General features: G+C 40.9%; 1 protein-coding gene across 2 annotated transcripts; it reads left to right on the top strand.

The window, feature by feature from the left end:
* Positions 1 to 20,247: 20,247 nt before the first annotated feature.
* LOC119648196 (85/88 kDa calcium-independent phospholipase A2) lies at positions 20,248 to 68,442 on the top strand. Of its 2 annotated transcripts, none has more exons than XM_038049790.1 (17): positions 20,248 to 20,436; positions 20,881 to 21,082; positions 21,144 to 21,234; positions 52,433 to 52,603; positions 52,665 to 52,793; positions 52,847 to 53,024; positions 53,077 to 53,252; positions 53,311 to 53,485; positions 53,559 to 53,649; positions 53,712 to 53,912; positions 54,160 to 54,269; positions 54,332 to 54,865; positions 54,957 to 55,044; positions 55,107 to 55,230; positions 55,310 to 55,433; positions 67,487 to 67,580; positions 67,646 to 67,784. In XM_038049790.1, the coding sequence occupies exons 1-17, from the start codon at positions 20,427 to 20,429 to the stop codon at positions 67,782 to 67,784; spliced, it is 2,637 nt and encodes an 878-aa protein (XP_037905718.1). In that variant the 5' UTR covers positions 20,248 to 20,426. The 2 variants fall into 2 exon arrangements, with proteins under 2 accessions (XP_037905718.1, XP_037905717.1); XM_038049789.1 differs by lacking the exon at positions 20,248 to 20,436 and adding an exon at positions 20,732 to 20,771 and having other exon boundaries at positions 67,646 to 68,442.
* Positions 68,443 to 72,089: the final 3,647 nt, after the last annotated feature.

Below are 72,089 nucleotides of genomic sequence, written 5' to 3'. Positions count from 1 at the left end.
TTGATTCAAATCAGCACTGGCAATGCCAGCAAATGGGTAAAAAATAAAATGCAGAGGGTTTACCGGAACTAGGTCATCGCCCTAGTAGAAACTTTCTGTCGTATACTGTCTGAGGGTACCAATACCTCAAAGCCCATCCATATACAGAGACGCAACTTCCAAAAGGATTCGTTGAGTCCCCTTTGGTTTTGCATGGCACGGAACCCCTTTTCATGGCTACTGAATGATGCTAGAGGGCTAGAGGTCGAATTCAAGCCATTCGCAAAGGTCATCACTAACTTGAGGCAAACTTCTGAAAATACCTAGGAATTCCCGTGATCTGTGGATTCTGCGAATTCGTGCGTCATGAAGTTGGTACTGAAATCGCATCTCTCGGGGGAAAATAAAATAAGTGCATTGAATGTATTCACTATCCTTTCATTGGCACATCCTTTCATTACCCCCCCCCCCCCCCCCCCCCCCCCGAGAAAAACTCGCGGGTAAATCCCCACTTTTCGAGCCACTCTCGGGCTTAGTCTCAGTCCTTCCCGCGACCTACATACATACGAGAACTCGCTAGTTAAGATTGACCTGGACATAGAAGACAGGAGGGAAACGCCCCAAAAGGTCGACTGAAAACAAATGTTGATTTCCTTTGATGGGGAAAACAAAAAAAAGAAAATCTAAACGAACCAAAGAGAACAGAAGCTTAAGAGAAAGAGCTAGAGTATTAACTTTGATTACATATGTTAATAATGAATGTAAATTTACAAAGGATCTGTAATGTAATGTTATATAATATTATTATATAATTAACCGTGAATCGGCTGTGAAATGCGGTATTGTGTTTCAAATTTAAAAGGATAATTTCCAGATTTTCCAATAGAGCGAATGCCTTTCATTGGGTTGAATGTTTTCCGCGTAAAATTCTTGGCGACACCATAATTACTCTAGACATGAAGTCACATACTATGACGCACTTTCTGATTCAGATAAATTTAAATAAATTTTCGCAGCGTAGTTCAAGTGAGATATTTTAGTTATTGTTAATTGGCAAAATATTTATATTTCATATATCATTTTGGCAGAAATTTAGTAAGTTCTCAAAAATAAACAGAAACACCGCATACAAAATTCCGAAAAGAATTGTTCACGTGCGTCACACAATATTGATTGATTCCATTTCACAACAATTATTGAGTCAACGAAATCTGTATCAAAATGCAATTAATTTGTCACGAATGAGTCTATACTATGTACAATTTTCTGCAAACAGACTAACCTAGATATTGTGGATTTTTCCCATAAGAATACAATTAAAAACCGAATAGAGTAATAAAAAAATAATTATTATGAACTATAATTACAACTTCGTAAATTTAATAAAAAAAAAAAAAGTTAAAAAAAAAATTTCAAATTGTCGGATATAAAATAAAAATTTCTATGTTGAAATTTATTTGGCTCTGCCATATTTTATGGCACCGAAACCATGAAGATTCATTCATCGATACTATGTTTCTAGTCCCTTCTTGTTGGAATAATATGGGAATGGCACTTCTCCTCCAACTCCAAATTACGCAAATGTCGTAGTGGCCATGTGTTCTGGAAGATGGATAAAGGATCATTCCGAGTTAAGAATTGCGGCAAATTGGTGATGCCAATGTTTTTCAGGTCAACCCAGCTCTAAATGCAGTTCCACCAAAATGCTAGTCGTTATACAGGAATATGGATAGAATCCTGACAGTTTCAAACCTCACGCCATTGTGCATATATCCACATTTACCTCGGGCACATCTAGACTTGTACGGGAGTGGACCTTGATATCTAAAATATAATTGAAACCGAGACAAAAACATTAACGGCTAGACAGCTACAACATAATTCATTGTGGCAAGTACTGTGTCGATAATAGTCTAGTAAATTCACTTAAAGTAGATACAAATAAGTGGAAACCGGAGATTCTACACATCATGTATGAAAGGCTTTGTATATTTCTTATGTAAGAATATTTGCGAATCCGGCTACTCCATTTTTATGTAACTCGAAAAATTTCTGCATTCAGTTTATTAGTCATTCATTTTAATGCGACATTGATATTCAATATTATAAGCTGTAATCTATTTGCACGAACCAAGCAAATTTTACATATAATAAGGTATTGATATCGAGAATATTTTGAGAAGCAGATATCGTATGGAGGCAGTTTCATGATTTTTTTTAGATTTTTTTCGATTTGGTGGTTCTTTAGAATGAGTACTTAAAATATACGGTTGCTATTCACCCCTTGGCAGGGTATAGTGCGGTAACCACACCTATAAGCCATCATTCTTGATTGGCAGAAATGCGCTTTAATTCCCCCCTAGTTTCCTCCAAGACGTCCTCACGCCTCCTCTACTATTCTATGCCAAGTGCTCTTGGAGTGAACCACTCGTCGGCCATCATGGGAGAGCGTAGCTAGCAGTGGCTTTGTCACCTACCCAATTCTTTGTTTGAAACACGTCATAGGCGGTTGATGACGAAGGCTTGGGGTCTCCGAATTACCAAGAAAACAGAAATAACGACTCTTAGATATACAAATTGACCAACGCTTTCGCTGGTCTGTCCATTGATGCAGCTAGGGAGGATACGATGATCCGTCAGGCAGAGAACCTTAATTTTGTTGGTATTCACCTTCAGTCCAACTCTACTTGCCTCTCTTTCCAAATCCAGACCCATTTTGCCAAGGTCTACCCGCTAAGAGAGTACAAGACTTTACCTTAATACAGAACATGGCATTTTGTGTCATCACATGTCGTTCTGTAAGCTAGCAACGAAACGGAAAAATACCCATACCGAGCAATGTTGCATTCTCAAAGAACGCGGACACACACGGAGACTTATCACGAACTCCATCGAGCCGAGAAGCGACTTCACAGACGGAAAAAGGAAGCCTGGGAGAGCCAACAAGTCTGCGAACTCGAAAAGTACAAGGAGCAACCGCACCAGGCACGCAAGTTTTACAAACAAATTAGCAGGATGAAGCCTTACACACCTTGATGTTCATCCTGCCGAGACAAAGAGGGAAAAACTGATTTCCGACAGAATGGGCATATTGGAGCGATGGGTTGAGTACTTTGATGAGCTACTGAACAACCAGAACACCGGCGAGTTGGAGGTCCCGCTAACTGAAGATGACGAACAAATACTGCCACCATCAAGTATAGACGAAACAGTCCGTGCAATTCATCGGCTTAAAAATCATAAGTCGACAGGAGCCAATGGAATTACAGCCGAATTGGTTAAAGATGGAGGCGACCAGTTACACCAAGTAGTTCATCAACTTGTGTTCAAAGTATGGGACAGCGAATCAATGCGTGACGATTGGCAACGAGGCATTATCTGCCTCATACATAAAAAGGGAGATATCACACAGTGCAGCAATTATAGAGGTATCACGTTGCTGAGTACCATCTATAAGATATTCTCCACTATCTTGCTAGGCCGGATAGCCCCATACGCCCAGAACATCATTGGCCCATACCAAAGAGGCTTCACTACAGGCAAATCAGCAACAGATCACATTTTCTCTCTGCGGCAAGCGATGGAAAAACTGTTGGAATATGGACAACAGTTGCACCATCTGTTCATCGACTTTAAAGCCGCCTATGATAGCGTAGCCAGGGTAAAACTGTACACGGCCATGAGAGAATTCGGTATCCCGACGAAATTAATAAGACTGACTAGGCTGACCCTGACCAATGTGCGAGGCCAAATAAAAGCAGCAGGATCACTCTCAAGACCATTCGACATCAACAACGGTCTACGACAAGGGGATGCTTTACATGCGTCCTCTTTAACCCGGCCCTCGAGAAAGTGATCCATGATGCTGAGGTAAATGCAAAGGGTACGATCCTCTTTATATATCGACATCATGGGAAGAAAGACCCGAGACGTACAAACTGCCATCATCCAGATCAAGCAAGCAGCGCGAGATCTCAGTCTGCACATCAATGAAGACAATACAAAGTATATGGTGGCAACGTCAGCACCAAAAACCAACCAACCAACAACATCAAACCGTACCGTTGATAATTTCTCCTATCTAGAGTCGAAAATCACAACCGATAACAGCTACTATGAGGAAATCCGCGCACGGCTGTTAACTGCTAATAGAGCCTATTTCAGCTTACAAAAATTGTTTCGCTCGAAACGTCTCTCCATAGGGTCAAAGCTCCTACTGTACAATACAATGATCTTGCCAGTCCTCATGTATTCCTCGGAAACTTGGGTTCTTAGCAAGAAAAATTGCGAACTCTTGACCGCGTTCGAGAGAAGAATCCTCCGAAGAATTTTTGGCCCCCTACATGAGGATGGACGATTCCGTAGCCTACATAACGATGAAATCTATGAGCGATATAATGACTGGTCGTGGATAAAATCCGGCTCAATAGGTTACGATGGGCGGGTCACTTAATCCGTATGGATGAGGATGATACAGCCCGGAAAGTCTATAAGGGCAATATCTATGGTATAAAAAGAAAACGAAGCAGGCTCTGCTTGAGATGGAGCGATGGCGTAGGTCTGGACGCCAGACAGCTTTTAGGGATATCGAATTGGTGGACCTCGGCGCAAAACCGGGATGTCTGCAGTTCCTTATTAAGGCACGCCTAGACCGGATACCGGTTGTTGCGCCGTTGATGATGATGATATGTCGTTCTGATAATAGCTATTACTTTTTCCGATAATCCCTTCCTGGCATAAAGCATACCAGAGACACTCCTTCTTCAAACTGTTGAAAGCTTTCTCGAAATCGATGAAGAACAAAAGAACTATTCCAAAATGATCCGTAGGATCCGGAACGGAAACCAGCCTGCTTTCTGTCGGCAAGCTTTCCATGTGTTCTTTGATGCATTCCAGGATTATTCTTGCGATGGCAAGGAACCATCTCCAATTTTTACACTCAAAACTCTCTCCAATTTTTACACTCAAAACGGATCCTCTTTTTGGATTTTTAAGGATCATCCACTTTTTCCACTCCCTGGGAAAGGTCTTGGATTTTCTTACGAGCGGGAGCAGCAAATCTGCATAAACTGCAGGGAGACCGTCATTCTCTTCTGTCTCGGGCGAAGAGTCTACATCCGTATGTTGTGGTAACTAGCTATTTTATCCAAAAAAGATGAAACTTTACCAGAGATGACACGGTGAAGGATCGCGATGTAATTTTCCTTCAACTTCTTTAACACTTTATCATCGTGGATAAGAAGTCGACCGTTAACGTCCTTCACAGGACCATCGAAAAGTTTGCTAAACTGATTGTCACTAAATTTGGTGAGAACATGTGATCTGGGTGCTCCTCTATATTTATTGAGTGGCTCCATTTTGTGTTAAGTTTGAAGGGGGCTCCCCATACATGCGAAGGGGGATGTACATTTTTTACACAGCATATGGTCATGTGGGGTATCAAATGAAAGGACCCGTATAGTATTTTCCGGAACTGATCTTATTTCTGATATTGGGTGAAAAATAGATGGGACACAAAATGTGGGCCTCAAAAAGTGAAACAAGTCTCATTCTCAGAACCTATCCAACAGAAAAATCTGAAAAAAATCACAGTGATGCATCCGTATGGAATCTAGGCCTCAAAATACATGCGGTTCTGATATCTGTGCAAAAAAAGTAAATAATAGATTTTTACTATGGTTTAGAAATTTACTGGAAAACTCCCCTCAAGTTCATCCCATTAGTATAAATCAGCATAGGCGATAATGTAGGACATAATCCTGCAAAGTTTGAAGGCAATTCACGTATCATTAACAAAATTATAGAAGGTCGAAGTTTCGCATTTCAAGTAAATTTATTGCACCCTAAGACGTGTATGATGCCCATCATCATGTAAAATGAACTTATATGAACGGCTGGTTCCATGAAGACGTTTTAGTTTCCTATTTTGACTTTTCAGTTATTTGCATATCAGTGTCAATTACTCAAGGGAGACAGGTGTATGGATGTGTATGTGTGATGAAGCTTGCAGGCTGTAACCAATATAATAGACATGTGTGCACCTGGTTAACAGGGATTTTTTATTTTTTTGTGTGTTTTTTGTGAACGGAATAAAGAGAATGCGTGAAGATGCCTTAGATCAATTTATAAATGCGGTAATCGACAATGTTTCTCTATTTAGGATGAACACAGTATTTATGCTGTTCATAAGTATATACATATGTGTATTTTGGAATTTGGCATTTTATATTTTTTAAGGTTTTGTGTGAAAAAAAAACCTTATTAGAATCGAGTCGATGTCTGTCTGTCCGTCTGTCTGTCTGTCACAGCCGACTTATTCGGAAACGGCTGCACCGATTGTCACGAAAATTAGTAAGTGTGTGTGATCTATTGTTCCCTTTACATGCAGCATGTGGCGCAGGTGAATGGAGGCTGCAAAATTTTTTTTCATAAAATCTGGGCATGTGGGGTACCAAATTACAAATTATCAAAAAATCACAGTGGTACATCTCTACGAAATCTAGGCCCCAAAATATATCCGGTTCCGATATCTGCACAAATGAAGTTAATAATAGTATATTTCCACATTTTGTTTGCTTAGATTGAACATATGATAATATCTATGGCTGTTATATGTACGTACGTCTTGTAGTTTGGAAAAAAAATTAAAGGAATATGTTCAATTTGTAGCTATATACGGATAGAAAATTGCGCCTTGAAATTTCTTACATAAGATGAACACAAAACCTATATACCCGAAGCGCAAGCTTCCGGTATTCCGACTTGGTATTCTTAGCTATGTACGAATGGAAAATCGTGCATAGAGAATTTCTCACATAAGATGAACACAAAGCTTTTATACCCGAGGCGCCCATTTTCCGGTATCTCGACTTGTTTTATGTTAAATTTAAAATAAAAATGATTATTCTAAAATTAAATATTTTTGAGGTTCCACATATCGGAATGATTGTATAGAATAACGGATTCAAATAAATCGGTTAAATAGTCTTTTGTGAGTGCTTCCCCGAAACGTTGTCAAATGTAGTTTGGAGTAAAACGCGTTTAAAGTTTCGACAGTAGATTTTTCATAACAATATTGATGAAATGTTCCAAAATGTTTCTCCTATACTATGTCAACGTCTTGTTTACAGTCAACCAATTAGAAAGTTGGACAGCTACTGCAATACAGTTTGGCGTCAAATATCTCGAAAGCGGATTATATTTTTAAATGAGTTATTAAAGTTATGGGTGTTTTCTACCAATCTTATTAATTCTATGTTACCGAGAAATATTACGGAAAATCAAAAAAAGGTGTGCATTTATGACTGCCAAAAAAAATCTCTTAGAAGTTCTGGGCTTTCTGGCATACACGACAACAGTTAATTCGTTGCAACTAGCGTCCGTTAAAGTTCCGTAAACGGAAATGACTTAAGGGGGTCATCCCGTGTGAAGGCCATTTTTTTCGCTTTTTTTTAGAATTTTTTTGTGAAGAACTGGATAAAGATACAAATACCAGTTTTTTACCATATATTTATTAATATCTTAAGCATGCGTAGTAATTTTTCCAGCCCGATCGCATAGTTCATTGTTGAAATACAGAGCAATTTATACACCCATCTCCAAAAAAGGTGTTTTTCAGCTGCCACGCTAGAGGGCGCTGCGATCATTTTAACGAAAAGAAGTAAATGGCATTTTAACGTGCAGACTTAACTAAAGTCCGCTAACTAGGATTATTAAAAAATATTAAAAGCTAAATTTTTGGCGCCGTGTTAAACTTTTTTTTGTGAATATTGGTGTTTTTTTAAGGCTAATAGCTACCGAATGAATCGCAATTATACTAGTTTGCGGACCGTAGAAATATGTTCTGAATAAGTCGTGAAAATTTCAAAGAATTTCGTTGGATAGATTTTGAGCTATAGTGGCAGCAGATTTTCAATATGCGGTTTCGAGAAAAACTCATTTAAGAAGTACGATGTGGTTTTTAGCCATAAAATCTTAACTGACTATTAATTTGCTCCACAAATCTTGGGTTTTGCCAAGAAACACATGTGCAGCCTTGGCTTCAATTCTTGTGCTTTTAGTGAAGTCATACGCGCTTTAGTACGGCAATTGACATAAATCTGGCATGTGACTTATTACGTGTTTAACACTATAATTTCCGAACGACTCCGAATATCAAAAAATCACTTGGCCCATATATTCCACACTATATCTAGATACAAATAATTCTAAAAATATTCGATTCAGGCGATCCGACACACGAGATGACTCCCTTAAATGAGCTGATCATAAAATATTCGAAAAATAAGTCGAAAACTAGAAGCTCGCCGTCGTGACTTTATTTCATCCGTGTTAAAAGACAACTTGCAGCCTTGGGCCCTTCCTAGTGATCTGGGCGGAAATCATCATCATCATCATATCATCTTGATTTGTGAGAAAAGACGCAATATATACTGATGCGAATACCGAGTAGTGAGTATTTTGCCCACTTTAAATTAACTTTATAGCCCAAAAGAGTAATCTTTCTCCCGATACATGAAAAGGGGGGATGTAAAATTTTTTTTCACCAAATATAGTCATGAGGGGTATCAAATGAAAGATCTCGATTAGTGCTTTTAGAAGTCGGCCTTAGTTTTGACATTTGTTAAAAGGGCGGGGACTGGGAGGAGTGGAAAGTGATGATTTCTTTAACAGACCCATTCCCAGAAGAATTTCAAAAAATACATGAAACTGCCTCTATATGGTGCCCAGCCCTCAAAATACTCTCCTTATCGATACCTGTTCAAATTAAGTTAATAATAGTATATCATTATATTTTTGGGGAAATTGAGTAAAACCCCTCTTAAGTTTATCGTTATAAAAGTTGGTAGTAGTATAAAATATAATATGAAGCATATTATCCCCAAGTTTGATCAAAATCATACTATTAGTAACAAAGTTACAGGAGCTCAAACTTGACTTTACCGTGTAAACTTACTGCTACTAAATATCAATATCACACTCAAGTGGGAAGTCAGACATGCTAAATGCATATACATAACGGGTTACGTACAAATGGGTTCTACCCTCAAATATACTCCCAGAAGAAGCAAACAAAACCTTCCATACCTGAAGCTCCCAACTTCCAGTTTCCCGCCTTGTTAGATTCTATATAGACGAAAATTCTTAAAATCGACTAGTTGGCAAATAAAAATAGAAAAACCAAGATAATTACCGAATAAATGAATAATTCACATAATAATTCAATAATTTATTAAGAAAAGAAAGAGCTGCGAATACGATCGATAGATATCAACGTTTACATACATTGGAATTATGTAGTACATATCTAAATATATTTCATTTCAGGCTTCCAAAAACTTAATTCCTTTAATTACTTTGAAATGTCAATAATCATACGTGAAACTGAGGTTTTTTTCCCCTCTAACCCTCCCCAGGGAAGCGTCAACCATATGTTTAAAGTTCTCACCTTATATTTGAAGCAGGGCGAACAATCAGATTGGAGTGGGCCGCCGAAGTTTCGACTTGAAAATTTGAGGGATAGTTCTTAAGACTATATTCTAACGAATTAGCAAATAAATTAAATTAAATTTAATTTTTTAAATTTTTAATTTAGTTAAGAGGACTTTTCACAGTCACCATTTTTTCTTTTGTAAAATTTTTTTATTTACCCATTCGATAAAATATAATCTCAAAAACCATCCCTCAAATTGAAATAATAAAACTTGTTGTTTCTTTTTCGTTGGTGTGGGTATTTATTCTTGCAAATACCGATATTTCGGGAACCACTTGTTCCCTTCATCAGTGCAAACAAGTTGAAACTTGGTGGTGGAACAAGTTGAAACTTGTTTGCACTGATGAAGGGAACAAGTGGTTCCCGAAATATCGGTATTTGCAAGAATAAATACCCACACCAACGAAAAAGAAACAACAAGTTTTATTATTTCAATTAATTAATCGTTGGAAACACCGCATAATTTCACTCTGACATCCCTCAAAGTTTCAAGTCGAAACTAGCAGTCATGTTTTTTGTTTTGAAAATTTTGTTTGTAAAGGCAAGTCAGGAAATTTCATATAAGTCGCTACCAACGAACTCTACGAAACCCTTTACGTGTAGCAAGTGGCACCAGTTTGTGTTAAGTTTAATGGAGCTCCCATACGTGTGAAAGGAAGGTGTTATTTTTTGACAGATTATGATCATGTGGTATATCAAATGAAAGGGTTCAATTAGTACTTTCTGAACCTGATTTTGTTTTTACTACTGGTTAGGTGAATGAGAGCTTAAAATGTATGCCCAGAAAAGGTCCCGTTCTCAGAGCCTATTCAGCCGGAAAATTTGAAAAAATTCATGCTGATGCAAATGTACAAAATCTAGGCCTGAAAATACATCACATTCCGATATAAATTTACCTGAAACCCCCTTTAAGCTCATCTTAGAAATACCGTCATAAGTAATAATGTAATACATAATTTTGGATTGTTTGAAAAAAATCCAATTATCGATCATTAACGAAATTATAAAAGATCAAAGTTGTGTATTTCACGTGAATTTATCAGAATCTAAGACGTATGTGACGTCATGACCATATAAAGTAAACTCATAAGAATGGCGGAGTTAGATATAACAAGGGATACATTGAATTTTTAGCTATGTACGAATGGAAAAACGTGCATAGGAAATTTCTCACACAAGATGAACACAAAACCTTTATACCAGTATACTGACTTGTCTGTTTTATTCTCTAGACTTGTCTTTAAAAAAACTACATTAAAACTTAACAAGTCTGAAGATTATCTCAAAAACATTTACTCTTACACTCTCTTCTTCGAGTTCACGGTTTGGCCAAAAACGCAGAAGAAGTTGGAGCAAGTTTCAAACAAATCGGGTAACCGGAAGCTGGACGTATCGGGTATGAAAGGTTTTATATATTTCTTTTATAAAAACATTGGAATGGACATTTGTTTCGTTAGTATAGTACCTGACGTCTAATGTATATGCATATATTAGTTGAGAATACCCACTTCCCCGTGATACTGACACTCAAAGCCTTGACTTTGCACAGAAACGGCAACTTTATTGTATTACAACTTTGTTAGTAATAGTGCGATTTTCACCAAAACTCGGTGGGATCATATTCTATGTTATAGCCTATACTGTTCAATTTCATGTTTGATGGGGGTTCTGCATTACACAAAACCTTAAAAAAAGCAAATCAGTATCATTTCGGAGAAATTACAATTTTAAAAATACTATACTAATTGCGCTTTGAGTGCGAAAAATGCCCTTATTATTATTATTCTGTTAAGGGAAAGTCGCACCGCGTCCTTGAAGAACTATTGTGCCCCTTTTACTGGTTATAGTGTACCTATTGATCATAGTATCTCAAGCAGGCCTGTAACCGTTAGGAACTTTAGTATGTTCCCCACTTCCAGATGTTTCAGCTTTGCATCTGGTATTAAGTGTTCTCCCAGATGTCTCCACCTACTTTGCACAAGTGCCGGACACTGTCCCAGGACGTGTATAGAGGTTTCGTCCTCCTCCTCACAAAACCTGCAGGCAGTGTCCGTAGATATCCCTAGCTTCCCTAGGTGAAATGCCCTTAAACGTTTAAGTTCCTTATCCCCACAAAGCATTAAGCTGCCTGTATTCTATCTCTTCGGGACTTATACATACATACATGCAAGAGTTACAGGGTGATAACATACATACGTATATTACCATACCATCCGGATATAGATGGCTCAGTATATGATTGTAAATATCCGCATTTTACTTGGATGGATAATTTTTACTTTGAAGTAGAAATTATGTAGGACGACTTGGACAACATAATATCAAAAGCACTCAAGCTCAGTGAATACAGTTATTGGGAAAGTCCTCACCGTTGGGGCGCAATTTCACTTGATCACGTATGCCCGCTTCTCTAGTTAACTTTAAGATGTTTTCTCCAAATAAATCGTCGCAGCCTCCATAAAAACGGTGGCAAATAATTAAATTGCCATCATCACTCCACTTTGCTAAAATGCAGAATCGTGACCGCCTCCTCATTCATATGTAAAAGTGGTTTCTAACTACGTCTTAAACCATTCCGAGTATCTCTCGTTACAATTTAAACTGCAAATTAAACACTACGTTTTTTACGATGCAAATTTGCATTGCCAACAATGTAGTGGGCCGCATTTCTTACAAACGAATGTGCAAATATTGGGAAGCCAGTGTCCATTTCGGCTATTAGTTATTCGTTATCATAACGTAGACCGTAAAAAAGATGTAAATCAAACAATGTCATCGACTTCTATTCCGTTGGGAAAACCTGACTCAGTCATTGAAAGTAGACAAAGATCGATTTCTTCATTTCTTAAATAAACGCTCCACCGCCACATAATTATTCCAGGTGTCGGGGAATTGCATCTAAACGCAGCATACTATGCACGTGACCGGCCTGCTTAATCGGCTACATTTCACCGCCTCATGTAAGGGATGATGTAAAATGCAAATTAGGCGATTGCATCGGAAAACTGTGCCCAACTTGAATTTAAATATGTAACGCTTCCATAATCAAACCCGGTTGATAAATCATCACCCGCACTCGCCTCAAGGTTATTCTTGCTGTCTTTGGGTTAGCGCGTGGTCAGAGAGAAATTTCACTTTCAACAGAACGGCGAAGACTGTTCAACTTGTTAATATGTATGTACATACGTACTGAAAAACTGTATGAAGTAGTATGTTCGTATGTAGACGCGAATTGTGTCTAAATTTTTCACGTAATATCATTGATACGCATGGAATAAAGTAACTGAAGGGATGAGTTTTTAGGCAATACCATAATTTTTGACAAAGTGTTCAATAAATTCCTTAATTTGAAGTGAAGGCCAAGTCGTGTTGTTTAATATAAATGTATATGATTGATTTGCTCCTAAATAGGGCATAGCACATCTACCAAACCTACGCGCCATCGTTGATGATTTACTGAAATGTGTTTCAGCTCCCTCCAGGAACTTCCGAAGAGCTTAGAATAGTGGATACTATTGCATGGCTCAGACAACCTGAGCCTTTCAGTCAACCCTAGCTCTTTCTTAATGAACGACCTACCCACTGCCATTTCCGCCTTCTCTTCAACAAAAATCGGCCTGATAACCCGACGTAGACAAGTGTTGACAAAAGCCTGAGTTTTTCCAGTAACAGTGACGGTTACTTTTTATGTGCTACTCCCGTAGTTGTATATTATCTGCTCCACGTTTAAAGTTTTTTATCGGAGGGGCGGTAATTGCATTGCTGGCTACGCCATGCAATGGACTCTACTCTCTCAAGATGGCCGACGAGTGGGTCGTTCCTCGGGCACCTGAAGCAGAACAGCAGAGAAGGAATGCGGGCATCTCGAGAAGTCCTGGGTGTTGCTGATCGTATTTCGGGTAACCGCGAGCAATGGCGCGTATGTGCGGTTGACGCGCTATACCGCATCAAAGCGTAAATGGCAACCACGGATTAAGTCTCTTTAACCGGAGAAAAGTTACATAAGCGAAGCAAATGATGGCGTTCTCAACGCTCAAAGGACAGTAAAGTCGAACAGCGAGGTAAAGAGAAATGAAACTATTCTTCTGGATCCTTGCATCGGAAAAAGGATATTCCCTGGAGAAAGCATAAAATCAAAAGAAGAAGCCAAATTCGTGGAAGTTGTGACATTGATGGGACAAAAGGACCCCAATAGAGAATCATGAAGGTAATCTTACCCAAAGAAAAAAACGAAACCAAGAATAGTACACCCCGAATTGAATATCACCAAAACGGGTAATGTGACATTCACAGGCATAATCCGGAAAGATAAATCCTATCCTGAGCTCACACGTCTGTCGAATCAAATGTTCCCAGAGGAAGATTTGTTTGATGATTTGAGCTGACAAAGTCTTGCTATGAGACTTTTTCAGCTCAAATCATCATCAGCAGAGGAAAACTTCTTGTGCAAGATAGATAAAGTCCTTAGTAGAACAGTTTCAAATATGTGCCAGAAAGGAAGAAATCCCTACACAACGCAGGAAAATTGACGAAAGGTGAAGAATGAGAACATGCAAGTTTCAGGGCTGCAAGTATGTTCAAAGCTATGACACCACTAAGTTTTGGAGCTGGCTGAGTTGGGATAGACTTCTGATTAAACTCTCACGTTCTTCTACCGCTCTTGCTGCAACGTATTGTGACCTGAATTCCAAGGTGTTCTCTGACACCTTTCTCGGACTTGTAATGCACCTTCCATCGCCTCGTCACCGATGGCACATTTTTCGAGCACAAAGCTTGCAGTCAGGTTTCAACTGTCCGACGCCGTACGAGCATGTGCATTACAAGAGAGGCGTTGATAACCGCCTCGAAAGGGATCACGATTCATTGAAATTTGTTGATCAGGAAAGCAATGATTTAAGAACCGCATACCGCTTCACGAAACAAGAACACACCATATGGTGCTTTCAATAATCCTGTGAACGACATTTACGGTCGACTTCTCATCCACGGCACAATTCTTTGTCGTATCACATCTGCTGAAGTTTCACCGCTTGTGGATTAAATGGTTAGTCACTATAGCATGTGGATACGAATTGCTCCTTCAAGCAGAAGAGAAATCATTTCGCCCACCGATGCACTCAGAAAGAGTATTATTATTATTTTGTGAAGGGAAAGTCGCACCGCGTCCTTGAAGAACTATTGTGGTTATAGTGTACCTATTGATCATAGTGTACCTATTGATCATAGTATCTCAAGCAGGGTTAGGAACTTTAGTATGTTCCCTACTTCCAGATGTTTCAGCTTTGCATCTGGTATTAAGTGTTCTCCCAGATGCCTCGGCCTACTTTGCACAAGTGCCGGACACTGTCCCAGGACATGTATAGAGGTTTTGTCATCCTCATCACAAAACCTGCAAGCAGTGTCCGTAGCTAGTTTCCCTAGGTGATAGTTCAGCCGACAGTGACCAGTGAGAAATCTCACTATGATTCGGAGGTTCTTTTTGGTGAGGTTTAACCAATCCTTTGTGTGCATGGGTTCGTATCCCCCAATAAGCACCCTGAACTGCTCCATCCCTGATAGGCTCGCCCAGTATAGTTCCCTCAACCGTTCCTCTTCATTTCTTACTGTCATAGCCATGAAACCATTTCCGATTCCACAGAAGGGTTCTGGTTCGTGTAAAGGCGTCCCTGCTCCCTTCTTGGCTAGTTCGTCCGCTGCCTCGTTGCCTTCCAACCCAGCATTGTCTGGAACGCAAAGTATTCACACCTTGTTGGACGAGCCGAGTGTATTCAGTCTCTCAAAGCATTCCCATACCAATTTAGAGTTCACCTGGTTGGACCTAAGTGCCTTGATCGATGCTTGGCTATCGGTGAGAATAGCTATGTTTTGCCCCATATAGCTCCTTTGCAGATTAAAGGAGGCACATTTATCTATGGCGTATATTTCCGCCTGGAATATGCTAGTGTACCTGCCCATTGGCTCAAAGTACATTTTCCTTGGACCAATGACACCGGCACCTGCTCCCTCTGCTGTGAGGGATCCGTCAGTGTACCAAGTAATCAGTTGCTGGTTTAAGCCGTATGTCGTAGCCACGCTCTCCCAGTTTGCCTTGTTACTCCAACGTGTTTCAAACTTCTTATCGAAGTGAAACTTCGTTGTCATGTTATTCCTTGGCATCAGTAATTCGGGATACCGCCTAGAAAGAATATCAATTTTCCTTCGATTTAGGCAGCTCCCCGCCTCACTCATACTACCGGCCATCCTGAATATTGCCCTCCTTGCCTGCATCTGTATGTGCAGATGGAGAGGGGTAGAAAGAGTAGGGCCGCTGGGCTTGATAATTTTGCCCAGGGGCAATTCATTGCTGTTAAATCAGTTTTTGAAAGTCTGCTATTTCCACCTGTACAGAAATCCTGCGAATCTGAGATCTTTCCTAGAGAGTGGAAGAAGGAGATGATACTTAAGATTCCAAAGAAAAGTGCTGATTTCCGGTTTTAATTCTCTTGGATTGATCACATTAGCACCACGCGGATTGTTTTGGAATAGTATGCGGAGATTTGACATTCACTTCACCTGCTCATCTGGGGTGCTCTGCGCAGGAGGGGTATTCCAGACGAACTAATAGCTATTATCAGAGCAATATATGATGGCGCAAAATATCAATTACTACATCAAAGTAAAATCTCCGAGGAATTTGAAGTCCAAAGCAAAGTCCATCAGCGATGCATCTTGCCAAAGATATTATTTTTTCTTGTTATTCGAGACGTTCTTCATGCTGCCTCGTGCCTCGGAAAGTGTAGAAGTTCAATGGGCCTCGGAAAGTGTGGAAGTTCAATGGACCATGACATCTTTCTTCAAACACTTCGGCCATGCTAACGACATCGGTTTGCTCCCTTACTGGGCCATGGATCGTGGCCAAATGGCTCTGGACTCGAACATAAGATGAACACCAACAAAACTAAGGTTTTCAGTCTCACGAGTCATCACACTCTTCCTAGCTGCATCAATGGAAAGAGCATCGAAGGCGGTCAAAAAGTAGTATAGGTCTCGGGACGAAAACATGAATTGGCACGTTGGCTCCCATAGCTTACATAAAACACCAATTATAACGGACTGCGCATTATTCAGTTAGCAAAGTTGCACGAAATTGTTGTTGGATGTACCTGGTTTGTCCCGAAAGCGATCCACAAGCAAACGTGGGCCTATCAAAACCAAATTGATCACGTGTTAATTGAACGCCGCCACCTCTTAGTATTGATGAATATATATAATAGAACATATAGGGGGATCAATATAAACTCGGAATAACAATACCAATCAATACGTCAGCAGGATGAAGCAATATACACATTATACAATCTTCGAGCGATGGGTTGAATACTTTAATGAACTGAATATCGGCGAGTTGAAGGTCCCACCGACTGAAGACGACGAACAAACACTGCAACCATCATCATCATCAACGGCGCAACAACCGGTATCCGGTCTAGGCCTGCCTTAATAAGGAACTGCAGACATCCCGGTTTTGCGCCGAGGTCCACCAATTCGATATCCCTAAAAGCTGTCTGGCGTCCTGGCCCACGCCATCGCTCCATCTTAGGCAGGGTCTGCCTCGTCTTCTTTTCCTACCATAGATATTGCCCTTATAGACTTTCCGGGTGGGATCATCCTCATCCATACGGATTAAGTGACCCGCCCACCGTAACCTATTGAGCCGGATTTTATCCACAACCGGACGCTCATGGTATCGCTCATAGATTTCGTCATTGTGTAGGCTAACACTGCAACCATCAAGCATCAAAGAAACAGTCCGTGCCATTCATCGACTTAGAAATCATAAATCGCCAGGAGCTAATGGAATTACATTCGAACTGGTTAAATATGGACTAACACTCCAGGCAAATCAGCAACAAATCAACAAATACTCTATCGTGCATCCCTTTTAAACTGGAAAGGTGATCCGTGATGCTGAGGTAAATGCAAGGGACACTATCATCTTCAAGTCCATTCAACTACTGGTCCGTGCTGACAACATCGACATTATAGGAAGAAGAGGCGAAATAGATGGTGGCTTGTGGTGCTATCTGGTAGTTTTACTTAAAAAGTGACCACCACTATTGCTCGGAAGCACCAAGTTTCCGTCTACTCATGCCTGCCTCGTGTCGTCAGGATATTCTGGTCTCAGAAAATAACAAACCATACTTGGTCGACTTAAGGGCTAGATGCCGGTGAACGTGTTGATGAGAAAACCGAAGTAGCAGTGGATAGGTTACACGCTGAGAAAGTGTAAAAACTCTATTGTGTGTTATTCCATGCAATTGAACCCACTATATCAAGACGGCCGACTAGTGAGTCGTCCCAGAAATACGTGAAAACAATGAAGGAGAGTACGTACAGTATTGCAAGCGGCCAAGAAGAGAAAATCTTGTAGACACTGTTTTCTCTTCACCCTATCCGAGCCGACAATTTCGACCAAAAGTTGCGTACTGTTGGCGTTCCATTTTCAAACTAAAGTGTAGCTTCATCCAGATCGAGGAGGCGGCGCGAGATTTTGAGCTGCACATTAATGAAGGCAAGACGAAAAACATGGTGCAACGTCAGCGCCAAAAACGAAAGAAAGAACAACATGGAATCGCACTGGTCAAACGAAAACAACGAAGATAGGAGACTACAACTTTGAGACCGTTGAAAATTTCTCCTTTCTAGGGTCAAAAATCACAACCAATAACAGTTATGACTATGAAATCCGCGCACAGTTGTTGGCTGCCAGCAGAGCTTTTTTCAGCTTACAAAAATTGTTCCGCTCGAAAAATCTCACCATAGAGTCAAAACTCTTACTTTACAAGACTTTGATCTTACCAGTCCTTATGTATTCCTCGGAGACCTGGGTTCTTAGCAAAAAAAACTGCGAACCATTGACCGGAGAATTTTTGGCCCCTACATGAGGATGGATGATTCCGTAGCCTACATAACGGCAAAATCTATGAGCGATATCACGACCGTCTGGTTGTGGATAAACTCCGGCTCAACAGGTTGCGGTGAGGATGATCTAGTCCAGAAAGTCTACAAGGACAATATAATAGAAAAAAAGACGAGGCAGACCCTGTCTGATATGGAGCAATGGCGTAGTTCAGGACGCCAGGCAGCTTTTAGGGATATCGAATTGATAGACCTCGGCGCAAAACCGAGGTGTCTGGAGTTCCTTATTAAATCAGACCTAGACCGGATACCGGTTGTTGCGCCGTTGATGATTTACTTGCGCCCTGACGTTGTCCATGCGTCAAGAACCCCGGTCCATTTATCGGCAGAACCAAAATCCGTCCTGCCATATCGACTGAGGTGACAGTTCTAATATTTCTCGAAGGCTTAACATCTCTCAACACGTTCATTTTGTTGTTAACGACAATGAATGTATTTGCTTGGCCGACCTGTCCCAGAACCTGCCATCAAGAGAGATCAAGTAGGGTTTAACACAGTGTAATAACTGCCACCATACTTTATTTATCTCTTTACCAGACATCAGTATTTATGCCTCAAATTCTTTACCTGGGCTTGGGACCTGCATGCTATGTAAATAATATGCAATGAGATTTCACTTCGATAAGCAGTTTGAAACACGTTGGAGCACTAGGTCAAACCTAGAGAGCATGGCATTGACAAACGACTTAAACCAGTAACTGATTGCCTGGTACACTGATGAATCGCTTATAGCATAGAAAGCAAGTGCCGAGGACATGCGACCAAGGAAAATGTATTTTGCACCAATGGTTAACCATACTAGCATATTTCAGATAGATACGCCGCCTTCCTCCTTGAGAGGAATTATATAGAGCAGAACATTACTATTCTGTGTGGCAGCCAAACAGCTATTAAGGCACCTAGGTCCTGGCAGGTGAATCCGAAACTGGTGTAGAAATGCCTTAAGGGACATAACATGCTCGACTTGCTCAATAAGGTCTAGATACTTCAAGTTCCCAGCCTAAATTGTGCTCGAAGCCAAAAATGGGTAAAATAAAAGCCTCCGAATCATAGTGGAAATACTCACTGGTCAATGCAAACTAAACTATCACCTGGAGAAGCTAGGGATATATACGGGCACCCTCTGTACATTCTGTGAAGGGAGAGACCAAACTTCCACACATGTACTTGGACAGTGTCCGGCACTTGTTCATAGTACGTTGACGCCCCTGGGACGATATTTAATACCGGATGTCAAGCTGAAACACTTGAAAATAGGAGATATAACAAAGTTCCTGCCGATTATAGGCTTAAACGACATACTATAGTTTATAGGTATACTATAATTAATGAGGGGTACAGTAGTTCTTTTAGCACGCAGTGCGATGTCCATTGACAATATTATTATTATTACATGCGAAAGTGGATTCGGAAGACGATTTCTTCACCTCCCCAAAGTTCAATAGTTTAGTGAGTAATCTTAATACTGAACTAGGGTCTCGTTCAACAATGGAAATTGTGGTAAGTATATGATGGGATCAAATGTAGCGCGGACCTTGTTAATAACAAATGCGATGGAGAAAAACTACCGCAATAATGAGGGGCGTCCTATTTCGATAAGAATTGAAGCCCGGATTGAATAACATTTTCCGGCAGGGTTAGTGTTAAAGTACCTCCACAGCTTTAAACCTTGGCCACCTGATGCACCCATCTTGCTCCATCTAATACGCCAACCCAATGCACCAGTCGACATAATCAGCTGATCTACGTTCGAAAATCCAACAAGAAATTCCGAATTTTTTCGAAATCATATGTCAGCAGTTGTGGTGATTCATTTTTTTGTTGTATTGTTTTAACTGCCGAAGAGCGAGAAACAGTGGATAAGTTGGAGCATTGGGGGATTCCTCTGCGAGTTGAGGCCGGGCCGTGAAAACCAAGTAAATTTACATCTTTGAGTGACAGAAAAAGCGTAGGGTCCTTTCCTACCGGTTCAAACGACAAACGTCAGCGAGGAAACATGCTAAATGGTAAGGACGCGCATGACCCGTTAACGTCGCTACTCAAACTCGGTCGAAAAACTCGTTTGCTTCTGTCATTTCTGTGTTCAATGCCAACAAAAAATCTTTGTGTTTATCATCCGATGTTTGCATAATATTGGTGACATACTTCATTCCGCCGTTCGTTGCCGCGACGGGTTCTGACAACGTAGTGGAGTTACTCACTTCAGGGGTAGCTAAATCGTAGTTAACCGAGGGAAAGTACATCTTGTATTCGCGTTTTGGCCCATTTTTTGAGGGTTTTCAGCTAGAGCGAGCTAGGGGAATGGCTTGGCTTGGTTTCGGTGCTTTGGCATCCGGTTTAGGTACAACCCCACCACTATATAGCTTTGCATGCTTCCGCCCTATCCGCGACTTGAATGTTCTAGAATCAATACGCATCTTCGCTTTCCTCATTGATCTTTCCGTCCGCAGTGCTGCAACGTTTGCTTGGTGGCGATGTGCCGCCGAACAAGGTGCAGGAAATCAAGTCCGAGAACCTCGGCATGTGTCAGGCCATTCTGAGGGATGAGGCGATGGTCCTGTACGCGCCCCCGCACAACCAGACTGAAAAGAAGTTGCCGTACAACATCATCCTGCAGCGGCCGCTGAACGAATCGACGACCACATCCTTCAGGTAGGACAGATCTTCAGCATGCAGCCTTAAGACACTCTCGCAATATCCATTCCGTTTTCAGCCTATTTAGAGCTAGCACGCAAGCAGAAGCCGAGGATAGATTCAACGCATTCATCCATCGACTACCCGTGTTCGTCACAGTCGTCAAAGAGGTAAGTACTTTGGTCTGCTGGAGAGATGCGCACCGACATTCGCTTCTAGAAAGCCACGTTGTGCGCTTGATTGTCTGATCGATAGTCTGGGAAGTTAGTCACCGGTTCGGCGCTCAGTTGGCTGATAACAAACTAGACCTGGCCAATGAGTTCGAAATTCCACAGCAAAAATATGAACTGACGCGTCATTCCAGTTCGTAGATAATGATGATCGCACTTTGAGCGTGAATATTTGATATTTTTAGGATGAATGAAGAAACATGAAGCTGGGTCCATTCGCTACTGAAGATAAGCGTTTCTAGAAGGTTATAACACTTACATACAACGAAGTATGTACGCAAAATGTTTTGATGAATAAGTGGAAAAAACTGGTTAATGTTGTTTGCACAGTTTTTAGGGTTTTGTTTAAAACAAACAAAACTTATTGGTTACTTCCTAGATGCGGAGGTATCAAACTACATCTTTGAGTGCTTTACTAGAATTAGTTGCAACTTCAATTATAAATTAAGATTAGATTTTTCCAAAACACAGTCTAAAGTCGCGAACTTTACTTCCAATTGAAATATTTTTTGGTCGTCAAATTGGAGAGTTTGTTTTATTTACATTGTTGTCAATGTTGTCATTCTGTTTTCCCATAATGAAATGAAATAAGGGAAATAAATGGTAATCCGGAATGCTTTGCGTCTTGACTAACGTCCAGGATGATGTTTTCAAATTACATTTGGCTGTCTCTTCCCATTGCCCATTTAGCTGGTGAATCCACTCGAAAGTATTCCTTGCTTGTCGACGACAAAAACCTGCTAATTACGATTCTTCTTGCTACCGAAGCGATAGCGATGCCTCGGATAAAGGCTGATCACTACCACGACTGTCTTGCCTTTTGAAATGACGCATGCTCCTCGGTAATTTAAACGAGAATGCCGGCTATATAAGCTGGATATTCTGATTCTGGGAGAAGGGAGAGGGTGGGGTTCCGAATATTCTCCTCTTCTTTTTGCGGAACCGCGTTTTTGAATTGTGGAAAGACAAATTGCAGCAGAGACATTTTTGTCATTGTCTTTTGAATGTACATAGCAGAAGAACTTCTGAAATTGACCTTGAAAGAGACCATCATCTGATGATCGCCCACCTTCGCTTACGTGTCGGTATCTGCTTGGGAAGGAAGAGAAAGTCGACTTCAATTTTAATGGGTGGCCGCCAAAACTATTTTTATCTCTGGTACGAGTGAAGTTGTCGGCCACTTCCCAAAAGGACGTCACATGATCTAACTTACTGAAGAATCGTGGAGGCGTATCGACGAACGCAAGGTATTGAGAGCTCTGCTAATGACTGGCAGTTGCGTAAAAAGTTCGAGAACTGCTACTACGCTGTGATAAAAATAATTCCACAATTGGCAAGCATAAATGTACTGCACCCTGAATTTTGGAAGCCTTTCGACGGTCCTGTGAATGGCGTTACTGGTAGACTTCTCACCTCGGTCGATTAGGAAATTTAAGTAATACTTCATCACGATTTACAATCGTGTAACATCCGTCTAAATTCTTCCTTTGTGGGTGATTTGACAAGCTACGTTACGGATATAAATTGCTCATCCAAACAGAAGCTCAAACGATTTGTGTATGTATAAGGTGTGTGGTGTCAAAAACTCCGAACTGTCTAACCGTAATGGTCCATTTTACACGTTTCTTCCCTCTAACAAAATATTCCGGATTACTTTATGTATCGCTTGATTGCCGCTAGTAGATGTAATGTATGCTCCCCGTTACACCAAAATCTGACGTCTGAAGTCCATAGCGGGCCATTCACAGAAAATGTTCCGGATTTTGTTTCCTCATTACTGGATCTTGCAGAATCCATAGTGTGAACATATGTCCAGCTATTAAATTAGAGCCAGAATGCCCACAATACTTCTTGCTTTTCGACAGAATAAACTTTGCAGTATGTTTGTTTGGTTCTGACCAGAAAAGTTTGGTGTTCTAGCAGTATGAAAGCGCCGCCACGTGCTTGTTCCCAGTTTTTAATAGCAGCATTAGCCAATGCTATTGACACTGGAAATATTGTTATCCGAGATTTCGTTTCTCTCTACATCACAGTGACCAGGTACTCAGAGTATTTCCACGGTACTGAATCTAGAAATAGAGGACCATCGGTTTCTACATTCGTGGTCAATTTTGGAGGTGGTCAAAGTACTTCTCAGCGCTCTCAGCGCAGCTTGATGCGATGGAACTGTCCTATAACCGCTCATCTATAACCAGGTTGTTGCTCTTAGGATCGCATGCACTTCAGTCTGAAAAACCATTCCATATTGTCCCGGAGGAAAAGTTCCAATTTTCGTTTCTATTTGAAAAGTGGAATCCTTCCCCAGACGACTTTCTGTTTTTAAGCCACCGGTGTAGAAGAGAGTCCAACTTGAATCACTCATCCCTTTGCAAAACTCTGCACAGTCTTGAAGTCCTCTCTCTCTCACCTTAACCTTCCTCACAGTATACTCTAAAGGAGTCTCGCTTCGTACATTCTACGAGCGACGTATATTCACGCTCTAAGTTCCTGAAGTTTAACAAACTTCAATCGTATTGACTTTTACAAGCAAGATTCAAAATTCGTCTGGTTCATTTCTTCACTTTTTGCAGCTCTTGGTTCCACTAGGGAATCGTTTTATTGCGTTTGCCTCGGGTAATAGGGCAACCCAATGGATCTTCTATCGCCAAGAAGTTCATTAAACTCTGACTAAATTCTAAGTAACGGTAATCTGAAAGTGGACTTTGTCTAGAAGTGTAGTCTAATTTGAAAATCGCCGCTAACTGAAAATTGCGCTGCTCCAGCTGGCTGGGAGTCTGGGTGGTCAAATGAAGTAATTCCACGGGACTTGACAGTCTACCTGCGGAACTTTTCCATACAACCTCTACAGAGGTACTACTTCCGTTCATTCATAAATCCTGGGAATCTGATATATCTCCCACTAGTCCAACGCAACATCCTCGTCTCTTGCGGTAATGGAGACGAAGATGTTGCGTTGGACTAGTGGCGTGACACGTTTTGATCACATCCGAAATGAGGATATCCGCGATCGTTATGGGCTTGCACCGATCGTGGAAAAATTGCGAGAGAGGCGTCTTCGATGGTATGGTCACGCAATTCGTGCTAACGAGAATTCACTTGCCAAGATTGGTCTGAACATCGAAGTCGATAGTAAACGACCAAAAGGCAGGCCGAAACAACGGTGCCTTGATACACTGGATTGGGATTTAAAAGCCTCGAGATTGCACCCATATCCGGCATTCGATAGAGCCAAATGGCGAAACCGATCACGACAAGCCGACCCCGCTTATGAACGGGGCAAAGGCTGAAGATTGGAAGAAGGAGATAATCGCTGTTGACCTCTACTGGTTCTCTCATATAGTTATGGACCTTTGCCAAATTGCTCTGGATTTAGGATAGTAGGTAAACAGATTCTCAGTCTGACGGATTTTCGCAGTTTTCCTTTCTGCATCAATGGGCAGAGCAAAGAATGCATTGAATAACTTATATATCTAGTTCGCATTGTTGATGGTTGATGATAGCATTGAAACTTGATACAGCTCGAAGTATAAATATCACTAAATCCGCTTCGCTGTTTTATCCAAAATTTGGAAATGCAACTATCTTAAAAGCAGTATCATATCATCATAAGGCTGTTCGGTGCCAATGTTCTCTGTCATACTATCTAGGATTGGCAAATGGAAAATCATGAGGCAAATGGTCAGGAACTGACAGCGACTTAGGTGTGATGATTGCGCTATGCACATAGAGGGTTTTGCGGCAACCATATATATCTACCCTAGTGGATTAAACATACCCGCAATCTCACTTAAGACGTCTCGCAAATTGTATTTAAGCATATGTAATGTGATCGTCAATCTCTCACGAACTTACCCCTCGTTTTTGCTATTTAAGGTTGATACCTTATTAAAATCGATTTAATGTCTCTCTGTAACACCCAATTTTTTCGAAAACGGCTGAGGTCACGAAATTTAGTGAAGACACGTCCTTCCCATGTATGCAAAAGAGGGGTGTACTTTTTTTCACAGAATATTGTCATGTGGGTGGTGGTATCAAGCGCACAATTAGTGCTTTTTGGAACTGGTCTTATTTCTGAAATTAGGGGAGTGAGGTATTAAAATTTGTGACCCGAAAAGTGTAACAGGTCTCGTTCTCAGGACCTATTCAACCGAAAAATCTAAAGAAATCTAAACCTCAAAATAGACGTGTATGATGTCATTATCATATTAAGTAAACTAGTAAGTTGGATATATCAGGGAATACTTTGAATTTCTAGCTATGCACGAATGGAAAAACCGGCGTAGGAATATTTTCACTCAAGATGAACACAAAACCATTATAACGAAGCATCCAGCTTCTAATTCTGGATCAATGTTTTACCATTTCTTCTATTTTTACCCCATCTCCCTAATTCAATTTTACTGTACTCAGAGCCAGGATTCATCGCTTCCTTCTTTCACTCATTCTTATCTACCTGTAACGGTGAGCAAACGGTTACAAATCGAGTTGAAACCTCGCCAAACGTAACGATACGCAAATAGTAATCCTGTACTTCCACCAAGTAGTGCTCCACATGAAATTTTTGTGGTGTATACTGCAGGCGAAGATATTGTTTTATCTCGTTGATTTTTTAAGCACTTTCCTACAATGGGCTTCTAAATAGCATCTGCTCCTGCCTGAAAGAAAACGTACTAGACTGTCTTTCTTATACTTTCTGCATCTGTTTTCGTGATGCAATCATTTGTTAGTCTTATTCATATTTGGATAACTTTTGTCCGTTTGCATAGAAAGCCGGGACAGTCGTGTTTGATAAATCATGAAAAATTTAATAAGATTAACAATGTTTAGGATGTTAGGGATTAAAATAATATAATCCCGTCTTTCCAAACGGTGATCAAATGCGTGGCAGAGCTTTATCGTCTTGCTACCTGTGCCTTTATAAACAAACTTAGTTATTTATATGGAAGATATCAGTTTACTTTTTTATCTATAGACTCACATTTCGTTATCTTATCAAAGATCGATAGCACACTTCATAAAAAATTGTCGTAGCTTTCTTAATATATTTTTGTAATATAATATAACCTTACATTCACCTCGAAGTTGCTTGCAATATAAATCACAGAACGCAGTCGAAAATAGATTAAATTCCAAATAATGAAAATAAAGTTAATCAGCAAAATACCCTTCCACTTTAAAAGCTTGATAACATGAGGCACGCATCAAAAAGTTTTTTTTTCTTCATACGTGCACCATTCTGTGGCACACTCATCTTAGTTCACTTCGTGAAGGTTAGCTACCTAGCCCTCATATATGAACAGAGCATAAACGTTTAATGTGAACTTTAGGTTTAATACTTGATATTTGTAAAGTTTTGGGTTTTATGTCAAATGTTAACTAATCTTTCAGGTTTTGTTTGTAAAACAAAATCGGTTAAAATGTCTGTTTGTCTGTTCCCCTATCTGTGTGCCTATCACAAGCACTTTTCTCAACGGCTACACCAATTAGCACGGCGAGAAGATGCGAACTGTGAACACCTATAAATGCAGTAAGTTACATCCTTTTGTGGTGAGTTTAAGGAAGGGGAGGGTCAGTCATCTAACATGTAAAAATGGGGGTGTAAATTTTTTTTACCGAATGTAGTCATGTTGGGTATTAAATGAAAGATCTCGATTAGTACTTTTCGGAGCCAGTCTTAGTTTTAATGAGTCTTAGTTTAATGAAGCAGTCTCTATATGGTGCCCAGGCCACAAAATACCCTCCATATCAATATCTAGTCAAATTTAGTTAGTAATAGTATATTACTATGTTTTTGGGTGATTGATTAGAAACGTTCCATAAGTTTATCCTAGGGTTGCAGCAATATAGACTATAGTATGAAGCATGATATTGCTAAGTTTGGTAAAAATCGTATCACTGGCAAAGTTACACTAGCTCAAAGATGTATTTTTCGTATAAATTTGTTACCACCCAAAACACTAAATATCAATGTCACACTAAGACTAGCATGCTAAATATACTTATACAATACGCGCTCCGTACAAATGGGAGAAATCAGTACTCAAATATACTTACATAAGAAACAAACCAAACCTTTCATACCTGAGGCGCCAGTTTCCGACTTGTTATAAATATTCCGGATTGCTGTCTTCCTGGAACACATACTATATATTTTTCTACTCTCTTTTTAAAGCTTTGTGTGAAACAAAACCTTATTAGAATAGATAGATTCAAGAAAAAAAAGAATAAATTGTTCTTTGAATGCCGAATAAAAATTTCCTATTGCCCATATATCGGTATTCTTAGTCTAAGACTAAAACTCATTGAGGTCTTCGAAATACCGGTATAAATTATATATATAAATTTTTATTCGACATTTAAAGAACAATTTGGTCTTTCCTTTTTAAGGTTTTGTGTAAAACAAAACCTTATTAAAATCGATTCAATGTCTGTCTGTCTGTCCGTCACACGCATTTTTCTCCAAACCGGCTAAACCGATCCGAACGAAATTTGTTGGACAGATAGAAGCTATGAAATCCCACACATACAGCGAGTGGCATAAATTTAGTTGGAGTTTAAAGGGGTGCTCCCCATACATGCAAAGGGGGGATTCAAAAATTTTTTTCACCGAATATAGTTGTGTAGAGTGTCAAATGAAAGGCCTCGATTGGTACTTTCCGAAACTGACATTAGTTCTGGCATAAATTGCAAAGTCCGTGAGTAAGGAGTCAAAATGTACGAACTTGAAGTGAGACAGGACTCATTTTCGGAAACTACCCAACCTTAAAATCCGAAAAAAATCAGGGTGGTGCGCCTAGATGAAATCTAGGCCTCAAAATATGTCCCATCTCGATATCTGCTCAAATAATCTTACTACTAGTATATTACTACTTTTTAGAAATTTACTGAAAAACCTCCCTTAAATTCATCGTAGGACTTCCGAATTTTGCACCAGCATAGAGGACAATATTTCGTATATACGTGCTAAATTTCGTGGAAATCTGGCAATTAACACCAATTAAGTTATAGCAGTTCAAACTTAGCAATTTCGCGCGAATTTACCGCTTCCAAAGCCATGCAAATCAGATGCTGACGTCATAATCACCCGGAATAATTGACATTCGCGTGAAATATTAAAGTCGCATTTATGAAGAATCTATTTATCTGCAGCCCTTTTTAAGGTTTTGTGTAAAACACTTATGTGAAATCTAATCTTCGAGAGATGTCCCATTCCGGTATCTGCTCAAATAAATTTACTAATAGTATATTATCAACTTTTAGAAATTGACTAAAAAACTCTCCTTAAGTTCATCCTAGGTGTACCAAATTTTGCACCGATATAGGGGACAGTCTCGTGCAAACACATGAAAATCCAACTATTAGTGTCAAAGTTATAGAAGTTCAAACTTATCAATTTCGTGCTAATTAACAGCATCCTAAGTCACACAAATAAGATGCTGACGTCATAATTAACGAGAATAATTGAAATTCGAGTGAAATATTAAAATTCCATTCAAGAAGAATCTAATTCTCCCTAGCCCTTTTTAAGGTTTTGTGTGAAACAAAACCTTATTAGAATCGAGACGGTGTCTGTCTGTCCGTCTGTCTGTCTGTCTGTCACACCCGATTTATGCGGAAACGACCAGACCGATTGTCACGAAAATTGGTGAGAGTATGTAATCTGGTGATTCCTTTACATGCAGTAAGTGGCGCCATCTTGTGTCAAGTCTAAGGGGGGGCTCCTCATACATGTGAATGGAGGGTGCAAATTTTTTTTTTACAGAATGTAGCCATGTAGGGTATTAAATGAAAGGTCTCAATTAGTACTTTTCGAATCTGGTTCAATATTTGATATTAGATGAAACATAGGGGAGTGAGGGTTCAAAATATGACCCACAAAAAGTGTAACAGGTCTCGTTCTCAGAACCTATCCAACCGAAAAATCTGAAAAAAATCACAGTGGTGTAACTCTACGAAATCTAGGCCTCAAAATATATCCGGTTCCGATATCTGCACAAATAAAGTTAATAATAGTATATTTCCACATTTTAGAAATTTACCCGGCACCCCCCTTATGTTCATCCCAGAAGTACAAAAGTTGGCATGCGTGTAATGAAGAACATAATGCACAGTTTGGTCAAGTTTGAACAAAATCCAACCATTATTAACAAAGTTATAGGGGGTGAAACTTCACATTTTTTTGTGAATTTCGTGCACTCTACAACCTGCATGACGTCATCATCACATATCAATTCGTCAATACCACGACGAAATGAGTTCTTATGAATTGGGTCTCAGAGAATTATTTTGTTTTAGTTTTTTAGTTATTTGTCAGCCAGACATGTGTGTATGTAGGTATATAATATATGCATGCTAATGAACTTTGCGGGTAGTGCCTAATTCAAATAGATATAAGAAGTAAATTGGAAATATGGGTACGATCAATTTATATACGTGCATATATGTGTACAGTATTCGGTAATAGGCAGTTTGTTTGTTTAGGGTGAGCGTGATATCTATGGCTGTAATATGTACGTATGTCTCGTAGTTTGGAAAAATATGAAGGATTATGTTGGATTTGTAGCTATATACGGACAGAAAAATGTGCGATGAAGTTTCTCACATAAGATGAACATAAAACCTTTATACCCGAAGCGCGAGCTTCCGGTATTCCGACTTGTTTATATTTGATGTTGGTTAAATTGTTGGCATTTGGTAATAATATTAAACTCAGAGTGTGAAGCGTATGAGGTTGACCATTATCAACACAAGGCTTTCCATCAAATGATTTATTTAAATCGCTTTCTAGAAAATAGAGGGCAATGGAATTTTTAGCTATATTATACGGAGCTGTTGTGCACTCGTCGCTCCTCACATATTTTTCTTTTTCTTCAGCCTTCAGTTCAAAAGCGGGGTCGGCTTGTGGTGATCGGTTTCGTCATTTTATTTTATCAAATGCCTGATCAGGATGTAATCTCGAGATCTTTAAATCCCCATCCAGCGTATCAAGCCACCATTGTTCGACTTTTTGATTGCTTACCATTGCTTTCGATGTTCTGACCAATACTGGTTGTTAAATTCTCATTAGCGTGAATTACGTGATCACACTATCGCCACACCAAACGCCTCTCTTGCAGTTTTTCCACGATCGATGCAAACCCATATCGATCGCGGATATTCTCATTTCAGACGTAATCAAAACGCGTCACGCCACCAGTGCAATGCAACATATTCGTCCCCATTACCGCAAGACGCCGTTCATTGTCCTTTATAGTCGGCTAACAATCAGAACTATAGAGAGCGGCAGACGGACGACATTGCAGTAAATTTTAGATTTGGAGTGTGCGCTGATACGTCGATCACAAAGAACACCAGTTGGGGAATGCCACTTCATCCAGGTTGCGTTAATGCGTGAAACAATTTCATTACGCAGTTCTCCATTAGCTGATAGCATTGACTCGAGATATTTAAATTGCTGAGTTCTGGCAGTGGCAGTAACCTGCCCTTCGAGATATTTAAATCGCTCAGTTCTGGCAATGGCAATAACCTGCCCAGAACTGAGCAATTTCAATATCTCGGGTCAATGCTATAAGCCAATGGAGAACTACGTTATGCTCCTCACATAGGGAAACACAAAAACTTTTACACCTGAAGCGTCAAGCTTCCGGTTTCCCGACTTGTTTAGTTTTCTGGCTAAAAAAAAACACATATTATACATAACAGTAGAATCAATTCAACGTTTGTTTGTCTATTTGTTTGTCTGTCCAGCTTTTGGTATGGCGACTTGTTTATAAGTTTCGGCTGAGAAACTTAACAATTGTGTTTAATTTTCTTCGAAGGGCGTATCTTTACATTTTTCACAAAACATATTAAATCAAAATAGAGGTTTTAATTTGTAGTGGAAATTTGGGGGATAGCAACCTGTCAGATAAGAACAAACTCACCGATAACGACCTTTGACTATCGTATCAAGGTACCTATTGAGAGCCCCCAGAATACTCGTTTTCTCAAGCTTAATCGTGGGCTCCAGCGTTCAAACAGGTCATTCTGGAATTAAGCGATCTTAGACGGTGGGACTCTGGAGTGCACCTTCTTCGCTCTTGCGGCTATTTTAGTCTGAAAAGTTAGACGGAAACAAACATAAATCTCCTCTTTTTCGATGGTCCTGTGAGGGACATTAACGGTCGACTCCTCACTCCCGACTATGAGCAACTGAAGAGGTGGAAGTAGGGTTTCACCAGGGTTCTGAACCATACCACATTCGGTGAAGTTCCACCCACGCCTCGTGAAATGGCTAATAACCGTAACATGCGGATAATAATAATAATAATCGTTGGCGCAACAACCCAAATTGGATCAGGGCAGGTGTTAGAGCACTTCATTCAAGACCGTAACGGTACACTACAATACACTGTAGGAGACAATGTGGTCAGCATTGCGCTCGCCCGAGATTATCACCCTGATTTAACTCAGGTACGCATTCACAGCTGAGTCGACTGGTATCCGACGTCATATCACGATACAAATTCCACTGCCAAAAGTGAGATTTAAACCGCGACCTTTCGTACGACAGGCTTATGCTCTAACCACTCACCTATCCGGATAACATGCGGATGCTTTTCCAAAAAGAGGGAAATTTCCTCGGCCGTCAATGCTCTCAAACTCAGTGAAGCCGATCTGCTCGACAGTCCCCCGTGGAGCTATTTGTCGCGAAAATTTAGGGAATCTGTGACACGGACGATGGGGGATGTGGGATGGGTTTTTAACCCATGCACAGAATGCAATTAGGTTTCTATCTGCTTTTAAATTGAAGGCTCGTGCATGCAAAGTTTATTACAGAAAAACAAATAGCAAAATAATCGATTTGAGGACCTTTGAAAAACGCGCTGTATCGGAGATGTCTAGAATTACCATTGCACAATTGCACTGACTGTTGTGCAGCAGTGCCCCAAGACCTCATTCAGAAAGCACTAACCCTTTCCAAATGAAACACTACAAACTACTATGTTCGGGAAAAAATAGTGTCCACTTCCTCTTTGTATGGATCTTTTAATATCATAGTATCCACTGCATGCGTGGTGGTTGCAATATTTCTGTCTAATTTCCTTTCAATAGAACCAATAATCTCCAGGCAACGCGCATGTTACAGATAAGCAGACAGTAAAACTATTCCAATACAATTATACTCAGTAAAAGTGTTTTATTATATTATAATTATACTGGGAGTTAAAGTGGCTATTAAGTGTTGAATTTTATTCATATTTAATAAGCCTCGATATGCCGATAAGAATAATTTTCTAAAACCATGTCAGCTTGAATGACCTCGGGTTTGGGTCTAAGTCTAAAATGTTTCCTTCACCTAAGGCATTGATTGTGCCATTGCATTTATGTCGTTATCGTACGACCCTTTTCTGAATGAATTTGTTCCTCTGTTGTTATTACTCTTATGACAGATTTTAACGACAGTTTGAATGAGGTGAGTTCATTCTGTTACTTTGCCTTTACCAAATCAAGGATAATTTCATAGAAGGAATCTCTATAAATATTATCATACATTTATCTGCCCAACACCTGTTCTACTGAAAATGTCTGATTTCCTGAGAATTCAACCCTTACTATTACTTTAGTTAAAATTGTATAGATGTATACAACCGTGAAAATCCCTTTATAGCCTTTGCAGTATTGTTTCCATTCCTTTTTAATTTTTGTATGAAACTCAATTCAATATAGATATTCCCATCTGTCTATCCCATTTAATTTACCCAAAGCGATTAAATCCGCTGTCGCGAAATTTGGTGGTCCGTGTAATTCTATGCATCGGGACAGATAAGTGGCTTGTAACGTGAAAAGATTCGGTCGCATCTTTCTCCACCTGAAGCTTCATTGAAAAGTCTTAATGGTCACCTAATACGTATATCTTCAAGAATATGCATCAGTAGTCGAGCAGATGGTGTTCCATCCGGAATAGTACTTCGCCAGTAAACAGCTAACGCTGTTGATTTGACCACAATTTATTCTATCTATGCTTATTTCAAATTCGTTAGTGAAGCACAGCGCTTCAAACTTTCATTGTTACCAGTGTAACTTTCATTCATCACCTGGATGTGTATCGTCCAGAAGTGCTGACCATTACGTTAATTAATATATTTACAGGATACACTGTACTTCATGAGCTTTGTCATCGTCCTTTATCTTAATGAATCAGCCTTAACTAGCAGCGATTGTTCGAGTCTTCGGCTCTTTTCAACCACATTTCCGTACTTCTTATTCCTTTCTGGAGGGATAAACAAAATAATTTTCGCCAACGACGATGATCACTTCATAGTAGTTCCAATCTTATCATATACTTTTAATACATACACGCTCTATTAGGTTATTCAAAATATATGCAACTGATCCAATAACTAAATTTTCATTCTGCTTAATTATAGCGAAGTGTTGAAAGCGGTGTAGTTCGTCATCGCTGCGGTATTCCAGTCGGTCCATCCAGAATATAACACTTACTCTCGATGATAATGTGATTGATCTAATTTTATGATAGTTTCCAATCATCCGAAACCCTACCAGCCCTAAGGCAAGCTCTATATTCAAAAATTTTAACGAACTCATAATATTTGATTTAGTCTGCAGAAAGCTGTATTGATACGATCCAGCACTTGCTTGAAGAAAGTGTCATAAAGAGCCCACATTAAAATTAAAAAAAAAAATAATAATGTAACCTCCACGAAACATCTCCTTCTCTTCTCCTTCAGAAGTATCCGTTGTTTCGTAGCAAGACACTGTTACGATGCTCCTCAGTTTAAACAATACCACAAAATACATAAAAAAAGTAACATTTGCCAGAGACCGCATACCATCATACCTCGCTTAGGGTTAGAAGTCGGTGTCCGTGTCGCTAACACTAGGGTAGTGTTAAGATGGGGAAATATTAGTCGATTTGTCACATGGAAATCGCTTTCTTAGTTGGATACTGTAGTATATTTCGCAACTTAGGGAAGGATTGATGGATTTATTAGAGTGTATTTTCCACGGATTATTAAGTGATTTGGTTTTATATTCAAATTCTTCATTGGTTTTCCATTATCGAGCAGATAGCCTTGGCTGGGGAGCTTTTTGCTGAGACGGAAGGGGTTCATGTGCGCCATTCAGAACGGCGTGGTCACCACCGGAGCTTATAAAAAGCTCATCTTTTTCTTTTTCAACTTTTAACCAAAATTCGAATTATAATCGGTGTGAGGTGTCGATATATTTCATGTTTAGTGGATCTTTAGACAAACGGTTCCTTTGTAAACCTTCGTAAAAATATATCATTTCATCAACGGCGCAACAACCGGTATCCGGTCTAGGCCTTAATAAAGAACTCCAGACATCCCGGTTTTGCGTCGAGGTCCACCAATTCGATATCCCTAACAGCTGTCTGGCATCCTGACCTACGCCATCGCTCCATCTTAGGCAGGGTCTACCTCGTCTTCTTTTTCTACCATAGATATTGCCCTTATAGACTTTCCGGGCTGGATCATCCTCATCCATACGGATTAAGTGACCCGCCCGGATTTTATTCACGACCTGACGCTCATGGTCTCGCTCATAGATTTCGTCGTTATGTAGGCTACGGAATCGTCCATCCTCATGTAGGGGGCCAAAAAGTCTTCGGAGGATTCTTCGATTCTCGAACGTGGCCAAGGTCTCGTAATTATTCTTGCTAAGAACCCAAGTCTCCGAGGAATACATGAGGACTGTCTTGTACAATAAGAGCTTTGACGCTAAGGTGAGACGTTTCGAGCGAAACAGTTTTTGTAAGCTGAAATATGCTCTGTTGACTGCCAACAACCGTGCGCGGATTTCATTGCCGTAACTGTTATCGGTTGTGATTTTCGTCCCTAGATAGGAGAAATTATCAACGGTCTCAAAGTTGTATTCTCCTATCTTTATTCTTTCCGTTTGATCAGTATGGTTTGATGTTGTTGGTTGGTTGGTTTTCGGTGCTGACGTTGCCACCATATATTTTTGTCTTGCCTTCATTGATGTGCAGCCTAAGATCTCGCGCCGCCTGCTCCATCTGGATGAAGGCAATTTGTACGTCTCGGGTCGTTCTTCCCATGATGTCGATAACGTCAGAATAGGGCAGTAGTTGGGTGGATTTAAAGAAGATCATACCCCTCACATTTACTTCAGTATCACCGATCACTTTCTCCATTGTCAGGTTAAAGAGGACACATGATAGGGCATCCTCTTGTAGACCGTTGTTGATGTTGAATGGCCTTGAAAGTGATCCTGCTGCTTTTATCTGGCCTCGCACATCGGTCAGTGTCAGCCTAGTCAGCTTTATCAATTTCTTCGGAAAACCGAATTCTCTTATGGCCGTGTACAGTTTTACGCTGGCTATTCTACCATAGGCGGCCTTAAAGCCTATGAAAATATGGTGCAACTGATGTCCATATTCCAACAGTTTTTTCACCGCTTGCCACTCAGAGAAAATCTGATCTGTTGCTGATTTGCCTGAAGTGAAGCCTCTTTGGTATGGGCCGATGATGTTCTGAGCGTATGGGTAGGCTAACCGGCCTAGCAAGATAGTGGAGAATATATTATAGATGGCACTCCGCAACATGATACCTTTATAATTGCTGCACTGTGTGATATCTCCCTTTTTCTGCATGGGACAGATAATACCTCTTTGCCAGTCATCTGGCATTGATTTCCTGTCCCACACCTTGAGCATCAGTTGATGAACCACTTGGTGTAATTGGTCACCTCCATATTTAACCAATTCGGCTGTAATTCCATTGGCTCCTGGCGACTTATGATTTGTAGGCCAGTGGATTGCAGGAACTGTTTCTTCTAAGCTTGGTAGTGGCAGCATTTGTCCGTCGTCTTCAGTTCGCGGAACCTCCAAATCGGCAATATTTTGGTTGTTGAGCAGTTTATCAAAATACTCAACCCATTACTCCAATATGCCCATTCTGTCGAAAATAAGAGTTCCATCCATCCAAGGATGAATATCGTGGTGTATAAGGCTTCATTCTGCTGACTTGTTGGTAAAACTTCCGCGCCTGGTGCGGTTGCTTCCTTTACTTTTCGATTTTACAGACCTGTTGGTACTCCCAGGCTTATTTTTTCCGTGAAGCCGCTTTTCCGCTCGCCGAAGTTCGTGATAAGTCTCCACGCGTGCCCGCGTCCTTTGAGAATGCAACTTTACTCGGTATGCGGTATTCTTCGGTTCCGTTGCTAGCTTACATTCATCGTCAAACTAATCGTTCCGACTGTTTTTGCGGTTGGGGCCAAGTATGTTTGTAGTCGTATTTATAATAACGTTCTTCAACGCGTAAACCAGTTACTTCCAACAACCATTTCGTGTGAAACTGCTAATTGAGTAATCCGCAGTCCGTTATCATTTGTATTTTGATGTAAGCTGTGGGAGCCAACGTTTCGCCTGAATACGGGCTCCGTCCCTACTTGACTGTTAAAATCCAAAAGTATGATGTTGATATCATATCTGGGACAGGATTCGAGGATTCGTTCTATTGCCTCGCAAGAAGGTATCTCTCTCCGACTCTGCATTCTCCTCTGTAGGGGCGTGAACGTTAATGAAGCTCCCCAGCGCAGAGTGTTCACTTATGTTTTCAAAGCCGATAACAGCAGGTTTCATTTTTTGGATGACTAAGAAACCTACTCCGAGCACATGATTTACTGGGTGGTCACTATAATATATGGTGTAGCGACTCTTCCCCAGGGAACCGATCCCTGTCCAACGCATCTCCTGTAACGTTGTTATATCAGCCCTGTATTGGGACAGGGTATCGGCTAGCTGCTCAGCAGCATTCGGTCTGTACAGGGAGCGCACGTTCCATGAGAAAATGCGGTAATCGTTATTCCTTTGTCGTTGCCGGGTTCGTCGATGTGTTATCCGTCCACTCCGAGGCTCCTGTTGTGGCTTCATAACATTGGTTTTCCGTGTAGGGAACCAACCCGTAGGACCAGTTGGTACAATTTCTTCCGTTTTTAGGCGCGGGAGACACGCCTTCATCCTTCTCCATCTGCAGCGTTTCGTTAAGAAAGAGCTCCCAGCGGTCACCACGTGGAGGTGGAGATAGGATTTGGTAGTAGAGCTGTTGGTGTTGGTTCAACAGGACTTTCCCAGGTTTTATGCTCCAGCGTGGGTACCAATCCACGTTTCTCCCTGTGATTTATACTACCCTTTGACCACCTGAAAAAAACATATAATTTCAGTTTATATAGAAGAAAAGATGTTACCAATTTTCACAAATTATTTTGGCTGCTAAACAGTGTTTAATATATATTTGAAATATACTTTAAGTGAATTGAATATATTCAAGTGAATTTGCTCCATATGAAGACCACGTTTTCTCCCATTTAACACGTAATATTCCTCAATTTTCCATAGTTAAGCCCATCATTTTTACATGTAATTTGAAAACGTAGCATAATGAAGCAATTTTTGTCAACTTTGCAGTTTTGTAAGTTTAAAGTACCGTTACGAAAATACTTATTGAAATTTTGTTTTTTAATTTTTCGGTTGAGTAGTTTCTAAAGACGGATCGCATTTTCGAATCACCCCCTCCGTATTTTCCAACTATTATTAACTTCCTTCGAAAGGTATTATTCAATGCCTTTCATTTGATATACATGCTTCACTCTTACTTTTTGCATTATTAGGAACCCCCTTCAATTCAATGAAAAATGGGGTCATCTTCAACGTCTCTCTCAAATGTCATGTGAATATGTTGCTTATGAGTAAATTTCATGTGATAGACAGATAAGCATCAAATCCATTTGTTTTCAGCAAGCATCAGAAATGGAAATCCGCCTCTACTCCAATCGTCTTTAAGACGGTTCCTATTTATTAATTTTAATGGAAATTTTGAAATAAACGTTTGCACTGAGAAAAGCGCTCGGGACTAATTCCGTAGAGGAACTGTAGTCACTAGTGAATTCCAATTTGGTTTTCCTTAGTAACTAAATAAGGTAACATATCTAATGTGTTTTTGCGGTTTTTCTAGGAAATTAATTAGTGGAAATGATTTTTCGCTAGTATTTTATTTTAATTCGCATATATACTAATAAACGTCCAATCATTTCATAGGGCTGAAATAGGTTGCAAATGCAGACTAAACATAAAACCATATTTAACTTTTTACTGTTTTTATTGCGAGTTAGTAGAATAAGGATCGTACATACTTATAAGACTAGTATTCTATTTTTATCTACATCAACATAACAGATATAGTTAATTTTTATTTATTTATAGTTCAGAAATTAAAAACATCACATTCATTGTTAAGTACTTATAATCGAAAAATGAAATAACAAGGCTTTTTTGTAAATCTCCTGATAAAAGTCTTCATCCCGCACATGAAAGGCAGACTCCATTCCTCACGAATATGAAATCTTATCAAATACATCAAATTAGGTGTTTAAAGGAATAAATTTTAAAGCAAACTCACTTCTTCCATTTACACAATTAAATCTTCTCATAAAACAGCGATTCCGGAAAGTCCTGAACCGATTGTTCTCTCTTGCGCAGATCATTCTAGGAACAGACGAACATCTTTGGCAAACTTGGCCAGCAGCAACCGCTACGAAACCTGAAATATTGAATGAAATTTAATTAAAATTTTCTACAATTAACATGTATAGGCTGCGCACATAGTAGTAGAATGTAGAAGATCACACGCATTGTTATTTCAATCAAAAGCAATTGATTAATGTTATAAATGCAGATCTTGAACTTCGACTAACGTCATCTGCAGCAGTTCACGCTTTTTATATAGTAAATTACTTTGGGAATTTAACAAAGAAATGATCAATTCTGTCAATATTGTCTTACAAATGGTTGCAAAATTGTTTAATATACTGTTAGGCGTCTGCCACAATAAGTCAACAAACATTTCTATACACCATATTGAAGATTTATATATTGCACCAGTTTACAATTCATTGATATAGTGAAACGCAAACAGATTTCAGAAGGTTAAGGTTTAACTAGCCAAAAATAAGTATCCTGATATTCACCAACTCCCACTGAAACCACGAAATATTATTGTCTGTAAATACAGCACAATAAGTTTTATTCTATTATAGTTAATTGGTTAACGCGATGGTTGAAGACGTAGGGAGCTAGCCTGTTAATCTCGTTATCCTGGGTTCGAATATCAGTCACCATGGATGTCCACCAAGGACAGTCTCACTGCAAATAAAAGAGAATCCTCAAAGTTAAGGATTCCATTGCCGTATTGGAATTTGGAACTCAACTGCCATATTCACAACTACTGGCTATTACCCAAAGCAAAAATTAGTTTTTAAGGTGCAGTTAGTATGTAACAAAATATCCTGTGCTTGAAAGAGGTAAGGTGTTTTTAGCATTTTTTCCCCCTCAGGTATGGCTAAGAAAATACGCGTATTGATATCATTACTATACAAAAAGTTATGCAACAAAGAAGGATCTCAATGCAAAAGGTTTCTGCGAAGAAATATTTTCTAAACAATCTAAATTATATTTTCGAAGAAGTTGAAATTTTGCGGCTGAAATGATTTATCGCTGCAATTTGCAGATATGAAGTACATCTCCAAAAATATATCGACCATTAGGTGGTGATCTAACACCTTAACCTTTAACTATTTTAAGCAGTATTTCTGCATTACTGCTTAATCATTTTGAAGAAAGGGAACCAAATGTTAAAATTTAACGAATTTTCGTGTGCGGAAGAAAACCACTTCTTCTTTCTCTTCAGCTTTGTCCCGTTCACAATCGGGGTCGGCTCGTCGTGATCGATTGCGCGATCGAACGGTGGCTTGATGCGCTGGATTATAATTTGAAGGTCTCACGACTAATCCAAGTAAAAAAAAAATAGCGCAATCGATCACGACGAGCCGACCCCGATTGTGAACGGGACAAAGCTGAAGAAAAAGAAGAAGTGGTTTTCTTCCGCACACGAAAATTCGTTAAATTTTAACATTTGGTTCCCTTTCTTCAAAATGATTAAGCAGTAATGCAGAAATACTGCTTAAAATAGTTAAAGGTTAAGGTGTTAGATCACCACCTAATGGTCGATATATTTTTGGAGATGTACTTCATATCTGCAAATTGCAGCGATAAATCATTTCAGCCGCAAAATTTCAACTTCTTCGTAATATAATTTAATTGGATGTAGTCGTGAGACCTTCAAATTATAATCCAGCGCATCAAGCCACCGTTGTTTCGGCCGGCTTCTTGGTTGCTTATAATCGACTTCGATGTTCGGTCTAGGCGAGTGAAATCCAAAGAGATGGCGTAATTTACATGACGACACCATCGAAGATGTGTCTCCCGCAATTTTTCCAAGATCGTTGCAATATCCCCATTCCGGATATGATCAAGGCGTGTTACGCCACTAATCTAACCCAACACCTTCGTTCAAAAATCTTCATGGTATGGGACAGCAACCGGATCGCAGGGTAATTTGAACATTTCGCTGAACTTCTTTTTCTTCAGCCTTTGTCCCGTTCACAAGCGGGGCCGGCTCGTCGTGATCGGCTTCGCCATTTGGCTCTATCGAATGCCTGATCTGGGTGCAACCTCGAGGCTTTTAAATCCCCATCCAGCGTATCAAGCCACCGTTGCTTAGGTCTGCCTTTTGGTCGTTTACCATCGACTTCGATGTTCAGCCCAATCTTGGCAAGTGAATTGCAAGAATTGCGTCACCATACCATCGAAGACGCCTATCTCGCAACTTTTCCACGATCGGTGCAACGCCATAACGATCGCGGATATCCTCATTTCGGATGTGATCTAAACGTGTGACGCCACTAGCCCAACGTAGCATCTTCGTCTCCATTACCGCAAGACGCCGTTCATTGTCTTTTATGGTCGGCCAACACTCAGAATCATAGAGAGCGACTGGACGGACGACATTGCGGTAAATTTTAGATTTGAGACGTTCGTTGATACGTCGATCACAAAGGATACCAGTTGTGGAACGCCACTTCATCCAGGTTGCGTTAATGCATGAAGCAATTTCATAACGCAACTCTCCATTGGCTGATAGCGTTGACCCGATGTATTTAAATCGCTCAGTTCTGGGCAGATCACTGCCGCTGACAGTGATTGTGCCTGTTTCATGGGGATCGGTCGTCAAAAATTCAGTTTTGTTTAAATTCAATCTGAGACCGTGTTGCATGAGGCGATCACTCCATTTTTGAACAAGTTGCTCGAGATCATTTTTGCTATCAGATGCTAGGAAAACATCATCTGCATAAAGCAATGTGTAGGGCGCTGGACGTTGGATATCCCGTGTGACGGTGTCCATAACAAGGACAAAGATTTGGATTTAGTTAAAGAAAACACTCGCGTTTCCACTTCTACAAACCTTTTATTACTAAACACAATATTCTACTTTTTTCTTTTTAACAATTTCACTAACTAATTCTATCAGCGAGTTAAAGAAATTACCGCGCGAAATAAAGTGTTCCCGGTAGAACACTTTAGCTCTGTTCAGAGGCTTTTTGACTACTAAAAATTAAAAGTAATGCTATTCTTTAAGTCACTTATGTTTGACCCTTCCGTGTTTACACATTGGTTTGAAAGTGTTCTTGTACACAACACAATAACACTTGTTTATTATTATAAATTTTCTTGCTGGCGGCAAATCGACACCTGCTGTTGCGCTGCGAATTGATGACACGGAAGAAAGTCATGTCGAGGCCAAATATACCATTTGGTAAGTAACATGCTGATGCAATGGCGGAAAAGAATCTCGCGATGTCCAAACAGGCCATTTGCATAGCATGTGATGTAACGACGGAAGAGGTTAAATGCGCAGGCAGACTGGGTTTCATGGGGCTAGCTCCAAAGATGCGGCTGCTGGAGAAAATCCGGTGAAATCGCTTAAACAGAGGAGTTGTGAGAGGGCACTTCCTTGATGAACACCAACAGAAACACGAAGCGGTTTTGATACACCCACTATACTTCGAACTTTACTTTTCGGATCGTGGTAGAGCAATTGAACCCAACGCACGAGTTCTTCTGGCACGAAGTGTTTTCGTAAAGCATACCAGATGAGTTCGTGTGGTACACGGTCAAACGGTTTCTCTAGATGCAGAAAGGCAATGTAAAGAGGGCGATGCTTCTCACAGTGTTTCTCCATGAGTAACCGCGCAGCGTGTATTGCGTCAGTAGTTCCGCAGTTCTTGACAAATCCGGCTCGATTCACGGTTATTTCAACGATTTCGCGAATACGGTTGTCAAAAATGCGTTCAAAAATCTTCATGGTATGGGAAAGTAACCGGATCGGACGGTAATTTGAACATTCTGCTGGGCTACCTTTCTTTTTCCATATTGGAACAGTGGTACTTTCTTGCCAGTCAGATGGTGTTCTTCCTTCCTGAATAACCCGGTTAAAGAATTCACTGAACCACAGTGTTGGGTCCCAGCTCTTCGCTTTCCAGAGCTCAGATGCGATGTCGTCAGGTCCTGTTGCTTTCCCCGATTTCATTTGTTTTATTGCCTCCTCGACTTCAGTTGCGCTGACTGGTGGAACTGCTCCAAATGTCGGCAATGATTGTGGAAGTGGAGGATGAGCAAATTCTTCAGTTGAAATCTGCTCGAAGTATTCTCGCCATCTATCCGTTGCGGCTCGACGGTTGGTAAGCAAAGTACCGTTCTTGTCATTAACACAACAGAAGTGTTCGATATCCTGTGTGCGTTCATCACGGCTTTTAGCAAGTCGATACAGATCTCTCTCGCCATCTCGAGTGTCCAGTTTATCGTAAAGATTTTTGAAATGGTTCGCTCGAGTGACAGCGACCGCTTTCTTTGCTTCCCGGTTGGCATTCTTATAAATTTGCCAATTAGCAGGCGTTTTATCGTCGAGAAATTTGTGGTAGAGGCGTTTCTTTTCACGGACCTTCATTTCAACATCATCATTCCAAAGCCAAGTATCTCGGTTGATGTACCGCTTACCCGGCTTGGTGACCCCGAGGGTTGCAGAGGCCGCTTTGTGGATCGTGTCTTTCATTTGGTTCCACGATTCTTCCACATTCGTAATGGTTGGTAATCGTATGAGTGAGACCGTTTCTTCTTTCTTCTCACCAAATCGCCACCATTTAATGCGCGGCGGGCCAGTGCGTTCCTCACGCTGTTTTATCGGTGGCTTAATGCGCAGGACGGCAATCAACGGGCGATGTTGAGGTGCGATGGTCTCATAGGGAACGACTTTGCAATCAGTGACAGTGGTAAAATGTTGGCGTCTTATGAGAATATAGTCGATTTGCGTTTTATTGTTCCCACTATCAAATGTGGGAAGATGAGACAATCGTTTGATGAACCATGTATTCATCAGTACAAGGTCATGGGTGTCCACAAAATCGATTATAGGCTCGCCACCTTCATTGCGCGTTCCGAACCCCTTTCCCCCATGGCACGTATTTGTTTTGTTCGTTGTGTGCGGACTAACTTGCTTATGTCCTGACGCCGTCCATGGGTCAAGAACCCTTGCCCATTTCTCGACAGGACCGGGACCCGTCCTGCCGCGTCGACTGAGGTGGACGCCCTAGCATTTCTCCGAGGCTTGTGACTCAATCCGATCATCATGTTTCTAACGACATTCTATGCATTTTCTTGGTCGACCTGTCGCGGGGCCTGTCACCAAGAGAGATCAGGTAGGATTTAGCATAGTAGAATAACTCCAACTATACTCTATTTATCTCTTTCCCTGATCTCAGCATTTTATTTTTGTTTTACTGAGGAGAGTACAGAGTACGTTGCCTCAAACCCTCCTCCTTTACCTGGGCTTGGGACCAGCATACTATGTTAATAGCATTTTGAATTCCACATTTCGCTGAACTACCTTTCTTATATTGGAAATGTGGTACTTTCTTGTCAGTTAGATGGTGTTCTATCTTCCTCAATAACCCAATTGAAGAAATTCATTGAGCCACAGTGTTGGGTTCCGGCTCTTCGCTTTGCAGAGCTCGAATGCGATGTCGTTAGGTCCTTTTGCGTTCCCTAATTTGATTCGTTTTATTGTTTCCTCAACTTCAGTAGCGCTGACAGGTGGAATGACCCCAAATGTCGGCAATGCTTGTGGAAATGGAGGATGACCAAATTGTTCTGTTGAAATCTGCTCGAAATATTCTAACCATCTATCCGTCAGTCGGTAAGCAAATTCGTCATTAACGCTACAGAAGTGTTCGATATCCTGTGTGCGTTCGTGTGGGGTTTTGACAAGTCGATGCAGATGTCGCTCGCTATCCCGTCCCGTCCAGTCTATCGTAAAGCCCTTTGTAATGGACCGCTCGGGTGAAAACGATCGCTTTCTTTGCTCCCCGGTTGGCATTCTTATAAATTTGCCAATTGGCGAGTATTTTATCATCGACAAAGAGGCGTTTCTTTTCACAGACCTTCATTTCAACATACCTGCTTACCCGTCTTGGTAACCCCAAGTGTTGCAGAGGCCGCTTTGTGGATCGTGTCTTTAATTTGATTCCATGATTCTTCTACATTCGTAATGGTTGGTAATCGCGTAACTGAGATCATTCCTTCTTTCTTCCCACGAAATCGCCACCATTTAATGCGCGGCGGGCTACGCTGTTTTATCGGTTATGTAAGTTGAAAGATTTGGGGGTGCCACAGCTCCAAGCACTCAGACCTTTTATTAAGCCCCAAACGGGGTTCTTACACAAACATTTACGCCTACTGACAGGAATTCAAATTTCTCCATTCGGCTATGTGAACCCTTATAATTTCGCCTAATACCAAATGTAAGCCAATCTTTCAGTCTTCTCATAGCCAGCGATGTTCAAGTTTCCTTACACTCAATAGGTCAAGTTTCAGCAGCACATCAATTGGCTCAATATGGTGTTACTATTTGGATTCAACACTGTCGAAGCAGTTTTAAATACTGTTCGGCATAAAAATTAATTTGTCTTTTTTTTTCATTACTTATTAGCTTTTTATTCCAAACTGTACTTCCAAATTTTATATAAAGTAGGCGTATTCAGCATAGCTGATGGCGGGTGGTACAGTTTAATTAGATAATATTCTTGGCTGCTTGAAAGTCCACCATACGGGAAAGTACTAGAAAATATTTCACACGCATCGATAAAGAAGATAATTCAAATAATCGTTAAATACATCTAGTCATCGCTTAAGATTTTATTAAAAAGCAGTAGTTGTTTACACTGCTCTTATCACTACTACTAATCACAGTGGAACAATGCACCCAGTTTTCACCTCATCTTATCTAAGTTCGATAAGAAATATTCCCGTGGAATTCAAAATGAGAGATGATGACGTGAAATATAACCACACGAAAGCTAAAGTTCATAGAAATTCCAATAGTCTAGTCGTTGTTAGTACGATTGCCGTATCCAGGTCCAAAATCTGATTCCATTTGTGGATTTTTGTGTTTGCTCCACTGCCCTATGCTTATCATTTCCATAGTAATAAAATTTGTAAAAACAAAATAGGTAGAAAAGAAGAGTATATGAACACACTAAGTTGCACGGAGTGAACAGGGGGCGTATGTATAAAGCGAAGCCAATTAGGGGTACACAGGTTTACCTGGAATTAAAACACATCAACTTACATCACCAATAGAAAAAGTGAGGAGCATGGTTCGGATTAAGAGAGAAAACTATCTATTAAAGAAAACTGGGAAAATCTTGACATTCTCTATGCTGTTGAAAATATTGGAGCTTCTTGGCAAGACAAAACTAGTTGCACCATGAAAAAAGACCGGCGTAAAATCAGGCCACAGTGGGCTGAATCTTCGGACATTGAAATCTACAACGATTCAAAGAAAAGTCAACTGAAATTGCCATTCAAAAAAGGTCAGCAAGGAAAAATTTTACACAATATTCGGTGATATATCTAACTTCAACGTTCAGATAAACTCACTTTATATGATGATGACATCATGCAAGTCTTAGATTGTGATAAATCCACGTGAAATACAAAATTTGACCTTCTATATCTTTGTTAATAATTGTTGAATTTTCTTTAAAATTTCCAAAATTTTGTATTACAATATTACTTATAACTGTACTTATAGGATGAATTTAAGGGGGGAATTCGGGTAAATTTCTAAAATATGGTAATATACCATTATTTACTTTATTTGGGAGGATATCGGTATGAGATGTATTTTGAGGCCTAAATTTCGTATAGATGCACCACTGCAATTTTTTTCAGAATAGTTTTGAGAACGAGACCTGTTAAATTATTTTTTAACCAATATCATTTAATCGACATCCGACATGGCCATATTCTATGAAAAAAATTACACCTCCCTTTCCCCCATCCTTAAACTCTATAAAAAATGGTGTCACTTGCTATATGTAAAAAGATTCACAGGTCACATGTTCTTACCAAACTTCGTGACAACGCTCAACATAAAAAAACCTCAGCAGCAGTGTTGTCGGAAGCAGAAAATTATGGTATCGAAAATTGTGACGGCAAGGTCTAAATGATACTTCTATATGAGGGTACTTAGGTACAAGCAAAGGTAGCGTAATGTGACTACCAATATTATTGGTACAATGCGAAAAACCTTTCTAGGAGAGAAGAGGTTGAAAGAGCGAAGAGAATTTTCCATGTATGAGACAATAAAATGAAAACACCAAAACATTTATTCACGCGTAATACACATAATACAAAGAAGGCAAAGAAAATGAACATAATCGAGTACAACAACACTATTGTCACAGCAAGCAAAAAGAACGGATTCTAATTAAAAACCAACCAAATTAAAACTTCAATTTTAACGTTATGTTCGCAATTATCACTGTCAGACAACAATGCAGTGGGATACATCCGGGGGAATCTCATACCTAACTTCCTACATTGCTTTCCGGAAATTATTTTTTTAAAGGAATGTGCCGTATATGGACCTGGAGTTCGAACAAATGCTACAGATGTTCAACCAGGTTAAGGTTTATCGATTGGGAAAGTGTATTGAGTCGGCGTATCATTCTCCTGTCGAGAAGGAAGTCTACTTGGGGTTGTTCTATACCTAAGGCGGCGTTTTGTAACAAAGTATAACATATCACATTAAAGTATACTAACACATCATGTTCTAGTCAATAAGTACCAATCTATTCACTCGCTTTGAAGCCCCACCATGCTTTTGCCGGGGCGACTATGAAACTTCGCTACACAGAATACTCTGTTTATATTCTAAAAGTGAACCCATCCGTCCGTGTATGACATCTTTTTCCAATATCGTGGCACTTTTGAGCGGACTTTTCTATGGATTGCCAATTATGTCGCATTGTTCTCGAATCGCCATCTTTCACAGGGGATGATTCCACTTCATGACCAACTTAGTGGGTTATTTTATACCTTTTATCATGTGGTGACCTGCATTCACCGAAACCGCTACTTAGATTTTACAATTTCATTTTCTATTTTATCACTCAGCAGACCATGATATTGCCAAATATTAACTTCGTTTCGGTTTCTGTTAAAAATGAAAATAACCTATTTAACTAAAACAAGTCGGAATACCGGGAACTGGATGCTTCGGGTATAAAGGTTTTGTGTTCATCTTGTGTGAAAAATTTCGTATTCACGTTTTCCCATTCGCGTATTCCTCCAATTCAAAATAGTCCTTGATATACATATGTATTTCCAAACTGCAACTCTACCGTTCATATGAGTTCACTTTATATAATGCTGACATCATGCAAGTCTTAGTGTACGATAAATTCACGTATAATAGACAATTTTGACTTTCTATAACTTTGTTAATAATTTGATTTTTTTTCAAAATTATTCATTATGTTATTATTTACAACTGTACCATAACTGTAGACATCCTTTTATGAGTTTTTTGAAACATGAAACCCAAACTTTGGGCAGATTCAAGGAAGGAATGGTAGATATACGAAAAAAAAACATAATAAATTGAAACGTTTAGGAGCAGACAATGGACAGCAGTTTCTTTCTAAGCTGTGGATGCAATTCTGTGAATTGGAACATTTTTGAATGGGTGAATAGGATACACGGAGGACTTAGCAGAACTCTTCTCAATCACGTCGACTCGGAATCGGAATCGGAACTGCTAAAAATTGCTTGGGCTTGGGTGACAAATATTCGAAACAATATATAGAAGAACAAACATGGCTCCAAGAAGATTCCTTACGGAAGAAAAGAAACCAAGTGTGAAACGGTGTCGAGTGATAAGTTGTGTTGTGCTGAATACAATTTGCAACTATTCCTTCACTTGAAATAAAAGATTTAATTCTTTTAGATAAACTGCTTATGCATTTTTTAAAGGTTTCTAGCATTCCACTGTCGTATTCCTAAATATCCTTGGACGGATTCTAATGAAACAGGCACTATCACTGTCAGTGGCAGTGATCTGTCCAGAACTGAGTGGCTTAAATGTCTCGGATCAATACTGTAAGCCAACATTGAACTGTGTTAAGAAATTGCTTCACGCATTAGCGCAACTTTTATAAAGTGGCGTTCTTTGTGATCGATCGTTGGATCGTCAACCAATCCAAAATTCACTGCAGTGTCGTCTGCTCTGTCGCCCTCTATGGTTCTGAGTGTTGGCCGACTATAAAAAACAATGAATGGTGCCTCACGCTAATGGAGACAAAGATGTCCGAAATGAGAATATCTTCGATCGATATGGGGTTACACTGATCGTGCAAAAATCTAGCGCTGTTATTGTGTCGGGTAATATCCGCTTCGGTGACAACGTTGGCAGAAGCCACGCTTCCTAAATATTGGGTCGGGGAAAAATAAATGTCGTATTTTGTCAATAGATGGCGACACTTAACCATATCTTGTGTTGTACTTGGCCCCCTACATGAGGATGGACGATTCCGTAGCCTACACAATGACGAAATCTATGAGCGATACCATGACCGTCCAGTTGGAGATAAATCCGGCTTAATAGGTTACGGTGGGCGGGTCATTTAATCGGTATGGATGAAAATGATCCCACCCGGAAAGTCTATAAGGGGGTCTATATCTATGGTAGAAAAAGAAGACGAGGTAGACCCTGCCTAAGATGGAGCGATGGCGTAAGTCAGGACGCCAAACAGGGGGATATCGATAACGAATTGGTGGAGCTCGGCGCAGAACCGGGATGTCTGGAGTTGCTTATTAAGGCAGGCCTAGACCGGATACCGGTTGTTGCGCCGTTGATGATGATGTGTTGTACTTATCTCATCGGGTCATACTATATGGCGGTTTGAAAGCAACAATCTGTGCTACAAGTGTCTCTTTGACAGTGTTGCGATCGTATGTTTCAGTCTCAAGTTATAGCGCGTCAAAGATGGACTCCACCAAGCAAGAAATTCGTCATATTTTACGTTGTTACTACCTGAGAGGTAAAAATGCAACGAAGACGGCCGAAAAAATTTGTGAAGTTTATGGATCAGATACTGTAACGATTCGCACAGCACATCGTTAGTTCGATCAATTTCGTTCTGGTCGAAAATACATCCCGCACTGGTAGACCAATCGTCGTAGGAACCGATAAAATCGTCGAAATCATCCAAGCAATCGTCGAATCATTGAGCAATTCGCTCGATTGGCCAGGAATTGGGTATAGAACATAAAACCGTTTGGAACCATTTGCAGAAGATTGGATTCCAAAAAAAGTTGACGCAAAAAAAATCTCTTGGACCGATCAACGGACCTGGCACCAAGTGATTACCATCTCTTCTGGGTTTGCAAAATGCTCTTGGTGCTACTAAGTTGGCCTCAAAAGAGGGTTGCGAAAACTGGCTGTCTGAGTTTTTTTTGCAAATTAGAAGGGGAGGGGGGGTTTATAAGGGGGAATAACGAAGTTGCTTTCTAAATGGCAACAAGTTTGCGAACAAAACGGCGCATATTTCACTTAGAATCGAATAATTCTAAGTATGTTAAATAAAGCGTCAAATTTTGATCATAAATATGATATTTCTTTTTCCCCAACCCTATATATAAATTGATTAACGCTTTCACTGTTCTACTCATTAATGCAGATAGGGAGAACATGATGACCCGCCAGACTGAGAGAACCTTGGTTTTGAATGTGTTTACTTTTAGTCCAATTTACCTGCATCTTTTTCCAAATCCAGAGCTATTTAACCAAGGTCCATGATCCGGTGAGCGAGCAAGCAGTCGTGGTGTTTGTTGCAAGATGCCACCACCCATTGAACTCCTACACATCCTCCGGATAAGGCAGCATCAAGAACGTCACCGATAACAAGAAGAAATAATATAGGTGGCAAGATGCAACCCTGGCGGACTCTGCTTTGGACCTCAAAAGCCTCTGAGATTTTACCCCGATGTAGCACGTGAAATTTTGCATCATCATTTGTCGTTCTGATAATAGCTTTTAGTTTTTCCGGAATGCCCCTCCTTCTAGAGCACGCCAGATATACTCCCTCATCACATTATCGAAAGCTTTCTCGAAATCGATGAGCACTGAAGCAAAAATCTAAACTCCCTGCACTGTTCCAAAATGATCCAAAGTTATTTTAGCTATTGTTCCTGCACGCGAATACCCCTCCAATTGCCACATTTTAAACGGGTGTCCTTTCTTGAAATCTTAACGACCATCCCTTTCTTCCATTTTGCGGGAAAGATATCGGATTCCCAAAATTTCCGTACGAGTGGGAGTAGCAGATCTGCAACAGGTGCAGCGATAAATAATAACTCTACGGGGAGACCGTGAAACCCAGCTGCTTTCTCCGTCTGAGTGCATTGTTGACCGAAATGATATCTCTTCTGCATGAAGGAATATGCAGTATCAGCATGTTATGATGACTTACTATTTCACCCATAAAAGGAAGAGCTTCAATATATTTTTTTTCGATCAGCAAACAAGATTTTTTTGTAATAAGCCCTCCGATAAGGGTTTGAGGTAAAAGAGAAAGAAATCTTGTTGCAGCCCTTACCGGAGGTCTTTTTTGCAAAAAAGAAAAAAAAATATTTGCAAATTGAAAAATCTATACATGGCTTGAAACAAAGTGGAAAATTGTTGGATGTGGTTTTAATGAATCCTAATGATCATATGTCTACCAATTAATCTCAAAACAAGAATGAATTATTCTAAACGTGTATGTGAACACAACCGATAACAGCTATGATGATGAAATCTGCGCACGGTTGTTGTCAGCCAACAGAGCCTATTTCAGCTTACAAAGACCGCTCGAAACGTCTCACCATAGGGTCAAAGCTCTTACTGTACAAGACTATGATCTTGCCAGTCCTCATGTATTCCTCGGAAACTTGGGTTCTTAGCAAGAAAAATTGCGAACACTTGGCCGCGTTCGAGAGAAGAATCCTCCAAAGAATTTGTGGCTTCCTACATGAGGATGGACGATTCCGTAGCCTACACAATGACGAAATCTGTGAGCGATACCATGACCGTCCGGTTGTGGATAAAATCCGGCTCAGTAAGTTACGATGGGCGGGTCACTTAATCCGTATGGATGAGGATTATCCCACCCGGAAAGGGCAATATCTATGGTAGAAAAAGAAGACGAGGCAGACCCTGCCTAAGATGGAGCGATGGCGTAGGTCAGGACGCCAGACAGCTTTTAGGGATATCGAATTGGTGAACCTCGGCGCAAAACCGGGATGCCTGGAGTTCCTTATTAAGGCAGGCCTAGACCGGATACCGGTTGTTGCGCCGTTGATGATGATGATGGTGTATATGAACAACATAGTTACTATAGCAGGATACATGGCTTTCGAAAATTAATGAATGGTAAAATTTAAAATAGATAAAGATCGAAATGTGAACATTACACCCAGTGGGCGTTGGAACTCAATCGGTCAACGTCTTCGGAAGAAGAATGGAAAGAAAGAGGAGTTGAGTTGTATGTATCAGGAACTCATTGGAGATCTTCTATGTTTGCCACAAAATGTTCACACAAATATTGCATTTTCCAATACGAAGTTGGCACTACTTAAGTGTGCAACACATGAACTTACTACAATGTCTGTGAAATGTTGCTTGAAAGAGTTGGAAAATATAAATATTCATAATAATAATAAATTCGGTTGGAACCCCTCTCCTACTCAATTAAGATGTAAGATCACTTCCATTACTTGATTTTGTCTACACCACAAATCGGACACATTCTATTTCATTCTCATTGAAGCCATCCAAAGATATTTACTACAGTACAATGTTACGTCTTTTATTCATTGCAGTATTATAACATAAATGGTCTCCAAAAAGTGTGTGATGCACTTGCTGATAATCCATCATGGTCTCTAGCGCACTTGGTTGCATATTTTAATTTAACGGAACATATAACTAATCCAAAAATTATTGAGTTTCTTGACTACCCGGACCATATAAATAACATGACGCCAATGCAGGTAAGATTAGCTAATTAAGTTCAAACATATTTCAAGAATACAAACGAGTAAATATTTTTAGCTGGCGATCAAATGTAGCAATATTGAAATGGTTAAAGCGCTGCTTCTGAACTGTAAAATGGAACACTTGGACAATAACAGCAACTCAATATATCATTATGCAGCGTCCACCACGAAGGAAATCATAACGGTAGGTACACCCACATTTTCTCCAGAACTTCAAAAAACTTTCATATTTTACAGCTGCTAGCGTCGAAAAATATTGTAAATCTAAATCACTGCAATTCGGACGGTTTCACACCATTACATTTGGCTTGCTTATCTGACAAGCCCGATTGTGTTAAAGCTCTCTTATTAGCAGGCGCCGATGTTAATATATCTGCAAATAATGTCAGTAGCATATATAGATCCACAGCTCCAAGTAAGAATCCCATCGAATTATGAAGTATTAAGATCTGAGCCACTTCTTCTAGGTTCCGTTGCTGACTTCGTAAAACAAAATCCTCATAAGCTGGGTACACAAGACATGAAATACGGCGGAACACCTCTGCACTGGTGCTCTTCTCGTGAGACTTTACAGGCTTTAATTGAACGCGGATGTGATATAAATGCATTAAATTTCGATGGAAGGACAGCGTTGCACATTATGGTATATTTATGGTTTCGCTCCGGATATTAGTAGATTCAATTTTTCTCCGGTAATGCAGGTCAGCCGAAATCGTTTGGAGTGTGTAGTAACGCTTCTATCTCATGAGGCTGAAGTAGACATTGTAGATAAAGATGGGAACACCGCATTGCACATAGCTATCGAGAATAAGTTTGTGCCAATTGTACAATGCCTAGTAGTGTTCGGTTGCGACATTAATAAAAAGAATAAAGACGGTAATTATTGCTGATTTGGTTTACAAAAAATATTCTAAGGTTTAAATTATAAAACTATTCTACTAATATCAAGGAAAAACTCCCCGACATATGGTAGGAAAAGATGCATCAGGCGGAAAAGAAGACGAAATTCTTTATATACTCCATTCAGTGGGAGCTAAAAGGTATATCCAGCAAAATTGAATTCTTAGTGTGAAATTAAGTTGAATACTGTTTTGAAAATTAGATGCCCAGAAGCAGATACAAAGTGTCCACCGGGATGCAATTCAAAAGGAACATACAATGGAATACCTCCAGTAACACCAGAATCTATAGAACAACGTGAGCACATCCAGGAGATGTTGGCATCAACAAGCCGCACCCTATTAAATCCGAATTTAAATCAAATTCGAAATGGCACTGGAAACAGTTCTGAATTCTCTACAGTGTATGTAATTTTTCTGCTGGTGAAAATTTTTGAATTTTTTAGTATATATGTAGACTATCTACCAAAATGGGTGACGTATTTACAACTGTTATGTGGCCACATTTCACTGAAACTGTCTTGAATCAGCGAAGCCAAATCCCAGACCATCTAACTTTTCAAAAATATTTTTAGTGAATTAGGAAATATTTCTCCAATATAATTAAAGAAAATAAATAAATGCAACCTTACGCAATTCATTCATATTCAGGACCCACGTAATAGATACAACACCGGAACAAAAAGGGCAATCCGTAATGGACGCACTTCTGGGGATGTTTACTGCAAGAAATGTCAAAGCTGAAGTACCTCCGAAGAAACGTATGAGATGTATAGTCCTGAGCAAATATGCAGACCTTTAACACTTATCATTTTCCTTATAGACTCAATTCCATCAACTAGTGCTGAGAACTCATCGCAGGAAGGGGCCGATGCGGCTGAGAACTACAGCTCAAGCAGCTCAACATATAGTAGTCACATGGGAACACCAATCGCAAAGAAGGGTCGCCTATTGTGTCTCGATGGAGGTGGCATTCGTGGTCTTGTACTTGTTCAGATGCTATTGGAAATAGAAAAATTGGCACAAACACCAGTTATACATATGTTTGATTGGGTTGCTGGAACCAGTACGGGAGGGATTTTGGCATTGGGACTAGGCTGTGGTAAGACTATGCGACAATGTATGGGTCTTTATCTACGCATGAAGGAACAATGCTTTGTTGGCTCACGACCATATCCTAGTCAGCTGTTAGAATCTATTCTCAAAGAGAACTTGGGGGAATTAACTGTTATGAGTGATATTAAACATCCGAAAATTATGGTTACAGCTGTAATGGCCGATAGGAAACCAGTGGATTTACATTTATTCCGTAATTATACTTCCGTAAGCGACATCTTAGGGCTGGTCACATCGACAAGTAAGTTCCGCCTTTTCCATTTTTTTTGTCTATTATAATATATCGCAATATCATATGCATATCGTATTTTTCTTTTAATTTGAACCTAAAGATAACCGTCGTGTTCCTCCACCACCACCTGACGAGCAGCTTGTATGGAAAGCAGCTAGAGCTACAGGAGCAGCTCCTTCCTATTTCAGGTTTATTAAAAATACGTACTTCTAAAATTTGATGACAAACTATTCTTCTTTTCGATTATTAGGGCATTTGGTCGGTTTCTCGATGGCGGTCTCTATGCAAATAACCCTACTTTAGATGCAATGACCGAAATACATGAATATAACATGGCTCTTCGGAATGTGGGACGTGAAACTGAAGCTACTCCAGTAAGTTTAGTTTAATGTTATGTACATATATCTTTCTTCGTCATAATATCAGGAGATTAGTATACGTTTTAAACTTCAGATATCTGTAGTGGTGTCGCTCGGCACTGGAATGGACCCCGTCACGGAATTAAAAGAAATCGATGTTTTCAGACCAGAAAATCTGTGGGATACTGCGAAGCTTGCTTATGGCTTGTCAACAATTGGTAATTATTATATTATTGTTATTATTTGTCCGTTCATGTCCTCAGCTCATATAACGTGTGAATTGCAATTTCGTTGTACTTTTCGTTTTCGACGAAGAGACCATCGGGCTAGTCGCTGATATGTTGGAGGGCGGCTCCTACGAGCGGCTAAAGGAGCAACTCATACGCCGGCTGTCAGTGAGTGAGGAAACGAAGATGAATCAATTGATGAACGATTGACACTGGGTGAGCGTGCTCCCAGCCAGATGCTTCGAGAAATGAGACAGCTAGGTGTGGATAAGGTCGGTTTGGAGCTTTTGAAAACGCTCTGGTTGCAGCGGCTCTTGGAGAGCACGCTATCTTGGCCTGTGCGGACTCGGAATTGCTGGAGGTACTCTCCGCCATGGAAGACAAAGTCCACGAGAGGTACGCGCCCCCGTTGCCGCGGAAGTGTCTAGAGACACAAGTCCGGAGGTCGAAGATCTTAAGTGAATGGTGAAGACACGCAATTTCTGAGTTTACAGCGACTGTAGGTACTTTGCGTTTGGGAGGTATGTTTCCTAAAAAGGACGTTCGGGTAGTCACACGGCGGGACCCTCATCGGCGACGTAAATTCGGAGCTCAAGCTATTAAATGTACCACCGGATGCAATTTCAATACAACATAAAACTAGGCTCGCTGGGTGCCTCAACGGCGGCTGCTCGAAACGCAGTACCAAGTCGCTTTACAAGTTTTGATCCTCTGAGCAGGTGTTGCTTTCTGATCGACACGGACGCGGAGGTGTCGGTTCTTCCAGTACCCCGTCCAAACACGTTAATATCTCAAAACTTGTGACTGGCGGCCGCGAACTGGTCTCCCAACCGCACTCACGGCTACGGGCAGCTTTACGTGATTTTCATATTGCGTCGAACGTTTTCCTAACGATTCTTTTTAGGCACAGACTTTCTGTGTCACAATGGGCTGTTGGTGGGTCTTCAGAACAAAGCCTTTATAAACTCGCAATCTCTTTAACGTCGTCAGGAAAAATTTCCACTTGCGCAAACCATACCAATTGTTTTCGAGGACATTGGCGGCATTGCAAATATCAAGTAGTTTCTCTCAACCGGTTAAGCACGGTGTGCAGCACCACATCAAGACTGCGGGCTTTCGGATCGTCTCAAAGATGTACCTCTATCACCCCAAAAGCTAACTGTTTCAAAGAAAGGGTTCGATGATCTCATGAAACAGGGTATTTGTATATAGACTTTCCAATAGCTGTTGGTAATCTCCAATCCATATCTCTGGTAAAGAATCTGCGACGATTCTTGGGCATGTTAAACCTCTATCGTTGTTTCCTGCCCAAAGCCACTCATCACCCTCTTGTCTGAGCCCAAAGTCAAACAACAGCTTGGTGACATTACTGGCATTTCCTAGCCGTGTTGGTGGATGCCTTAGGCACAGCGAATGAATCAAACCTGGCAACCGTTGAGCTTCTTTTCGAAACAATTCAACCCAGTTTAACATAAATACAGCGCCTACGATCGTGAGCTATTTGGTCGACCAAGCGCTTCCATCCCATCCACATCGACATAATTGGCCCTTTACAAGACTCGCACGGATACAAGCCTTACAATCTTCGGCAGGTATTCGCGTTAGCCTGAAGCAATATCTCTGATTGACATTAGTGCACAATAATGAGCCGAGGCCCTCTGTGGAGAAGAAGGGATCCCTCGCTTTGGTGTACCAGCCGTAATCAACACGGACCAGGGAATTCAGTTTGAGTTTACTCTCCTGGGTTTCAAACGTCACAGGACCACTGTATACCATCCGGAGTTCAATGGGATGTTGAAACGTTGGCACCGAATACTAAAGGCGGGTTTAAATTTTGATGGTTTTATTTTTTGAGAAAAAGAGATATTTTTATGAAATTTTGCATATATATTATCATAATGTTAAAGTTTAAAAAAAGGATTTATGAAATTCTCCAGACTGCTACAGATTTTTAAATAAAACGTCAAAAATTGACGGCGTTGATGATTTCGTCTAAAAAAAAACAAAAACCGCGTTTTCAGTCAGCATGAAATTCTCTTAAATAGACTCTGTTGCCTGGTAACAACTGCGCGCGGATTTCATCATCGTAGCTGTTATCGGTTGTGATTTTCGACCCTAGATAGGAGAAATTGTCAACGGTCTCAAAGTTGTATTCTCCTATCTTGATTCTTCCCGTTTGACCAGTTTGATGTTGTTGGTTGATTAGTTTTCGATGCTGACGTTGCCACCATATATTTTGTCTTGCCTTTATTGATGTGCAACCCAAGATCTCGCACCGCCTACTCGATCTGGATGAAGGCAGTTTGTACGTCTCGGGTGGTTCTTCCGATGACGTCGATATCGTTAGCATAGGCCAGTAGTTGGGTGGACTTAAAGAGGATCGTACCTCTTGCATTCACCTCAGCATCACGGATCACTTTCCCGAGGGCCAGGTTAAAGAGGAGGCATAATAGGGCATCATCTTATCGTAGACCGTTCATCTTACAAAAACTGTTCCGCTCGAAACGTCTCACCATAGGGTCAAAGCTCTTACTATACAAGACTATGATCTTGCCAGTCCTCATGTATTCCTCGGAAACTTGGGTTCTTAGCAAAAAAAATTTAGAACTCTTGGCCGCGTTCGAGAGAAGAATCCTCCGAAGAATTTTTGGCCCCCTACATGACGATTCCGTAGCTTAGACAATGACGAAATCTATGAGCGATACCATGACCGTCCGGTTTGTGGATAAAATCCGGCTCAATAGGTTACGGTGGTCGGGTCACTTAATCCGTATGGATGAGGATGATCCCACCCGGAAAGTCTATATGGGCAATATCTATGGTAGAAAAAGAAGACGAAGCAGACCCTGCCTAAGATGGAGCGATGGCGTAGGCCAGGACGCCAGACAGCTTTTAGCGATATCGAATTCCGGAGTTCCTTATTAAGGCAGGCCTAGACTGGATACCGGTTGTTGCGCCGTTGATGATGATGATGATGAAATTCTCTATAGAATGAACTACAATTAAAAATGTTCACCAAAAAATAACAACATAGCCGCCATTTTTTAAATTTTCCGGTTTTTGGCGCCAAAAAAACTTAATGTAAATCAAAATATTTAGCACCTCCTCGGAAGTTCGTTCTTTTGCTTTGAATGTGTACAATGACATCATCTCAAAACGACTGGTCAAGTGGATTTTTTAATCCTCGACGCCAACCCAAAAAACATTGTTTTGAGAAAAACGCGTTTAAAAATTTATTACAATATTGACACTAGTGACTTTTCAGTACACAAGCTGTATCATAACCGGTAAAGCCAGGTTCCAAAGTGTTCCTTTCTATTTATATAACATGCTAACAAAACGAGAATGTGTAACATACCCATCTAAAGCAGACGTGAAGAGACGGAAGAAGAGGCTCAAAATGCGGCTTTGACTCGCGCTATATAAACAAGCTGTGTGTGTGTGTGTGTGTGTATGGTGGGGGAGAAGCTACAGCTTCTGAGCACTCAGGCCGCGTTGGCCCATTGTACTCGCCTCCCCCGTCTAACGGAATATTCCGGATTCGTTAACGTATCGCAGGATTTCCGTTAGTGGATGTGATGCAACCCGTCGCAATTGGAGGACATCGGCACCAAAGATCTGATACCTGATGCGTCCATAGGCGGGGCATTCACATAGGAAATGCTCCGTGGATTCCGCTTCCTCATTACAGGAGGGACACGTATCATCTTCGGTAATTCCTATTCTGAACATATGCCCAGCTAGTGAATTATGGCCTGTCAGAATGCCCACAATACACCTGCAAGTCCTCCTGCTTTTCGACAGGATAAACTTTGCGGTACGTATGTTGGGTTCTGGCAGGAAAAGTTTGGTGTGTCGAGCAGCATTTACGCTCTGCCACCTGTCGTTATGGGAAACTTGTTCCCAGTTTTTGAAAACAGATTTAGCCAATGCTACTGATACCCCAATTGCTGGTTCCGGTCCCGGCACAGGGGAGATTGACCCCTCTTTCGCTAAAGCGTCCGAGATTTCATTTCCCTCTATGCCGCAGTGACCAGGTACCCAGAGTAGTTCCACCGTATTGAATCTAGACACAGAGTTCAAACGGTTTCTGCATTCCTGAACGATTTTCGAGGTGATCAAAGGACTGCTCAATGCCCTCAGTGCAGCTTGACTGTCACTGCAGATTGCGATGCGCCTGCCCTTCAACCGCTCGTCAATCACCCAGTTTGCCACCCTTAGGATCGCATAAACTTCGGCTTGAAAAACCGTTGCATATTGTCCCAAAGGAAAAGCCCACTTCTCGTTTTTATTCGAGAGGTAGACTCCGGCTCCAGAACCCTCTTCTGTTTTTGAGCCATCGGTGTAGAAGACTTCCGTATATCCCGCCACGCATTCCTCTGGGTTTTCCCAGTCCTCTCTACGCGTGTCGCGATGTCGTGCTCATGGCACCAGTGATACCCAGGCAAACAGTTCTTTGCAGTGCGTCTAGTTTACGGTGAAAACCTTTTTGTCTCACCGTAACCCACCACACTACGGATGCATATACGAACATCGGCCTAATGATGGCAACGTATATCCACATTACCACATGAGGCCTGAGTCCCCATGTCGAGGCAAAGGTCCGTCTGCACAGCCCATAAGCTGTGAGAGCTCGTTTCATCTTTACCTCTACATGTTTGTTCCAAAGAAGTTTTTTTATCTAGAGTGACCCCCAGATATTTCACTTCTTCGGAGAGTTGAAGGGTAGTACCCCTCATCTCAGGGAGACAAAGTCCATCCAGTTTTCTCCTTCGTGTGAATAAAACCATTGTGGTTTTATTTGGATTAACTGACAAACCATGTCTAAGGCACCAGCTGTCTATCAAATCAACGGCACGCTGTATGTTCCTACACACCGTTCCAAGATCCCGATCAACAGCAAGTACAGCCACGTCATCAGCATAAGCTTGAGCGTGTATTGGCAAATTTTGCAGTTCGCAAAGCAGTGAGTCGATCAGCATACTCCACAGAAGTGGCGAAAGCACACCTCCTTGGGGGCAGCCCTTAGTCGCTTCCGTAGTCAGGTAGCGATCGACCCCTACCTCAGCGCACAACAACCTTTGCGTTAGCATAGCATGGATCCACTTAATTAAAGCATCATCAACACCATGCGCTCTGGCGGCATCACAAAGTTTTTGAAAAGGCGCACAGTCAAAAGCCCCTTCAATGTCCACGAACACCCCCATCGCGTACTCACCATTCAAAGTTGCATCCTCTATCCTTGTGACCAAAGAATGAAGAGCAGACTCACAGGACTTTCCACGTTGGTAAGCATGTTGGTTTTCACTAAGTGGGTGTGACCTAAGTGCGTTTCCACGAATATGACGCTCCACCAGTCTCTCCAAACCTTTCAGCAAGAATGAAGTCAGGCTGATCTGTCTGAAGTTCTTTGGATTAGAATAGTCATCTTTCCCAGGTTTCGGTATGAAAACTACCTTAACCTGTTGCCAAGAAGAAGGCACGTAGCCCAGAGCAAGACATCCTCGAAAAATATTTCTTAGAGGTCGCTCTAAATGCTCCATACCCTCCTTTAGCATTGCCGGATAGATGCCATCCATGCCAGGTGCTTTGAAATGTTCAAAGGACAGTATAGCAGCTCTCACCTTTTCATGGGTAACAACCGCTTTCGCAGTGTTCCAGTTCCCCTTGCAACACTTGCGTGTTGAAGGGGTTGCAAGAACCGTCAACTCTCCCCCTACCACTTCTCTCACCCGTTCTCCCGGGTGGTGTACTTCCAGGAGGGTCTGTACTGAGTCCAGTCTGGAGCTCGTGAAAGTACCGTCGGGTTTTCTAAGAGAATCCAACTTGGCCGACTCATCCCTTTTGAGGACTCTGCACAGCCTTGAAGTCTCCCTTTCGCCTTCCAGTTCCTCACAGTACGCTCTAAAGGAGTCTCGCTTCGAGCACCTCACGAGCCTCTTATATTCACGTTGTGAGTTCCTGAAATTTAACCAGTCTTCGTCCTTGTTACTTTTGCAAGCACGGTTTAGAAGTCGCCTGGTTGATTTCCTGAGTTTTTGCAGTTCTCGGTTCCACCAAGGAACCGTTTTACCGCTTTGGCCTCGGGAAATAGGACAAGCCTCTTCATAGCACTCTAAAAGTGTGCCGTTCAGAGCTTTCAATTCATCTTCCAGCACCAAAGGAGTCCTTAGTCGCCTAGGGAACTGTACTTTATTGCCAAGAAGTTCATTGAACTTTGCCCAATCCGTTTTCCTAGGGTTCCGCCTTTGTACTGCAGACTGTTCGCCCGCAATAGTCAGATTGAATTCTAGATATCGGTGATCTGACAGTGAGACCTCGTCTAGCACTCGCCAGTGTGTAATCAACTCTAACAATTTTGGGGTACAGATTGTTAGGTCAATTACTTCGCTTCTTCTCGGTCCCACGAACGTAGGGGCGCACCCTACGTTTGCAATCATAAGACCAGCTGAAGTGATGAAATCAAATAGCTTCTCTCCTCTTGGATTGCATTTGCTACTGCCCCAACAAATATGTTGAGCATTCGCATCGCAACCTATTAAGAGTTCGAGACTACTTGATTCTGCATACGCCACCAGATCCCTAAGTTCTTGCGTCGGTGGAGGATACAAAGAATCATAGGGTAAATAAGCGGAGGCAACTATGATGTTTTTCCTCTCGCCATTTATCTGGTATTGTATGATGACCGTAGCTAAGTCCTGGGAACAATATTGTCTCAGCATAGTTGCCTCTAACCGTCTTGACATCAGGACGCAAGCTCTCGGTCTTATGGATCTTTCGTCGTAGAAGATCCTAGCCCCCTTCACTGATCCAATGCCACAGATTCTGTTAAATCGAACCCACGGTTCTTGCACCAGAAAGATATAGGGGAAATCCTGCAGCTTTGTCATTCTCGCTGCCAACAGGTAGGAGGGAGCTTTGGCATGCTGCAGGTTGATTTGACCAATCTTTATGTTTTTCGACATAAACTTAGTCTATTGTCGCTGACAGAAGAGTCTGGTGCGTCCAGTGTGGATCTTACCGGGGTTTCCAGTTTATCCCCACCTTCCGCCGGAGATTCCGCTTCCTTGTGTCCGATTTCTCTGGACGTTACCGCGCCTAGTGGTACAGCCACGTCCATGTCCTCATTCCCAAGGTGCTTCATCTTCCTTCGCAGTGCTCTCTTCTGCCGTCGGCTTCGGGCCTTTCCAGGTTCACGGTGTCCGGACCGCTTGGATCCATTTCCACACACCGGCGTTAAACCAGTAGCGTCCACGTCACCAGCTTCCCGTTCTTCCGCTCTTCCTGGTAAGGATGAAGGAGAAGGTTCTGACAGGCAAAATTCAGCCGTAGTCGGATTTCCAGTTTCTCCCAATTTGAAAGTTTCCGTACTTTCCTTTCTGGCTAACTTCGCCGTAGGCACCAAGTGCAAACTTTCCACTGAGTCGGAAAGCATGCCTTCTACAGATTGATCTGTAGGCGAATATGAATGTGGTGAGGCCTCCAAAATCCGCGCCTCGGCCACGACATGATTGCTCATGGTCGCGGGTGGATTCGAAGTCTGTGACTTCTTACCACTTGGAGAGTTTAAATCCATCGTTTCCATATTCATATTTTGGACACCCTTAGTGTAGTAGTAAACTACTACAGGCTCCCCCACCACGACAAGGTGGTGTCCGAGGGGGAGATAAACAAGCTAATCATTTCTAAAATTGGATATGACTTTCATATTCTTACCACATATTTTAAGATGTATTTTCAATCAAAATCAATCATAAAAAAAAATTCATAAAAATTGAACCTATTACGTCCCCTTAATGGCTCGTGACAATCCGTCGTGGTTGCAGTTCCTGCGTTTCATCTTACTTGGCCTTCGCACAGTCGATCGAGAGGAGTTCACGGCCAGCGCCCCGACTCCACCTTCCTTCGGAGGCCGCTTCATTCATCATATGAGGGCCTCTTTAAAGTCCTGGAGCGACGGGAGCACTCCTTCAAGCTGGACGTTCGGGGCTGGCCCAATTGGGTCTCCTCGCTGAGACTGGAGGCCTTCACCGAACCGGTGGACACTCCAAAAAAAATGCCCGCGTAATATCAGGTTCGATCGGTAACCCCACTGGCAGGATCAAGTCCCGGGTTCTTCCGCTGAATCCGTGCAGTCTCAGCAGCAGCAGGCAGTATAAGGAGCTTAGATCCTCGCCCCACTTGGTGGTTGTCGATTGTATTTGGAGTGCTCTGCGCAGAAGAGGCATTCCGGGGAAACTAATAACTATCATCAAAGCGGCATATGAAAGTGCTAAATGTTACGTACTGCATGGAGCTAAAATCTCGCGAGAAATTTGAAGCTCAAAGTGGAATTTGCAGGGTTGCACTCTATCACCGGTTCTTTTTTCTCGATTCGCCCTTCATACTACCTTGGTTGTATACATAACATTATAATTATTACAATTAGTTAAACATAAGGTGATATGTGGGTTAATCCCCTCCATAGTTGAAGAGGAAATTCAACCTTTCATCACCATCATCAACTGCGCAAAAGCCTGTATCCGATCTAGATCTATTTTAATAAGGACCTCCAGATATCCGGGTTTTGCGCCCAGGTACACCAATTTGATATCCCTAAAAGCTCTGGTGTCTTGGCCGAAGCCATCGCTCCATCTACATCTTCTTTTCGATTATAGATAGACTTTCCGGGCTAGATCGCCCTCACTCATACGGATTAAGTCACCTGCAACGGCACCCTATTGAGTCGGATTTTATCCACAACCAGACGATCAGGGGATCGCTCATAAATTTCGTCGTTATCGAATCGTCCACTCTTCTATAGGAGGTCAAACATTCTGTGGAGGATTTTTCTCTCAAACGCTGGTAACAGTTTGCAAGTTTTCTTGTAAGAACCAAGTGGTTTCCGAAGAATACATGACGACTGGCAAAATCAGTATTTGACGTTTCGCGCGGAACAATTTTTGTAAGCTGAAATAGGCTCTGTTGGCGGTGGGGTTCAAGGACTTGATATTCGTAACTGTTATCGGTTGTGATTTTCGACCTTAGATAGGAGAAATTATCAACGGCCTTAAAGTTGTAGTTTTCTATCTTTATTGTTTTCATTTGCCATTTGATGCTGTTGCTTCTCTGGTTTTTGGTGCTGGCGTTGGTGATGGTGTATTTCGACTTGGCTTCATTAATGTCCAGGGAACGCACGTAGAGCCTATTCGATAAGTATTAAAATTTTAAGCCATTATAATTAAACTTATCAGTCGAACTCTTGATTTAAAGAACATTATATTTTTCGTCTCTCTTTTATGTTATCCATAATCAATTGTTTCATATGACCTTTTGGGATGTAGCTAACAAATTCGTTTTCACTAGGGCCACTTTTTCTTAGCGACTAGGAGTTACTCAAGTGAAATTTCCCTCTTTTAATTACAAATGGTAGTGCACACCATTCTCCGAGGACTTCCAAAGTTCTCACTTATAATTTCAGATTCTAAGACTATGAGTGTACGGACAGCTGAGTGGTTAGAGCACAAGGCTGTTGTACGGAAGGTTGCGGTTCAGATCTCACTGGCGCCAGTGGGGTTTGTATCGTGATTTGACGTCGGATACCAGTCGATTCAGCTGTGAATGGGTACCTGAGTCAAATCAGGGTAATAATCTCGGGTGAGCGCAATGCTAATCACATTGCCTCCTACAGTGTACTACTGTAGTGTACCGTTACGGTCTTGAATAAAGTGCTCTAACAAACTTCAAAGCCTTGATCCAATATGGATTGTTACGCCAACGATTATTATCAAGACTATGTATGTCTGTGTTACAATGTAGCTACTCATCATGCCACTTCCTAAAATTCTGCTGCATCCTTTTTGAAGTACCCTTACATAATTGATGAATTAATTGTAAAAAAAACAAGATATCAATCGTCTCTGAAGAAGCGATAGGATGCAGATATGACGGAACTACTTGAAGCCCTTAAGTAGAGAAAAGAAAAGGACTTCAAATATATTCTTAAAAACATTGCTTCTACTTTGATTTCAATTGAAGATCATTACAGAATTAAATAGCATTGTGTGATCCCGAAAAATCCGCATTTCTCCACCACTTAGAAAGACTATTCCAGCCAAACGGTCAACTAATAGACTATCATCTACAACTGCTTATGGCTCGAGGACTATTCAAGCTATTTCGCTTTAAAATCTCCCAAATATCTAAAGTGATATGAGAATGCATTGACCCGAAAAAGTGGTCTCACTACGATTCCCACACATGCTAGACAGCATAATATGGTTTGATACCAACAATCCTAAAAGTAGGAAATTATATCAGATAATAAGGATATCGGAGAAAGGGTATCCCCATATAAAGTAATTTGCCATTCTCTCAAAAGTTTTCGGAAAATTTTTGCTTTCGAGAATTTAGCAATACTTGAACACGGGAAAAATTATTTCATTCTATCAATTTGAATTCTGAGAAACACACACACTGTTGAAGAAATATGCCACCTAATTGGAAACATACAGTGCATTTAAACAAGTAAACTAGTGTGTGGTAATTTTTCTGGACATTGTACAGGCGCTAAATAACCCTTTGTATGGCCGCCAGTATTTGTGTTTGTAGCAAATTTTCAAGGCCTTCCGGGTTAACTTCTTGACGTTGAACAGATCTTCATTCCACCATGCTGGCAGTGTCTTTTTGCTGTACTTTGCTGGACACAAGAATTTGAAGGCAGTTTTGAATGCCTTTTCCAGAGCCCCGACTTTTGACTCCAGTTTGTCTATCGTACCAATGTTATGATTTCGCACGCCAGAAAGTTTCTCCTTGATAACTTAACCAAATTCCAGTCGATCCTCATGAGGTATCTGAAAAGGTAGGAAACTTCTACAGAGTATCCAACTGTGATCTAAGAAGGATCATTGGTCAGACACTTTTCGGTTCTCCGCTCTGAAAGTCGCATTGCCGGTTAGTAAGGACTTCCTTCCTTTCGTCACAGTTCTCCGAGCCGGGGAAATGGAAGGTTGGCGTACTGCCCCTGAGGTATACTTTGAGTGCTGCGGATTTAACTGCGCCTTTATAGTCCCCCATTTCCAGCGCCTCCAGGCATTCTCTATTGATGAGGAGTAGAAAAGGTTGGCTCGCGGTCCTATACTATATCTCATCTATTTTCCTGTTAGCGGGATAATGGCCACAGTTGCCTTTGCTAACGGTATCGCCATCTTAAGTTCAAGTCGCAGAACCAAAATTGGTTTCTTTACAACTGGAATGGCATCTAAGGGAACTAGTTTCAGATATGAAGGATGAAGGTAAATTAGTCGAAGTGTGTGTAAGCAGCTTCCACTTTACAAAAAGAAAATTGTCCTCTCCCTCAGTCAGATGTTGACCACCTGGAAATACACCAATAACTCAGATTCCGTTTCACAAAAAATCGTTACTACCTCTAGGCTGTAAATTATCAACAACTTACAAATCGGTGCTTAAGCCTATAGGACCATATGCGATTCAATTATTGAGCTAAACTATTAATCTGCTGCAGCGGTCTCAGTCCAAAATTCTGAGATGCATCTCCAATGTTCCCTGGTATCCCCGAAATGTTACCCTCCATAAGGAAATTAGAACAATAGAGGAAAAAATTGAGTGTTCCTTTAATAAAGGTTCAGGCAATTCCTAACATAATAGCTAAGAGAACTATGTAACCCAGAAAATTCAAGAAGCTGAAAAGTGTTGAAAAACTTCAAACTTTGCCTTTCTTTCTAAGCAAATAAGTTAAATTTGAATTAACTACAAATTAACATGACACAAGAAAAAATATCAACTTGCCAGCAATTATGTATGTCATTCCTCAGTTTTAACAATTGAAATGTAACTTCCTAAGTACGATGGGAATGAAATAAAAAACGTTTATTAAAAAGCTGATGATCTAAACAATCACAAATGCTGTCCTGAATACAAATTGAGTCAGCCTTTATGCTTTATGTTAACACATTACGTCATCAATTATATTTACGTTAAGTTGTTCATGGCTTACATTGCATATTGATCTAGAAAAATAATGTATGAAATTATTTAACTTTTAGGTAATTTGCTTGTGGACCAAGCAACGGCTTCAGATGGTAGAGTAGTTGATCGGGCTCGCGCTTGGTGTAGTACAATAGGCGTTCCGTATTTCCGGTACATACTCCTAAAGTAGGAGCGTTTCAAGCACAACGTAACAAATTTTCGCTTTCTTTTCCCAGATTCAACCCACCGTTACCTGAAGATATTGCTATGGACGAGAAAAGTGATCAGAAATTAATCAACATGATGTGGCATGCAAAAGCTTATATGTACGCAAATCGTAAAAAAATCATAGAAATGATAAACCTTCTCAAATAGCAAATAAGGAGAATATGAATCGTGACTTCCGCATTTTAGAACCATTACAACTCAAAGTTGACTAACTTAAAAACCAAATCATTATCTAGTAATCGAATAAGTATCTGTATCAGTAGTTTTCATAAAGTTAGTAACAAGAAAAATGAATGTTACGAGATATCATATAAAAGTGGAGCGACCAATGAGTCCATGTTTTTTATTCCGAATCACCCAATGATTTAGATAATCTCAACCGAATGACATTCGACAATAGTATTATGGTTTTAACATGTTAATTATAAGAGATTTTTGTACCATTTCACAGCGTAGAGAGAAGAAATAACAAATGACTTGTATTATAGTTTGCAAGTGGGTTATATTTCACAAATGAAATACCATAGTGTGCACTTTGCTAATTTTCCAGGGTTTTACTTCAGACTAACGAGATATCTACATAGTGCAGTATGTCGGATGGTGTTCGATTTAATATTAATGTTTTATATGTTATAAATGTTGAGCGCGTATGATATTACTCACAAAATTCAATTCACCTAAAACCATTAGGCGATAGAAAAAGCGGAAAAGGCATGCATTTGTAGATGTCCAGCAAATATTTCTTTTTTTTTTTGGGAACCAAGCTAAGTTGTTATTGGAAATACAGACGAATCGTTTAAATACATTTAGTTTCGTAGTTATTTTTCTTTCCAACTACAAATAAATTTATCTAAAGTCGTTATCTAAAAGTGAATACTTTCTTGTCTTGTTGCTAATATATGGTTTTATGTGTTCAATGTATACTTGTAACTAACATTTTTATGTTTGTAAATATTGGATTAATTTAATCATAGACTAATATAATGGTTATCGTCTTGTCTAACTATTTGTTTTTTTTGTGTACTTTATATACCTTCCATTCGTTCCTCGTGGATGAACCAACTTTTCTCAAGAGGCCACTGAATGGTTGCTTCCAAAAAGTGATACATTTTCCAGTTGGTATTATTTGCTTTATCATTTCGACCACATAGCCCTCTGCAACACCTATAAGGGCGAAATGGATGCCGCAATAACCGCAGCTAACAGATGTCCTGAAGATGAAGCATCAAAAATGATCTTCACAACCACCTGAAGAACGTTATCATTGATACGGCCACAAACATACTTGCCCCAGCTGCAAGAAAAGTCGGAACAGCTGGTCTGACGACGGATGTAAGCTAGCAACAGAACGTAAGGATGCTGCATACAGAGTAATGTTGGATTCTCAAGGAACGCGGGCACGCACAGAAGTTTATCGCGAACTCCGTCAAGCGGAGAAGCAGCTTCAGAGACAGAAAAAGGAAGCCTGGGAGAACCAACAAGTCTGTGAATTCGAAAAGTACAAGGAGCAATAACACCAGGCGCGGAAGTTTTACCAACAAATCAGTAGGATGAGGTCTTATACGCCTCGATGCTCATTTTGCCGAGACAAAGAGGGAAATCTGATTTCCGACAGAATGAGCATATTCGAGCGACGGGTTGAGTACTTCGATGAACTACCGAACAACCAAAACATCGGCGAGTTGGAGGTCCCGCCAACTGAAGACGACGGACCAATGCTGCCACCACCAAGCACAGAAGTTCCTGCAATCCACCGGCTTAAAAACCATTAGTCGCCAGGAGCCGATGGAATTACAACGACAAGAGGCGACAAATTACACCAAGCGGTTCATCAACTGATACTAAAATTGGGGGACATCGAATTAATGCCTGACGACTGGCAACGGGGCATTATCTGTCCCATACTTAAAAAGGGAGATATCACGCAACAATTACAGAGGTATCACGTGGCTGAGCACTATCTATAAGATATTCTCCGCTATTTTGCTAGGCCGGAAAGCCCCATATTCCCAGAACATTATTGGCCCATACCAAAGAGTCTTCACTGCAGGCAAATCAGCAACACATCAGATTTTCTCTGTGCGGCAAGCGATGGAAAAACTGCTTGAACATGGCCATCAGTTGCACCAATTTTTCATCGACTTTAAAGCTGCCTATGGCAGCATAACCAGGGTAAAATTGTACACGGTCCCAACGAAATTAATAAGACTGGCTAGGCTGACCCTGATCAATATGCGAGGCCAGATAAAAGCAGCACGATCACCCTCGAGACCATTCAACATCAACATCGGTCTAAGATAAGGGAATGCCCTATCATCGTCCTCTTTAACCTGGCCCTGGAGAAAGCTATTCGCGGTGCAGATGTAAATGCGAGAGGCACCATCCTGACGATATTGACATCATGGGAAGAACAACCCGATATGTACAGTCTACTTTCATCCAGATCGAGCAGGGGGTGCTAGATCTCGGGCTGCACATTAATGAAGGCAAGACGAAGTACACGGTGGCAACGTCAGCGCCGAAAATTAAAGAACGAACAACATCGAATCGCACTGTTCGAAAACAATAAAGATAGGAGACTGCAACTTTGAAACCATTGATAATTTCTCCTATATAGGATCGGAAATCACAACCGAGAACACGATGACGATAATCCGCGCACGGTTGTGGGCAACCAATAGAGCCTATTTCAGCTTACAAAAACTGTTTCGCTCGAAAGGTCTCACCATAGAGTCAAAGCTCTTACTGTACATGATTTTGCCAATCGGAGACTTGGGTTGTTAGCAAAAAAACTGCGAACTTTTGGCCGCGTTCGAGAAAAGAATCCTCTGAAGAATTTCTGGCCCCGTCTAACGGAATATCCCGGATTCGTTTATGTATCGCAGGATTTCCGTTAGTGGAAGCGATGCTATCCGTTGCAGTTGGAGTACATCAGCACCAAAAATCTGATGTCTGATGCGTCCGTAAGCGGGGCACTAACATAGAAAATGTTGCGTGGATTCCGCTTCCTCATTACAGGATGGACACGTATCATCTTGGATAATTCCTATTCTGAACATATGCCCAGCTAGTGAATTATGGCCAGTCAGAATGCTCACAATACTTCTGCAAGTCCTCCTGCTTTTCAATAGGATAAACTTTGCAGTATGTTTGTTTGGTTCTGACAGGAAGAGTTTGGTCTGTCTAGCAGCATTAAGGCTTCGCCACCTGTCATTATGGGAAGCTTGTTCCCAGTTTTTGACAGCAGCATCAGCCAGTGCTACCGACTTCCCAATTGCTGATTCCGATCCGGGCATGGGGAAAGTTGAAGCCTCTTTTGCTAACGCATCCGAGATTTCATTTCACCATAAATTCACCATATTGAATCTGGAAACAGAATTCAGTCGGTTTCTACATTGCCGATCGATTTTTGAAGTGATCAAAGTACTATTCAACGCCCTCAATGCAGCTTGACTATCGCTATAGATTGCGATGCGCCTGCCTTTCCACCGCTCGTCAATCCTCCAGGTTGCAGCCTTTAGGATCGCATACACTTCAGCCTGAAAAACCGTTGTGTTTTATCCCAAAGGAAAAGCCCACTTCTCGTTTTTATTCGAGAGGTGGACTCCTGCTCCGGAACCACTTTCTGTCTTTGAGACATCGGTGTAGAAGACGTCAGTATATCCTGGTACGCCTTCTTCTGGTTCGTCCCAGGTTTCTCTCCGTTTCAAGATAACATCATATCTTCTACCAAACAGATGTTTGGGAATCTGAGAATCGGAAGGCATCGCGTTTCACCTTAACCCACCACACCACGGATGCATAAGTGAACATCGGCCTAATGATAGCAACATATATCCACATTACTAGGCCTAAGTCCCCATATCGAGGCAAAGGTCCAGCTACACAGCCCATAAGCTGTCAAGCTCGTTTCATCTTCACCTCTACGTGTTTGTTCCAAAGAAGCTTCTTGTCTAGAATAACTCCCAGATATTTCCCTTGTTCGGAGAGTTGGAAGGTTGTACCCTTCATCTCTGGATGGCAAAGCCAATTCAGCTTCCTCCTTTTTATAAATAATACCATTCTGACTTTATTTGGATTTACTGAAAGTCCATGCCTGAGACACCAACTGTCAATTAAATCAACAACGCGTTGTGTATTTCTACACAACATTCCGAGGTCTCGACCAACAGCCAGTACAGCCACGTCATCCGCATAAGCTTGAACGTGTATTTGCAGATTTTGCACTTCGCATAGTAGTGAGTTGATCAGCATACTCCATATAACTGGCGATAGCACACCTCCTTGAGAGCAACCTTTCGTCGCTTCCGTTGTTAAGTAGCGATCAACACCCACTTCAGCACAGCGTAGATCCACCTTATTAGAGTTTCGTCAACACCATGCTCTCTGGAGGCATCACAGAGCTTTTGAAAGGGCGCACAGTCAAAAGTCCCTTCAATGTCCACGAACACC

This window comes from Hermetia illucens, chromosome 2 (genome assembly GCF_905115235.1).
Source record: "Hermetia illucens chromosome 2, iHerIll2.2.curated.20191125, whole genome shotgun sequence".
Classification (NCBI taxonomy): domain Eukaryota; kingdom Metazoa; phylum Arthropoda; class Insecta; order Diptera; family Stratiomyidae; genus Hermetia; species Hermetia illucens.
This window is presented reverse-complemented; position numbering and strand designations above follow the sequence as displayed.

Coding starts and splice junctions, on each gene's coding strand:
- LOC119648196 (XM_038049789.1), top strand. CDS start 20,732: ATGGCTTGGCTTGGTTTCGGTGCTTTGGCATCCGGTTTAG. Junction 52,604..52,664: donor ATAACATGACGCCAATGCAG/GTAAGATTAGCT, acceptor AAATATTTTTAG/CTGGCGATCAAATGTAGCAA. Junction 54,270..54,331: donor TGAAGTACCTCCGAAGAAAC/GTATGAGATGTA, acceptor TTTTCCTTATAG/ACTCAATTCCATCAACTAGT.